General features: G+C 46.5%; 2 protein-coding genes across 6 annotated transcripts; both read left to right on the top strand.

The window, feature by feature from the left end:
* Nucleotides 1-724: 724 nt before the first annotated feature.
* CHRNG (cholinergic receptor nicotinic gamma subunit) lies at nucleotides 725-6322 on the top strand. 3 transcript variants are annotated; one of them, XM_027516507.1, is made up of 12 exons: nucleotides 725-887; nucleotides 1093-1232; nucleotides 1496-1540; nucleotides 1719-1825; nucleotides 2358-2513; nucleotides 3320-3417; nucleotides 3709-3909; nucleotides 4081-4195; nucleotides 4383-4497; nucleotides 5192-5408; nucleotides 5597-5730; nucleotides 6015-6322. In XM_027516507.1, the coding sequence occupies exons 1-12, from the start codon at nucleotides 755-757 to the stop codon at nucleotides 6186-6188; spliced, it is 1635 nt and encodes a 544-aa protein (XP_027372308.1). In that variant the 5' UTR covers nucleotides 725-754; the 3' UTR covers nucleotides 6189-6322. The 3 variants fall into 3 exon arrangements, with proteins under 3 accessions (XP_027372308.1, XP_027372299.1, XP_027372316.1); XM_027516498.1 differs by having other exon boundaries at nucleotides 726-887; nucleotides 1716-1825; XM_027516515.1 differs by lacking the exon at nucleotides 2358-2513 and having other exon boundaries at nucleotides 726-887; nucleotides 1716-1825.
* Nucleotides 6323-6415: 93 nt separating this feature from the next.
* On the top strand, nucleotides 6416-38909 carry EIF4E2 (eukaryotic translation initiation factor 4E family member 2). Of its 3 annotated transcripts, XM_027516535.1 has the most exons (8): nucleotides 6416-8066; nucleotides 16397-16511; nucleotides 17539-17673; nucleotides 21734-21838; nucleotides 24031-24183; nucleotides 24286-24422; nucleotides 31087-31165; nucleotides 36330-38909. In XM_027516535.1, exons 1-7 carry the CDS (start codon nucleotides 8047-8049, stop codon nucleotides 31130-31132), a joined length of 711 nt encoding a protein of 236 aa, XP_027372336.1. In that variant the 5' UTR covers nucleotides 6416-8046; the 3' UTR covers nucleotides 31133-31165; nucleotides 36330-38909. The 3 variants fall into 3 exon arrangements, with proteins under 3 accessions (XP_027372336.1, XP_027372343.1, XP_027372329.1); XM_027516542.1 differs by lacking the exon at nucleotides 31087-31165; XM_027516528.1 differs by lacking the exons at nucleotides 31087-31165; nucleotides 36330-38909 and adding an exon at nucleotides 26155-26420.
* Nucleotides 38910-58719: the final 19810 nt, after the last annotated feature.

Here is a 58719-nt window from a genome sequence, read left to right on the forward strand (position 1 = left end):
AGCCCTTTTGGGCCCTCTGGGTCACCTCATCAGACTCTACAGGGGCCACCGCCTTCATCCTGCCTGCCCCCACCTTGGACCATGAGTTCCCAGGAGCAGTTCAGGCTTATCCCTGGGTCCCCCTGGCCTCGCTATGTCCCCCCACAAGCTGGGGACTCCATGAATGGATGATTTCACAGATGCTGAGGCCCCACTAAGGAGCCCCTACTCAGGAACTGTCCTATTTCTTAGGGCCTGCATCCCAAATCGTCCTTGGTCCCCCTTCCTTTAAAGTTCACCAGACCTGAGTTCCCTGCCTCAGAGACTGGGGGACCCCAAAACCTGGTGCTCTCATTTATGTTCAGGTTTGGGGACCTCAACCATGTGACACAGAAACTCAAGCACCAAACATGTTTACCCATGGGCCTTCCCACCTCCCCAGATCCTGACCAAGCTGGAGGGAGCAGGAGGAGGGAGCACCGATCAGGACCCTTCCTCAGCGCTCCGCCTTTCTGTCCCATGCTCATCTATCCCCAGCTGTGTCCTCAGCCCCCAGCCGGAACAAGGACAGAGGACTGGGTCAACTGAGCCTGAGAGTGGGGACGGAGGCCGGACGGTCTGGGCAGATGGAGCCCCTCTGTCCTCCCCAGCCTGGGTAATCTGAGCCCGGCATTGTGTCCACCCGGGGACAGCTGACAGCGCTGTGGTCAGACAGCTGGCGGGGTTGGGCTGGGCTGGCCAGGGTGGCTTGGGGTGGGAGAATGTGGGCTGTTACATGAGCCCTGGAGGCTGCACCCCCAGCCCCGGGGGGGAACTGCAGTCCCACCCCGTCCCTACGGAGAACTGTGGCACCATGTGCGGGGGCCAGAGGCCACTGTTCCTTCTGCCGCTGCTAGCTGTCTGCTTGGGTGTGGACACAGCGGGTCCTCCTGGGGAGGCCGGGACCAGGATCCCAAGGACTCAGGGGATGGAGGGTCTGGGGAGGGGTGCTACCGAGGCCTGTCCCCCACCCCCCAACTCTCCACTTCTCCATGTCCCCTGCTCCCGTGGCCCGCCCCCACCCTGATCTGCCCCAGAGGCCGTGTCCCAGGCTCTCACCGCTGTTTGCTCCAGGGGCCAAGGGCCGGAACCAGGAGGAGCGTCTGCTCGGGGACCTGATGCAAGGCTACAACCCCCACCTGAGACCTGCTGAGCACGATTCGGACGTGGTCAACGTCAGCCTGAAGCTCACGCTTACCAACCTCATCTCCCTGGTGAGCACAGGCCTGTGTGTGTGTGTTGGGGGTGGGGGCAGGGATGGCAGCCCACTGCTCCCCCGGGACCCCGCTGGGGAGTGAAGGGGTGGCTCCAGCAGGCAGGAACAGGCAGGGCCCACAGGGGAGAGAGAGAGGGCTTGGGCAGCCCACCAGGGAGCTGGCCAACTCCCATGGGGGCTGCCCAAGAGGCTGGGGTCTTGTAGGGACGTCTGGGGAGTCAGTCCATGATGGGGACTTTGTCCTCTGTTCTGCACCCCTAGAATGAGCGAGAGGAGGCCCTCACCACCAACGTCTGGATAGAAATGGTAAGAAGCTGCTAGACTGCCCTCCTCCTTCCATCAGCTCCACTCTAGGCCCCCGAGGCCCCTTAGAGCTGCCTGTTTCCCTCTCACCCCATCCTGCCTCTTCTGCGTTCCCTGCCCTGGGAGGGGGCCCGGGTCCTGGGGGCAGGATGGGGTCTGGCAGCCCCTCCCCCTGCAGCAGTGGTGTGACTACCGGCTTCGCTGGGACCCTCGAGACTACGGCGGCCTGTGGGTGCTTCGGGTGCCATCCACCATGGTGTGGCGGCCAGACATCGTGCTGGAGAACAAGTGAGGAGGGGGCCCGGGCAGGGCAGGGCCCACAGGACAAGGGGGCCTCCGGGAAAGAGACAGGTGAACAGAGGGTGCAGCTGGGGCCCCTGAGGGCGCCAGGGCATGGGGACTGAGGGTGGGGCCCGGGAACCATCAGCACTGATCCAACCCCGGCTCCACCACCTCAGGGCTGGGGCGCCTGGGTGGCTGCTCTCCCCACTACCGTGGGTACAAGGACAGCTCCCTCGGGAGGCACAGGACAAGCGGGGAGCTTAACCACTGTTGGTCGTGGTCATGACCCGTATGGAGGAGAGCTGGGGTGGGTGTTGTAGGGTGGGTGTTGTGGGAGGTTGTTGGAGGAGGCAGTGGTCCCCGAGGCTGGGGTAGCGGGGGACCAGGCAGGGGCATGGTGGCTGGGAAGGGTTGGTGTCCCGGGGCCCCATCCACTCGGGGCAGAGGACTGGTCAGGGTTGGTGGGGGGGGGGTGTCTCAGTCTAGCAGGGACTGTCGGGGCGCGGGCCCCCAGCCCCACACCCTGGCCTGTCCGCAGCGTGGACGGCGTGTTCGAGGTGGCCCTCTACTGCAACGTGCTCGTGTCTCCCGATGGCTGTGTGTACTGGCTGCCGCCGGCCATCTTCCGCTCCTCCTGCCCCGTCTCTGTCACCTTCTTCCCCTTCGACTGGCAGAACTGCTCCCTCATCTTCCAGTGAGGAGACCCACGCATGGGGGTGGGGGGTTCTCCGAGCGGATCAAAGAGGGGTCCTGGCCAGGTGGGGATCTGAGGCTTCTGGCCAGGGGTGGGGAGCCGGGCTCCACCTCTCTGGGGCCCAGACATCTGGAGATGCCCACGACCCTCCCTGCTAAGCCCCAGACCCCTCACTCATTCTCCTTCACTGCCTCAGTTTCCCCGCCAAAGACAGCCATCAGGGACTGCCGTGGGTGGGCGAGAAGGCACATGCATGCCCATGACACATGTGCACAGACCCATGCACACACACTTTAGATCACTGCACCCTCAGACCCACGGAGAGGCCAGGGCTATCTCAGTGTCCTCCTCCATCAATGGGGGGACGGCGGTCTGTGGGAGGGGTTCCCTATATTTTAGAGAAGCAGCCTTTTTTTTTTTTTTTTAAATAAGGGAACCTATCGGGAGATCCTCTTCAGTAAAAACAGATCAGAGAGGTATAGGCTGTATTTCCTGTTCTCACCATCGGCCCCTTGTGCCCTGGAGGCAACGGAAGGAAGGGACCCCAGATAGCCCTCGGCTCTGGCTGCAACCTCCTGGTCCTTAAAATCTATAGTTTCCCCAGACTTCGAAAACCGGACTCCCTGCCCCGCCCCGCCCCGCCCCGCCCCATCTCATGCCAAGGCTTTGTGAAGAGCTCAGAAATTCTTGACTGTGCTTTTTGAGGCAAAACTGCCCACAGTTGCCCTCAGGAGATGGTCTGTGTGACTTCCTGGGTGAATCTACACACACTCCAATTTATCCTCTTTCCCACCTCCATCTCCCAGGTCCCAGACCTACAGCACCAATGAGATCAATTTGCAGCTGAGCCAGGAAGACGGTCAGACCATCGAATGGATTTTCATCGACCCCGAGGCCTTCACAGGTAATGGCCATCCAAGGTCCATGCAGGACCTGGCTGTGGGGGCGGAGCCAGACCGAGACCACGCCCCCCTCGGTGTCACTCAAGGTGAAAGCTCCCATAAACCATAAAATGCATGTCATTTAAAGGCCCAGCAAAGCTGATCTTCCTCACTGATAGTGACTCTGGTTTTGGTGGGAGGGGCGTCAAGCATCCTTCCCCGCACAGTGCTGCTCCTGTGGGCACTGGGTTCCGTGGGCTGCCGGGATCAGCTCGCCCCCAGTCCCTGTGCCCACCCCCGCCTGCTGCCTGCAGAAAATGGGGAGTGGGCCATCCGGCACCGGCCAGCCAAGATGCTGCTGGACGAGGCGGCCCCAGCCGAGGAGGCAGGCCACCAGAAGGTCGTCTTCTACCTGCTCATCCAGCGCAAGCCCCTCTTCTATGTCATCAACATCATTGCGCCCTGTGTCCTCATCTCCTCCGTAGCCATCCTCATCTACTTCCTTCCTGCCAAGGGTACCTAGTGTTGGTGGGAGGGGGGCGATGGCCCGGCCAGCGGCACAGGGAGCAGGGAGGACAGAATGGCACTATGACTTGGCACCAGGGTCATGGACTCCTTGTGGGGAGGGGACTGCCCCATGGTGGGGAGGTTGAGATCCGCTCTGAGGGCCTCTTGGTCATGGGCAGCGGGGGGCCAGAAGTGTACCGTCGCCATCAACGTGCTCCTGGCCCAGACCGTCTTCCTCTTCCTCGTGGCCAAGAAGGTGCCCGAGACCTCCCAGGCGGTGCCACTCATCAGCAAGTAAGGCTGGCTCTCATGCTTGAGCCCACTTCCTTTCCTCCGTTCTCATGAACACAGGGTACTGCCCTCTTGCCACTCCCTACAATCCTCAATCCCAGGGATGTGGGGGAGTCAGCCACTAGAGGGGTGGGACTGGTATCTGGAGATGAAGCAACCAGCCCCACCACCTGCCTATCCCGCCCTGCAGGTACCTGACCTTCCTCCTGGTGGTGACCATCCTCATTGTCGTGAACGCTGTGGTCGTACTCAACGTGTCTTTGCGGTCCCCCCACACACACTCCATGGCCCGAGGGGTCCGCAAGGCAAGCTCCCTACCCTTGCCTACTTCAGCCTCTTCCTGCCCTGTCTGTTCACATGCCCCTACTGGCCCTGGGCACATTCCTCACCCACCAAGTTCAGCAACAGACCAGCCCCATGTGTATCTTGAACATGCCCAGATGGATCAAGAATAATATAGTGCTTACTCTGTGGGAGGCATATTACGTATACTAACTTATTTAACCTTCCTAAGACTTCTGTGAAATGGGTATTGGTCTCATCTCCCATTTATACATGAGACAACTGAGGCACAGAGAGGTTAAGTATCCCAGACGAGGTTGCACAGCAAGAAAGTGGAGGAGGCAGGATTCTGCCCGGGCCGAGTGGCTCCAGTGCCTGTGTGAGCTGCGGCCCACCTGCAGCAGTCAGCCGGGACCCTTGTTACAAAGGCAGATTCCCAGGCCTGCCCCAGACATCCTGGGTCAGAGGTGGGGCCCAGGAACCTGTGTTCATGACAAGTGTCCTGGTGATTCTGATGTGGACAAAAGTTTGGGGGCTCCAGGTCAGTGTCTGGCTCAGGACAGGTAAGCCGTAGCAGGGCCAAGCCACTGCCCCTGCCAGGCTGCCTCGGGCCCCCATCACGTGAACTCTTTGTGCCAATTGTTACCTTCTGCTCCCAAGCCCGGTCACCCAGGAAGTTCTGCTATCCACTAGGCTAAGCCGCGCACATCTCTCCAGGTGTTCCTGCGGCTCTTGCCCCAGCTGTTACGGATGCACGTTCGCCCACTGGCCCCAGTGGCTGTGCAGGATGCCCACCCCCGTCTACAGAATGGTTCCTCCTCAGGGTGGCCAATCACAGCTGGGGAGGAGGTGGCCCTCTGCCTGCCCCGCAGTGAGCTTCTTTTCCGGCAGCGCCAGCGCAATGGGCTGGTGAGGGCAGCGCTGGAGAAGCTTGGTAAGGCAGGGGGTGTGATGGACAGGAAGGGTCATCTGTTGACCAAGGTGCCAGGCACAGTGGATGAGGGGTCGGCAAACGTCCAGGTTGGGAAGAGAGGGGCTGGGGTCCCTAAGAAAGTGGGGGCCACTTTTTCAGACTGTTCCTCCCCCATTCTACTCCCAAACCTTACCCTTCCTCATCAACAGAGAAAGGCCCAGAGTCAGGGCAGAGCCCAGAATGGTGTGGCAGCCTGAAGCAGGCCGCCCCGGCCATCCAGGCCTGCGTGGAGGCCTGCAACCTCATTGCCCGTGCCCGGCACCAGCAGACTCACTTTGACAGTGTAAGTCAGCAGGGGGTGGGGTAGGGTTTGCACACCTGGTGTGCAAACTTGAACCTGAGATGGGGGCAGGATGAGTGGGGTGGCCATGGTATGGCAATGGCATGGAAAAAGTGGAATTGGGAATGGCGCCATGGGACCATGGAGAAAGCCAGGGTCAGACCTGAAGTAGGTGAGAAGGGCTCAAGGAAATGAAGAGCAGAAGCCTGCTGGGTGGCTAAGGATGCTCCAGAGATCCAGCCTTGGTGTCACCTCTGGTCACCTCTTACCCTGCCTTCCACCCTCAGGGGAACAAGGAGTGGTTCCTGGTGGGCCGAGTGCTGGATCGAGTCTGCTTCCTGGCCATGCTCTCGCTCTTTGTCTGTGGCACTGCTGGCATCTTCCTCATGGCCCACTACAACCGAGTACCTGCCCTGCCTTTTCCTGGGGACCCCCGCTCCTATCTGCCCTCATCTGACTGAGCTGACCAATTGCTGCTAGCCACGTGGAGTCTTATCAGCTGTTTTCTGCTCCTGAGGTCATGAGTATACTATTTGGGAAACACTCTTGGGGGATATGTGAGAAAAGCTGGGGAAATAAAGAGACAGAGCTGGAACCCCAGAGTGGTTGGGGCTGGGATGTGGGCAGAGTGCAGTAGTGGAATCAGCATGCACGTGGCACTGGCTTGCTTGTCCTGGCATTGCCCTCACTTCAGCAAAGTGTTGTCAACTCCCATCACTTCTGAAACCCTAAGGACTCTGTTTATCCTATCCCCAGCTAGACAAGTTCCTAGCCCTCCAGGCCTGGGCCTCTCTTCCCTTTTGCAAGTTCCCTGCAGCTTCTTAAAGGAGGGGAGTCATGAGAGAAGTGAAGAGTGGCAGCCAATGCTCTCTTGAAAGGGAGGCAGCCCACTTCAGGTGGCATCTGCCTGCTTTATGGGGGCTGTAGGCATCAAACATTTTATGAGTTTTATTCTCTTTTTTTCATTCTCAAAAGCTCCTCATAGCATTACAGATAAGCAAGAGTCACTATTCCCCTGTGTTTAGGTTGGGCAAATTGGGGCCTAGAGTAAGAGGGGCTTGCCAGAACAATGGTGGATAAATAAGGTTTGGAGTTCAGAATTCCCAACTCTGACCCAATCTTAGACATTCTATGAAAGTTCTATGGCTTGGAAAATGGACCCCTCTTCTTTCTCTTCTCAAAGGCCAGGGAATTTGCACTGGTCTGAAGGGATGGTTAAGACAAGAAAGAGCTAGGGAGGGAAGTAGGGAGCCTGAGAGGAGACCCTGACCAGCCTCCCTTGGCCCTAGTTAGGAAACAAGGAGGCTAGCTGGTCTTTGGGGAAGGCCATGCTTTTAGAGTATGGCTGGAGCCTGAGCCCTGAGTTCTACTGGTGACAAGACACGAGCACATTTGTGCTTCCTGAAATTGTGTCTTCATCTGTAAATATGGGCACAGATATCAGTTCCTATCTACCTTCATCACAGGATCAAAGGTGCCGATGAAGATTAAAAAAATGTTACAGTATCCTGACAACGGGACATTGTTGGGGGGCGGGGAGCAAGACCCCGGAAATAGCCAGGGTTGCTGGCTTTCGAAATCACTCATCAGCAGGTTCATTGCATTTACTCCAGAGCGTGTGTGTGCGCTGCACGCACTGCTGTGTATTTGGAGCAGCAGGTAATTCGATGATGAAGGGACCACTGCTGGTTCCTGTAAGCCTCTTACAAGCTCAGCCACCTGGGGTGAGTCTCTCACCCTCTCTGCCTCGGAAGGTGGAGAGGAGCTCTGTAGCTCCTGGCACAAGTAAGCAAAGATGAACAATCGCTACCGTTTATTGAGGGCAACTTTGTGTAGAGCCTGACACTGATTATCTCGATCAATCCACAAGGCAACGTGAAGATACGGGTAGTGTATCAAAGGACGGCCAGTACCAAAGAAACAGCGTCAGGGAGGTTAGGAGAGAGTCCAGGATCGCGCAGCTCCACTGCAGGTGGAGTCGGGATTTTTAGCAAGAGCCGGCTCCCTCAGCGACTCGGAGCTGCCCTTCTCGGAGCCCGCCTCGGGAGGCGGTCAGGACGCCCTCGGCTAAGCAGAGCGGGCGGCAGGCAGGAACAAGGACCGGCACAGGAACCGAGACCCGACTTCACGCCACACAGGCGCCAAACCTGAGCGCCTCAGCCCAGGAGGAAAGCGTCCCGGGATATCCGCCCCCTACCCGGCCAAAGCGCCAACGTTCCGCTGTGCCCTGAGCAACCGGAAGTGGCCGGACCCTAGGCGGAGGGACCTGGGGGAGCGGAAGTCACTTCGTGAGGCAGTGGCGACGGTGGCGGCGAGAGGATGAACAACAAGTTCGACGCGTGAGTGGCGCGTGGCCGTCCCCCGGGGCCCCTTCCCCCCAACTGTTCCCTGCGCCCACCCCCGCCCGCACTGCAGGCGGCGCAAACTGCGGCACAGGCCACAATCTCTGACTCGGGCTGCGGTCTGGCCGGCCCTGTGCGGCCAGCGGGCATGAGGGGGTTAGGGACGAGGGATGCAGGGGTCTCGGGGACCCCAGGGTCGTACGGACCCAGGGCGAAGTGCGGTGTCCTGGGGGCAGGAGGTGGCCGTGCGGCCCGGAAGGAGATTTTGGGACGCCCCGCCCGAGTGCGGGTTACCCGCGGCGTGGAGGGGCGGAGACCTCGGCCGTTTGGCTGTTTCCGCAGCCTGGCCGCCCTGCCACTGAATTCAGCATTTCTCACACACCTCTCTGGCCTAAGCAGGTCACCTCTCCTCTGAGTCTCAGTTTTCTCATTTGCAAAGTAGGGACCGTAACAGAGCCCATGTTACAGAGTTGCGAGGATGCAGTGAGGTAATGTGGCTGCCGCGTTTAGCGCAGCGGCTGCTCTGTTACGGAATTTTCATCATCTTCCTGAGACTCCTTCCTACTTCCTTTCTTCTTCCTCCTCTTTTCGCCCTCTTCCAACATACTCTCCCAGAACTCAGTTTCTTACCCAACGGGTGAACCTTATCTATTGTTTGAGTCCTAGTTCTAGCATCAAACATTTTGGAGGTGCAGAAAGGAAATGCGTAAATTTTTGCACATTTCCCTCCAGCAATTGTATCTGGAGGTAGATTTTTGTTCTTGGCTTTCTTCTAATAGTCTAGCAGTAAATCTGTCTTCTTTTCCGAAGACCTAGATTTCCAGCCTCAGACCCACAAGTTACCAGCTATTTGACAGCAGGAAAATTACCGAGTCTCTGAGCCTCTGTTAATCCAAACTGCATTAGTGATTAGTGTCTTGCTGCTGCACTGGGTGTGATAAGGATCAAATCACATTCAGCAGTGCTTAAAGGTACTTTGTAAAGTGTTAAATAGAGAGATATACATGTAAAGTGGAATTACCATTAGTTTAGTTTGTGACCCACTGTTGCTGAGGGGAAATTGGACTTTTTCCAGGACAGTGAGTGCTGGTGTGCAAATTCATAGGTCCTGGATTCCAGCACTCTTGGCAGCTCCTCAGGAATGTTTCCTGGTTGCTGAGAGGGCTCTACTACTTGAAAAAAAGTCTTTGGGAGTTTGCTTCTGTAGCCCACTGTGTAGCTGAGCACATCCCTATACTGATTACCACTGTCCCACCCCCCATCTCCAGGGACTTCCCTGGTGGCTCACTGGTGAAGAATCTGCCTGCCAATGCAGGAGATGCAGGTTTGATCCCTGGGTCGGGAAGGTCCGCTGGAGAAGGAAATGGCAACCCATTCCAGTATTCCTGCCTGATAAATCCCATGGACAGAGGAGCCTGGCAGGCTATAGTCCATGGGGTTGCAAAAGAGTCTGACCCAACTTAGCGACTGAACAACAAAAACCCCATCCTGAGCCCTTCAAATCTTAGCTCTGGATTGGGGTCCTGTCTCAGTGGAGCTTTCTGCCAACCCTATACTCCTTTCTCCACCAAACTGAAGAAATCAAAATTTCATCTTAAGATACTTTATGGGTCATCTGGTCCATTCCTACCCAAATATTTCTTGATCTGCAGCTGCTGCTAAGTCGCTTCAGTTGTGTCCAACTCTGCGACCCCATAGACAGCAGCCCACCAGGCTCCTCTGTTTCTGGGATTCTCCAGGCAAGAATACTGGAGTGGATTGCCATTGCCTTCTCCAATGCATGCATGCTTGTTAAGGCACTTCAGTTGTGTCCGACTCTGTGCAACCCCATGGACAGCAGCCTACCAGGCTCCCCTCTCCACAGGATTCTCCAGGCAAGAACACTGGAATGGGTTGCCATTTCCTTCTCCATTTTTTGGTCTGCAGTAAACCATTATTGCCATTTTCAAATTAGCTTGCTGCTGCTGCTGCTGCTAAGTCGCTTCAGTCGTGTCCGACTCTGTGCGACCCCATAGACGGCAGCCCACCAGGCCCTGCTGTCCCTGGGATTCTCCAGGCAAGAACACTGGAGTGGGTTGCCATTTCCTTCTCCAGTGCATGAAAGTGAAAAGTGAAAGTGAAGTCGCTCAGTTGTGTCCGACTCTTAGCAACCCCATGGACTGCAGCCCACCAGGCTCCTCTGTCCATGGGATTTTCCAGGCAAGAGTACTGGAGTGGGGTGCCATTGCCTTCTATGGGGTCGCACAGAGTCAGACACGACTGAAGCGACTTAGCAGCAGCAGCAGCAAGCTAATTTGAAAATGGCAATAATGGCTTCTATAGGCACTTTGCTGCTTTTCACATATTAACTGATTCAAACAACCCTGTAAGGGGGATCTTGTTGCTTTGTTTTACAAATAGGGAAAATGAGACTCTCTGAGATGAAATATGGAGAAGGCAATGGCACCCCACTCCAGTACTCTTGCCTGGAAAATCCCATGGACGGAGGAGCCCTGGTGGGCTGCGGTCCATGGGGTTGCTAGGAGTCAGACACAACTGAGCGACTTCACTTTCACTTTTCGCTTTCATGCATTGAAGAAGGAAATGGCAACCCACTCCATTGCTCTTGCCTGGAGAATCCCAGGGACGGGGGAGCCTGGTGGGCTGCTGTCTCTGGGGTCGCACAGAGTCGGACACGACTGAAGTGACTTAGCAGAGAGATGAAATAAGTTGCCCACAACAGGAAGGGCCACATATGGTGAGATTCATACCCAGGTTGTTTAACGTTGGTTCAAGCACATCTTGACAAAAATTAACCCGGATTCTTTTCTTCCGGCTGTGCCCTGTGGCTCATGGGATCTTAGTTCCCTGACCGGAGTTTGAACTTGAGCCCCCTGCATTAAAAGTGTGAGATCTTAACCACTGGATCATCTGGGAAGTCCCTAACCTGGGTCATTTTTAATTAGTTCCAATTATTAACTATTCATTATACTGAGCCAGATTTTTTTAAACATCTGTCTTCTAGCTATTCACGAGAAAAAAGTAAACTGTCTTTCATTTGAAATTAGCAATTAAAGAAAGCACTCCAACCCTTAGGGTTTTTTTTTTTTTTTTTTTTTTTTAATTCAAAAAAGTGCAGTTTGTAGGCCACTGGTTGCCTGTTTGGTCTCTATATGGTTCACCACTTGGCTCCTAAGGACATGTGGACATGTTTCGGTTTGCCAGAGTCCTACAAGTCCAGTGTCTGGACTTGAGTATTCTAGTCTAATCTGATGGGCTCAGATTGCAGAGGAGTTCTAGTCTCCTTTTCTGTATGGCCTTCATGTGTAACCTAATCCACCCCCACACCCCCCTCCTTCCCCCCACTCCCATCAAGTCAGTAGGTGCCATTGCTATCAATCCTGTTCACATGTAAAACCGTTAAGATGCTTTCTAAGTATTGCAGTCCCTACTGGGTTGAGCTTGGTTTTCAAATCCAGGTGCCAGATTTTATTTTGTCCCTGTTCTCTTTGTTAGCTTTGGCCCATTCTTACCTACTATCTGAACCACTTATTTGGCACTTATTTGCCTTGTATTGCCTTGATTTTAGAAATCTGTGTGTTAAACTTGTTTCTTTTCTGCCCGAATTTCCTGATACTGGACATGTGAAGGTGGATTAGCCCAATTTCCTACCTGCAGTGAATTGTCCAGTCAGAGTATGAGGACATACCTGGGGAGAAGCTTGGTGAGCTGATCAGGCACCACTCAGCATGGATAGCTTCAGATGCTAATTGCCTGCCTGAGTCTAAGGAGCACTGATATTTCCACCTGGATAGTATCTTTGCTCAGATCCAGCATCCAGCTGGGAAGAGTGGCCTCTGAAGATAGGATGTGAATGACTTGCCTTAAATGTTATCCCAGAGTGCAGAGCTCCACCCTCAAGAAATAACAACATTAGATGAAGGTCCATTAAGGTTTCCAGTTACTGTTTTAGAAGGGAGTTGGGAGCTGAGGACCAGGGTCACAGTAGCATTGTTTCTTCTCTGACATCATTATTCTTGTTATTATTTTTCTGTTTCCCGGTAGTGGTTAGCAGCAAAAGCACTAAAAAGAAAGAAACTTACATGCTTTGCTTGGAGCTAGCAAAATGTGAGGTGCTAGAGCAACTGTGCCCTTTTTCAACCAAGATTGAAGGGAAAGGACCCCAGATGGTATAGTGGGAAGTTGGGGGCTGAGAAGAGAGAAATGGTTTGAGTCCCTGGTATATGCCCTAAAGAAGAGAATCAGGAGCTATCTTGGGCCTAAGCAATAAGAAAAAAGAAACAAAGACTCATGAAATATTTGTAATCAGGAGACAAAAAAACTGACAGTATAGCTAGGACAAGTAAAACATTGATATGGGGATGTTTAGAAGAAGGGGTCCCAACCCAGCCTAGAGAGAGATCAGGGAATATTTTTAAGAGAAAGTGGCCCTTAGTCTGGGTCCTAAAGGACAAGTTAAGGAGGGGAAGAGGAGCTCCTTGAAAGACCAGATGATGAACACAACAGAGGCGTGAAGCTGGGGACTGCAGTGGGTTGGTACTACTGGACGGAAAGGAGGGAAAAGACTGTGTGTCAGGTATTCATAGCATCTGATACACACAGTGTGCTGGTAATGTTGTGGGACTTGGATGCTAGGACAGGCCCCGCTTCAAAAGGAAACCCTGCGGACTCAAATTTCATAATGGGGAAGGAGTTATTGTAAGCACCATTAGGTCTCCCAGGCGTCCAGGGAAGCCAAAGAGATGGCAGCATCACGAAAAACCTCATTCTCCTCTCTGCTCATCTGCTCCATCCCCTTTGCCCCTCCTGGCCTTCTCTGCTTTTGCTTATTGTCTTTATTCCCTCATGGCTTTTCTTACATGCAGCTCATATGACTGACTGCACCAGCTCCTGAATCTGTAAGATCTTTCACCTCCTGGATGAAGACCTGAGGGAGGAGTCAGGAAGGCACTGAGGTGTAGGTTATTGGACAGGCTGGGCTACCAGTGCCCTTTATCGTCCTGCCTTGGCCAGGGAGGGGCTGGGGCTGGGCATGGCACAGTGCACGATCTCAGGAGTATATCCTACAGCCAGGGCTGTGAAATGGGCAGAGCGGGCACCCCAACACATGTGTAGTTTGTCCACTCTAAGGTTTGAATTAAGACGTACTTTTTTTTAGACATATTCCTAATGCCCTCTTAACAGACTACAGTGTAGCGTCAACTAACTTTTAAATGCACTGAGAAACCAAACAATCTGTGTGACTCCATTTCTTGTGATACTTGCTTTATTGCTGTGATGTGGAATCAAACCCACAATAGCTCTGAGGTATTCCTGTGTCTGAGTTACAGTTTGACCGCTTCTAGTAACTATCCTGAGAATTGTCAAATTCTGTGTGACTGGGTAGGGCCAGAAAAGTGATTTCAGAAAAGATCCGTAAGTTGATGGTCCAGCTCTAGACTGAACAGAATTTTTACTATCTTTGTGAATTCACCTTCCATTTATCTTTTTGTCTAGATCCAGTGAATTTTAGGTTCACTGAGAGCCCTAGTATTTTGTTTTGGAGGGTGACAGAATATGCTCAGGGGTAGATTTTCTTTGCCAGTAGTTTATTTAACACCGGTCCACTGTGGGAGTTAAAGTAATTTCATAAGCCAGTAACATGCTGATGCTAGTAAAGAAATAACATAACATATTCCAAACCAGTGGTAGATTACTCACAGTATTGTTCCAGGCACAGGGAGATGAAAGGAATACAGTTCAAATTTAGTCCCAGGTGTACCTTTATATGAATTGGCACTGGGTGAGAAGGCTTTGCCAATCAGGAACTGAAGTTCAGCTACCAGCTCAAAAATAAAAGTCAGTTGTTGCTAGAAAACTCCAGCACTGGTGGTTATGGGCAGGCTGATCTTTGCAGGGCCGCTAAACATTTTGTCACCACTGCTAAAGGAGTCAGCTTTACCACAGCAGAGCTAATGTCCCTTCTCTTCAGAGACAGCTGCAGGGTTTGACACCACTGCCCACCAAAGAGTTGGCTTGGTCACTGCAGAAGCAAGTGGCTCACAATCTTCGGAGAGCAAGATCAGCAAAGGACAGCTTTGCTCAGATGGAAACTTGGATATTCCTTACACAACACTCAGTATTTATAGTCTAAATGTCCCCTCACCATGCTCCCTTCTTTATCTGTTTTTGCTGATAAGCTCCCAGCAGGAGCTACTCGCCTACTGACCTGTTAATGTGTATGAATGACTACACATAATATCCTGATAGACTTCATTCGTTCAAGCTGGATATAGAAAAAGGCAGAGATCAAATTGCCAGCATCCATTGGATCATAGAAAAGGCAAGAGAGTTCCAGAAAAACATCTACTTCTGCTTTATTGACTATGCCAAAGGCTTCAACTGTGTGGATCACAACAAACTGTGGAAAATTCTTCAAGAGATGGAAATACTAGACCACCTTACCTGCCTCCTGAGAAATCTGTATGCAAGTCAAGAAGCAACAGTTAGGGCTGGACATGGAACAACAGACTGGTTCCAAATTGGGAAAGTAGTACATCAAGGCTGTATATTGTCACCCTGCCTATTAAACTTGTATGCAGAGTACATCATGTGAAATGCCAGGCTGGATGAAGCACAAGCTGGAATCAAGATTGCCAAGAAAAATATCAATAGCCTCAGATACGCAGATGACACCACCCTTATGGAAGAAGGCAAAGAAGAACTAAAGAGCCTCTTGATGAAAGTGAAAGAGGAAAGTGAAAAAGCGGGCTTAAAGCTCATCATTCAAAAAAGGAAGATAATGGCATCTGGTCTCATCACGTCATGGCAAATAGATGGGAAACAATGGAAACAGTGACACTTTATTTTCCTGGACTCCAAAATCACTGCAGATTGTGACTGCCGCCATGAAATTAAAAGACTTTGCTGCTTGGAAGAAAAGCTATGACCAACCTAGACAGCATATTAAAACACAGAGATGTTACTTTGTGATGAAGGTCCGTCTAATCAAAGCTTTGGTTTTTCCAATAGTCATCTATGGACATGAGAGTTGGACCATAAGGAACGCTGAGCACCGAAGAACTGATGCTTTTGAACTGTGGTGTTGGAGAAGACTCTTGAGAGTCTCTTGGACTGCAAAGAGATCCAACCAGTCACTCCTAAAGGAAATCAGTCCTGAATATTCATAGGAAGGACTGATGCTGAAGCTGAAGCTTTAATACTTTGGCCACCTGATGGGAAGAACTGACTTATTGGAAAAGACCCTGATGCTGGGAAAGATTGAAGGCAGGAGGAGAAGGGGACGACAGAGGATGAGATGGTTGGATGGCATCACTGACCTGATGGACATGAGTTTGAGCAAGCTCTGGGAGTTGGTGATGGACAGGGAAAAGAGTCGGACACGACTGAGTGACACAACTGAACTGACACTTCATTGTTATCTCAAAACAGCATCTTCATTTAAGTCATAAATAAGTGAGTTTGAAGTCATAGCAAACCAATACACAGCGCTGAGGGTAGTTTCACTGCTCCTGAAAGGTGGCACCTGATGTACTTTTGACTGAACTTACAAGACAAGAAGACATTTCTTCCTTCCTTTCATTTCTTTTTCATTTAACATCACTCCAGCATCATGTCATCGTTGCTGAAGATACAAAGGTTAATAAGACACCAATCTAGGGCCCCCTCTATCTAGTAGGAAAAACAGATGTGGGAGGAATGGTGCCTTAGGCTGAGGGGTGGTGTTTGCATATAGCACAGATGTGGAAATCTGGGTTGCTTTGGGAGGCAGAGAGGGAAAGGGGATGCCAGTTGACAGTCGAGTTGTAGAGGATCTTACATTTCCTTGTATTATATCCTGCATGGTGGGCATGGAAGGGCACAGGACAGTGGAGAGTTCTAAGCTTGGAAATTAAATGACTAGCAGTAGCAGCGGGGAATGGTAGGAAAGATAGTTAGAAGTGGCAGGATAGAAAGGGAAGTTTCTCAAGTTCATTTGAAATGCCAAAACAGTTATATAATCCAGAAATTCTCCTCGTTATTGACTATTTTTGGCATAGAAAACAACCCCTTACACTGTTTACCTCTTGCTTTTTTGTGCAGACTTTTAGAAAACTAGAATATGGTGCTTTCTGTAATTCACAAATTAGCTGATGGGCATTTTCATTTTTGCTTAATCCTCCCAGTTGCCTTTCTGCTTCCTTTTCTTTCTTTCATGGGCACCTCATTGCCTATGACTTGAGTGACTTCTGATTGGTTACATGGTGGTTCATCTGACCTGGTAGCCTTGTTAGATAAGCAAGAATCAGCTCAGTCATGGGGTACTGTTGTTTTGCCTTCCCATTCAGATTGAAAGATGATGACAGTGGGGACCATGATCAGAATGAAGAAAACAGCACACAGAAAGATGGTGAGAAGGAAAAAACGGAACGAGACAAGAGTCAGAGCAGCAGCAAGAGGAAGGTGAGTTCTGTGTTGTGCAGATGTCATTGCCTTTGGACTGGGGACTTGGTGATCTTGTGAAATCTGAAGGATGCTGGATGCACTTGATGACACCCTGTTTTGTAGTGTCTGATTTTGTTCTCTAAAAAGATTGTTGCATCACTGGAGTTCATCTTGGGACTTTGAAGGTTCCCCTTGCCACAGGATCTTGAGTTCTTGCCTTGCTTTCCAACATTCTCCTAGCCTGAGGTGGGGAGATTAATCCTGGAATTTAGCAAGGGTGTTAGTTGCTTCAGAAGCTGCTGTTCCGTATTTCAGTCCTGCCCATCACTTAGAATGTTCGACTCTTTAGTCGGTAATAATTCAGGCTGAAAGTGACTTGGAAGAGAGGAATTTTAGCGAACGAGAGATAGATCTCTCAGTTTCTTTCTTGAAATATTAAAGCAATTACTAATTCATTTATTGCACAATATTTACTACATTCCAAATACAGGCATTTTACATGCTAGAAGGACACAGGTGAGTGAGCCTGAATCAAGGCACTTACATTTAACAGTAGCAGTAATCCTAGGATCTGTCATTTTTTGAGTACTTCCTATGTGTCAGGCATGGTGCTAAGCACTTCACAGCTGTTAATTTGATCCTCTCAGCAGCCCCATGAGGGTGGTCATTATTGTTTTCCCTATTTTACAGATAAGGAACTGAGGCACAAACTGGTTAAGCAACTTGCCCAGTGTCATGAGCCAGTAAGTGATAGGGTGTCATAGAGGAGGCAGTGTTTGGCCTGGGAATATGTTGAGATGAGATATAAGCATAATACTCATGGTAGGAGGTAGAAAGTTACGAAAGCATTAAGAACACAGAAAGTGTTACAGGAACTTAGAGTTAACCACTAATTTACCATGTAAGTGGAATCTTGAGCCCATTGCAGGTAATTGAGGATGTATCCTTTTTAATGGAGGTGGTAAGGGGTAACACTGGGAAATGTTTTCTCAGTCTCAGAGCATGTGGAAAATGCCCAGATTAACACGCCTCCTTTGATTCACAGGCTGTCGTCCCTGGGCCGGCCGAGCACCCACTGCAGTATAACTACACTTTTTGGTACTCCAGGAGAACCCCCGGCCGTCCCACCAGCTCACAGAGCTATGAACAGAATATCAAACAGATTGGCACCTTTGCCTCTGTGAGTACTGGGTGGTTTAACGTAGTAAGCTTTGGTAGTACATTCTTGTCTGTATTTACATTTTTGTGTTTATCTACCCTCCTGGTAACCTACATAGGACTCTGGTTTCCTTAGTTGACTGACCTGAGTCTGTAAAGCTAAATTGGTTCATTCTTCTATTTCTCATTATATATCCGTAGGCAACATATGTCAGAATCAATAAGTGCATAAATCGTGGAATTGATCAGATGGGGACAGTACAAAAACACTGGTTTGTTTAAGTAGGTATTTATGGAGTCCTTTCTGTGTGCAAAGTGTTATGGGAGATACAAAATTTTATAGTACGTGGTATCCTCATGAAGCTTGTCAGTAAAATTGAGAATAAAATTTAAAAGTTTTTGTTTTAATAACCTCACATCGGGTTTCAGATATGTCAGTGATTACACATAAACTAGCGTCTTTGTTCTGTGTTCAGAAGGAAAAGCAAGTCTCTGTTTTTTTGTGGGCACTGTCAGTACAGTGAGCCCACGCACTGTCTCATCTTCCTCACAGAAAACTAGAGTTGTAAACCGTGAGAGGCTTGTCTGCGACTAAAGCCAGTCTTGTTTGGTGAAGATTGTTATGTATTTCGTACAGTTGATCTGTGGGCAGAATCAAATGCAGGAGTCGTTATTTTCTTGAAGTTATTAAGGTATTCGTTCTGTTTAAAATGCAGACACTGGAAAAGGAAACAATAATAGACAGTAAACTTTAAAATAAATTAGTAAAGAGGAAGGACACACAATAATAGTCACTTATATAGTTTCCTTTGATCGTTATGATGGCCCTATGAGGTCAGTGATGTTATCCATATTTTACAAATGAGAAAAATGAGACTTGGGTTAAGTATCTGATCTGAAGTCTCAAGTCAGTTATAATTGACTGGATTAAGTGGAGGAACCAGTATTGAGACTCAGGTTGGGTAGGCTGTAAAAACCACCTTCCAAAGCCTACATTCTTTCAGTCTTCTGTATACCCAAATGCATGCCAGGATGCTCCAGTTTTTCAAAGTGTTTGTTTACCAGACAGGCTATATTTATTAAACAGATGCATATATAATGATAATCATATCATCTGATTATGTTGAGTTGATATTTCAGCCACAAGCAAAGATCTTGTATTAGTTGGCCTGTGCTCTCTTATTACTGTTAAATTAAGACTTTTTTGAATTATTAGAAGTAGCTGTGCACGGGTACATATTTGGTTCAAGAAAAGTTTGTTGAATGAATTTGGGGCATAATAGTGTTCTAAAATGACTAAAAAAACCTTGCCCTTAGGGAAATAAGACATGCCCAGGAATTTCTAATACAGGGAGGCAGTTTAGGAGGTGCATAAATAGCTAGAGTGCTCTTGCAGTTCAGAGTGAAGGGATTCATTTCAGCCTGGAGAAGCCTCTTTGGGAAGGAGATGGGTTTAAGATTGAATTCAGAAAATTTGAACAAGTGATGAGAGGAAGGAATTCTTGGAAGAGAGAACAATAGAATTAAAAAAAACTATCCATGTCATCCTAACATTCCTGAATCCACAAAAATTTTGATAGCTTGCTAGACATTTCAGGTAAAATGGCAGCCATAGTGTTATGAACAACTGGTTAAGCACTTAGGATCAGAGAAGAAACTGAACTCTGGGGAATCAGCTTTCATTCAGGATTTTGTTCAATTATTTTAGCATAATTATAACTACTTCTAGCATTTTTCTTTCCCACTTAAAAAAAATATGTGTGAATTTTCCCAGCTTGTACAAGGAGAGTTTTTGTTTTCTTTGGGCATATATGCTAAGTTGAACAGTTCGATCATCAGCATCATCTTGGGTTAATGCTGCTTTATACTCACCAGTGTCATGTAAGTCGAGGCATTGGGAAGTGTCCCACAATATTCCTCACAGAAAAGTAGTTACGTTTTGAAACTAATGATGCTAAAGTAGTATTTCCCACTAGTCCTCGGTCCTAGTATTTGACACTAGTTAAAAGTTCTTGAGGTGACTAAGAAAACTATATCTTGAAATGAAAAAAGCGTTGGACTCGGGGATCACAAGTGTCATTCATTCTGCTGCTTGACTGTGAGCTGGGGCAAGTTCTGAAACCGTTTTCTCAATTATAAAGCAAAGAAAGTAGTCGAGATGATTTCTAAAGTCTTTTCTGCATTCCATGTTCTGAATCTAAACATTGATTTTTTGGTTTCAGTTGAAAGTTTTAAAAATGCAAGTTGCCTTAAGAGAATGAAAAAAAAAAGTTTTAATACTATTTCTCAACCTGCCTATTATTTCATCTCTGTTGTGATTTGGGTATAGAATTCTGGCCATAAGATTGTAGAGAATGGCTCTCAGATTGGTGGAGACCAAACTGTTAATAAAGCAGTGCTCCACTGGAGGATTGGGGGTGATTGGTATGCTCTGTCCCCACCACTTCCATCAAGTCCTTATTCACAGTGAGCTACAGTTTCTAGAAGGCGAGCTTCATTTCTTTGCACTGTGTTAGAGTGGGGAAAAGATTATTGCTCGTTGTATGCATAGGACCATTCACTGACCCAGATCCCTGGGTATCATTAAGCATGGCACTCGCTGAGGTGAAATACTGTGATGAAGTCCTGCAGATGGCTTCGTTCCTAATTTCCTTGTAACATGAGATGTTTCCCGTGTTTCTGTGCTCTAGAGGATTGAGAGGCACAGCCATTTCACACAGTCTAGGGTTTCTCCTCAGTTGCTATCCACATCCGGGAGTGTGACCTGAATCTCTGTCTGCATGGTACCTGTTTTTACCTGCACATTATGGAATCTTGCTTCATGTTTATTTAGAGTGTCTTCAGCAGTTTCTTGGCAAATACCAGCTGTTTTCTTCAGACTGTTACACATTTTTTCTTTACTTGGAAAGTGTGCACTTGACTGCCCAGTACTTTGTAGGTGCTCTCTGTGAGTTGCAGAGGAATAGGAAAGTAATCAAGGGCTTCCCAATTGGGAAGCGCCACTAGGCGCTAGTGGTGAAGAACCCGCCTGCCAATGCAGAAGATGTCAGAGATGTTAATTCGATCCCTGGGGTGGGAAGATTCCCTAGAGGAAGGCATGGCAACTCACTCTAGTATTCTTGTCCTGGACAATCCCATGGACAGAAGAACCTGGTGGGCTACAGTTTGTAACGTCCCAGAGAGTTGACCACAACTTGAGTGAGTTAGCATGAACGCATGCTTATGCACAGGGAAGTAATTTCTTATCAAATCACTAGTGAGAAAAACAGAAATAGTGTGATAAATATAAATAAGCATACATTTTATAGAGAAATATGTATATTTTCTAACAGGACTGTGAAGGAGGAGTAAAGAGAAATTTTATAGCTAAGAAGAGAGAATTAAACCCTGAGTGAGGAAGCTAAGGCCTGCTTGGTTTTTGGACCATCTGGGCCTTAGCAAGGGCACCATGGTATGGAGTAGTGCCTGCGGTTGATTCTGTCACTTAATGCTCAATAACTATTTCTATAGAAATAAAGTGTACTTTAGTGTAGCTAATGCTGTATTTTGGCAGTAAACCTCTGATCAGGAAGTGCCCAAACTTGCAGTTATAAATAAGTCTTGGGCATGTACTATAGAGCACAATGACTAGTTAATTCACAATGTTAATAATACTGTATTTTTTTTTTAAGTGATTTGGTTCAAGCTGAGGTTATGTGGCCCTGAATATACCTCAAACCTAAGTGGTTTTTATTGTGTAAAACAAAGTCCTCCTACAGCATGTGGTGATTCTCCTGCGGCTTCCACAGGAGGATGCGTATTGACATTTTACCAACTAAGGCTCCTGGCTGAGGCTGGGCAATTCTCGCCTAAAGAGTTTATTCTTGTGTCAACAGTATGACATTATTCTTTTATCAAAACAGATAGTCTGCTTCCCTTCTAGATGTTGTTCTTCCCCCACAATCCCCAGAATGAACACCTGTCCTCCAAAAAGTAGAGCCTCTAGCAGAGTGTCTTCCGTGGTTATGCTCTTCTCTTAAATCTCACATTCACCCAAAGAAAAAGAAGGCGCCTCTCTTGACTCTGCTGTCTTCTCTCTGCAGGTGGAGCAGTTCTGGAGGTTTTACAGCCACATGGTGCGTCCCGGGGACTTGACAGGCCACAGCGACTTCCATCTCTTCAAAGAAGGAATTAAACCCATGTGGGAGGTGAGAACTGAGAGCCTTAGACTGTTTTTCTGAGGAAGTTTTCTGTCTTTCGGGGGGTTTTTGTTTGTTTGGTTTGGGGGTTAGTGCCAGGTGTTGGTTAAAGTCTTCTTTGAAAGCTGCATAACAGTTTGGTACATCCTTGGAAATGGGAACTCTAGGAAAAAGCCCCGATTCCATTGTTCGTGTGGATGGTTTTCAAAGGTTGTTTTCTCACTAACATGGTGTTAGAGCAACATTGAAGGATTTTTTGGGGGGGGGATTACTCTTCCCATAGATGGGGAAACAGTGGAAACAGTGTCAGACTTTATTTTTTTGGGCTCCAAAATCACTCCAGATGGTGACTGCAGCCATGAAATTAAAAGACGCTTACTCCTTGGAAGAAAAGTTATGACCAACCTAGATAGCATATTCAAAAGCAGAGACATTACTTTGCCAACAAAGGTCTGTCTAGTCAAGGCTATGGTTTTTCCAGTGGTCATGTTTGGATGTGACAGTTGGACTGTGAAGAAAGCTGATCGCCGAAGAATTGATGCTTTTGAACTGTGGTGTTGGAGAAGACTCTTGAGAATCCCTTGAACTGCAAGGAGATGCAACCAGTCCATTCTGAAGGAGATCAGCCCTGGGATTTCTTTGGAAGAACTGATGCTGAAGCTGAAACTCCAGGACTTGGGCCACCTCATGCGAAGAGTTGGCTCATTGGAAAAGACTCTGATGCTGGGAGGGATTGGGGGCAGGAGGAGAAGGGGATGACAGAGGATGAGATGGCTGGATGGCATCACCGACTCAATGGACGTGAGTCTGAGTGAACTCCGGGAGTTGGTGATGGACAAGGAGGCCTGGCGTGCTGCGATTCATGGGGTCGCAAAGAGTCGGACACGACTGAGCAACTGAACTGAACTGAACTTCCCATAGACTAGTTTTATGTGTGTGTTATACATTACCATAGTATACATATGGTTAAAGTGAGTAAAAATAAGCTTAGGGGCAGTCACCGGAGACCCAGAGCTGAGCTCTATGATCTCTTTGCTGTAGTCCATCTTTTCTGTGCTGATGCCAGAGCATTCTTCCAGAAGACAGACATGATCACACACACATGTGCTATGCTGTGCTTAGTCATTAGTCACTCCATCCTGTCTGACTCTTTGCGACCCCGGACTGTAGCCCACCAGGATCCTCTGTCCACAGGGATTCTCCAGGCAAGAATACTGAAGTGGGTAGCCATTCCTTCCTTCAGGGGATCTTCCTGACCCAGGGATCGAACCCAGGTCTCCTGCATTGCAGGCTGGTTCCTTACCATCTGAGCCACCAGGGAACCCCCGCCCCTGCCACACACAAACACACCTTAATTAAAAATCTTATGCAGTTTTCTGTTGCACACATGATCTTACTCCTAATTACTTTTCAGCACTTGTCACCTGTCCTCTCTAGACCCTCCCTTCAGTGTAGCTAGATCTTCCTCTTTGCATCTCTGCCTCACAGTCAGTGTTTGCACATAGCCATGTCCTTCCCAGTGCCCACAGAGCCCTTCACCTGGCTAACTCCTGTGTCCCTTACAACCCAGCTGAAATGTTTTCCTTTTCCTGGGTGTTTCTGACTGTCTTGTTCTTCATAAACTTCCTGTATGTATCTCTGTTACAGCGGTACTTGTCAGACTGCACTACTGCAATTAGTTTTCTTGTTTGTCTGCTTCACTAGACTGGATCTGGGTAGAGACTGTGATGTCATGTCTGTATTTGGGGACATGGTGACACTTGATAAACTTTTAGCAAATGAAGTAAGGAATGATCTGTGTTTGAAATCTGACATTATTTCATTTTGATGTAGTTTTCAAAAAAGAGGGTTGGTTGGTTGGTTTGTTTTGGCCACACTGTATGGCTTGTGGGATCTTAGTTCCCCGACCAGAGATTGAACCTGGATCCTGGTACTGAAAGTGCTGAGCCTTAACCTCTGGACTGCCAGGGAGTTCCCAAAAGAGGATTGGTTTAAAGGGTCTGTGTGGCTGTTTTTCTTTAATGGCTGGTTGCAAGGATCCCCACCTTGTGTTTCTTTTTTCTCGTTTCTTCCTGTAGTCCTACCACATTTTCCTATAGAGTTGAATAGTTGGAAAACAGCAAGACTTCTCAGTGATCATGGATCCTTGGCCCTAATGCTATGAGACCATATTTTAACTTTTAATACTTTTTTTTTTACAGGATGATGCAAATAAAAATGGCGGAAAGTGGATAATTCGACTGCGGAAGGGCTTGGCATCCCGCTGCTGGGAGAATCTCATCTTGGCTATGCTGGGGGAACAGTTCATGGTTGGGGAGGAGATCTGCGGGGCTGTGGTCTCTGTCCGCTTTCAGGTAAGCCGCCTCGCGGGCAGGTCTGCTTTCATGTGTGTCACCTCTGCTCTTCTCACTGCCTCCAGTTTCCTTTGATGAATCCTTCTGTCGTCCCTCCTATAGGAGGACATTATTTCCATATGGAATAAGACTGCCAGCGATCAAGCCACCACGGCCCGCATACGGGATACGCTTCGGCGAGTGCTTAACCTACCTCCCAACACCATTATGGAATACAAAACCCACACCGACAGCATCAAGTATGTGTTGTGGGGGATTGGGGGGGTGTGGGGCGTGTCCCTGAGTTCAGCAAAAGTAGGTCCTTAGTCGGGTCCAGAGGAATATGGTCTTCCAGGAGACTGACTTAAGGAGAAGGGACAGACCAGTCTTCCCCCAGTGCTTCTGTCCACTCATAGCCGTTCTCTGCTGGTGCGGTTCTCTGCCTGCCTGCACCCTGGGTGCTCTGGATGAGAGATCCCTTTTGCAGAGTCCCAGCTGAACCACCTGGGCTTGCTGTATTCACACAGGCTGTCTTGTCTTTAGTTCACTAACCACTGTCTCAAAATGAAAGACAAAGTGCTCTTTTTCTTGCGGTTTCTAAAATAATTTCACTGAACAGTGAGGCCCTCCTCCCTGTCTGTCTCTCACTCCACTTTTGCATGTCTTTTTAACTTGTTAGCTTCAGTCTGCTCTCTGTCCCGGGAAATTGACTTCTTTACCAGGAATGATGACTCTATTTCCTTGTGTGCAGAGCTGAAGTCGAAGTGGAAGCAGAACAGTGTGTGTGTGAGAGTAGACTCTAAGGGGAGCAGGAATGCCAGAGGGGAAGTTAGCTCAGCAGTCTGCCTGAGACTCAGGGGAGTGGAGCTGGACGTCCACAAGTGAGAATCACTGGCCGGGGTTGCTCCTTCAGTGACCAAAGATCATAAATAAACTCAGGGTGTTATAGACACATTGTGGGGAGTGGCTGTTAAGAGTTTTCTCACATGTAAAGGGAGAGCAAGCCAGCTAGGAGTCAGGACCTATGGGTGTAGTTCTGTCCTTTGACTCAGATACCACTGCGTGCCTTTGAAAAGTCTCTGCCACTCTGCTTCACCTGTCCCATCGGAAAAGTGGGGGGTAAGAGGGCTTTACTGAGCAGGTTTGTTTGTGAGGCTGATTCAGTCTTTGTAATTGAAGGTCCTCAGATGGGGAATGCTCTCACAGGGTCAAGGATTATTGCTCTCATCATTGTTAGTAATAACATCACCACGCTGTTATTACAAGCATTATAGTAATGAGCCCAACGATGGCGCTCAGGCAGATCGTTTGGGAATCTTTTCCCATGCATTTACAGATCATGTTGTGGGTGGAACTGGCTTATACCAGCTAAGCTCCAGTTTTTAACTGGGAATGCTGCCATAGGAGGTGGTCTGTCTGAAATGGCTGGGTGTGGCTCATCACAGCCACCAGCAGTTATTAGCCATTACTACCCTGAGGGCTTGCCTTGGCAGCCCTGGGTCAGCACTGTTTTTCTCTTGGCAGGTTTTTCTTATTCTTTGTTCTGGAATACAAGTAGTTTCTGTCCTCCAGCCAGACTCAGTCTAGGCTGGAGAGGTCCACACCTACTTTTACTAGGACTCTTGTGTTCAGTGTTCCCAAATGCCCCACCCCCCCAATTCCCCCACTCCACCCCTAAGCAACCTTTTCACCCGGATAGGAAAGGGAAAGAGAGATTTTTCAACTCTCCCCTCTCCACTGTTCTCCCTTTCAAATACCCTGAAGCAGCTCTTCCTGACTTCTGTAGCAATGTATACAGGTCCATAGAGTCTAGGCTAGCCTTGGGGCTTGGTGCCTTAGTCTGCTGCTTGCTGCTTTATCAGAGGTCTGCCTAGTCCTCCAGCCCTGCAGCCACAGGGGCCAGAAACCCCTCCTTGACACCTAGATGCCACTTTCCCCTCGCGGCTCCCTCTCTTTCTCTCCCAACATGCCAACCTTTTGCACTTCCACTAGAATGCCAGGCAGGCTGGGCTCCCAAAGGCTCCTTTTTCAAAACCTCTGGAAGCCGCGGTTGAATGTGCCATGACCCTCTCCCTCTCTGGATGGCACCGTCATTGAAGCCGGCGTCATCGGAGTCTCTTGTTCTGTTGGTGTGCTACCTGGAAGATCCTTCCGTCCCGGACAAGAGGAATTGGAAGAGCATTTTATGTTTTAAGAACAGGCTGACACGCAGCAGCTACAACAACAGCTGAGATCACTTAATAAATGGTGCTAAACTAGCTTGTCTCATGCTCTTGCTCTTTATGGTGCATCAAAGAAGTGGCCTTTCAGACTGACTGTCACCATATTAAGGAATGGCACAGACTTCTCCGTGGAGGGCCATCTGGGGAATGCAGCCTCATTTCCATAAGCCCATGGTATCACATCACACGGTATTTTGTTCCATCTCCGCTGAGGTCTGACACTGAGGTGACATCTGGCTCTCAGAAAGAGACCCCAGTTTTTTTGGTATTTAAGTTTCCACCAGTCATGCTGAGGACAGGAACAGAGTGATTTCTGATTTAGAATTCAGCTCAAAAGTCCATCAGGTTGGAAAGGGGGATCCTTGACCTTCGCTTGGCTGACTTCATTTGTCTTACTTCAAAGACATCTCTTGCTTGGAGGTAAAGCCCTGCTTCCGTCTGTGTGCGGCTGTGTGTGTAGAGCTTCCTTGCTTTGTGTAAGTGGGCTTTCCTCACCGGCCAAAGCCTCCCAACCGCAAGCTCTCTGCCAGCCTTTCCCCTTCTGTTCTCCCCTTGGAGCCAGCTCATCTTCCTCTCTGAGCTCACCCTGCATACACTTCGCAAAGTTCTAGCCCTTCCCTTTGCCCAGTCCCTAGGGTTGTCGTGCACCAGGACCTGGGGTTGGGGACGTGTCTTAGTCCTGTGTGACTTTGCTCCTTAGGACATCTGACCACAGCATGGCCCAGCCCCCCATGTGTTTTTGAGGCTCAGCATGTATGTGCTGCAACTTGGCCTTCAAGCCCCTAACCTGCATGGAGAAATCTAGCAAGGCTTAATGTGACTTTAGGTTTTCTGTAGAGCTTCCACCCAAACCATAAATAAACCACTTTTGCCCACACTAGGCCACGTGGCCTGATAGCATCTGTGAAGATGGCTGTGGGCATAGCGTGGAGTTCTCCAAAGTGGCTGTGCTGCTCCATTTTGGCAGTGATGCCCTGAGCTGTGCCATCTGACCGCCCATCCGCCTCCATGAGGCCTGGGATCCCACAGACCACACATCAGGACTAGCACATGAGCTGAGCATCCTGGAGGTGGCTCTGTCATTGCTGCTTTTTGTGATCACTTACCCCAAATTACTTAAAAGTTCCTGAAAGATGGAGATGGTTGATGTGTGGAAATACATATTTTCTATGTTTTCAGCGTTTGTCAAAGAATGACGTTCTATGGCCCTTTCCCTCTTGCCTTCCGCTGTGATGTCCACATGTATTGATCTTAATTTCAGCTAATATAGCTGGTCCAGAGGTTGAGCCTGATGCCACCTACCAGTGTAAGAGTTGATCAGAAAGCACCAAACTGACCTTGACCCCTCTGAGCCTTGCCACATCTGAACGGAAGCCAGGACTGTTCTGCTTTGTCCTTCCACCATGGCTCTTCCACAGGCGTGGCTGTGTTTGAGCCAAGGAACAACAACTGCTTGGACTTGAGAATTGAAGGGACATGAGGAGGAAAGAGCAACACTTATTCTGTCCCACGTACTCTGGAGATGAGGGGTCCTGGAAATGGTGAGGGGAGTGTTCTAGGGGTGGCTCAGCTTTCTCAGTCAGGTGTCCCTCCCCCTTGCTGTGTTTCCATCCAGTCTCCAGCGTCCTATCTCAAGTGTCTCGTTCCCCAGCCTTCCTTCATCACACTGCTCATGGCCTTTTCCTGCTGCATTCCTTGCTAGCACCCCTTGCTGAGCTAAGAGGTGACTGCTGCCGCTGCGCAAGGGGCATGGTGAGCTGCTTTGCTGCAGAGGGAACACTGCTTGCTGCCTCACACCCTTGTTTACTGCTAACAGTCAGTCCCTTAAGGGTGCACGGGCCCACTGAGAAGTGGGAAAATGGTCAAATCGAGTGTTAGGTGTGTGGCTGAGGTTTCAGAGATTTGGGTCCTTGCAGGCGGACAGCCTCATAACACAGCCAGACTTGCACCCCAGAATCATGGGACCACCAGGAGAAGAGTTGGGTCGACCACAGGGCCGTATAAAACAGCAGTCTTTTGTGAGGAAATTCCTCTTTGGAATAGTCTGTTGAGTCCTTTTTTGCCTCTGGCCTGGGATGGGAAGGGGAAGACAGGGCCTGTTACACTCGGTGGGCCACAGTGTTGGGAAGACTGACCAGGCCCCTCTGCACAGAGAGCTGAGGGTAGGTGACTTGTCTTTATTCATTTGTTTTAGAGGAGAAATGGGTCAAATTGTGGGGACTCCACCACATCTAGATTTCATTGTATTTAAATATTGAACTTGGTAGGCAGGGACCAACCATCCCTTCTCTTGCCACAGCTAAATTGTAGCTGGGGGCGCTGCATCACCCAGCATCATTGCTGGCCAGGCTTTGCTTTTGGGAAATGTCCCTCTACGCTGATGTGCAAGGTAAAGCCCAAATCAGCAGGAGGCCCAGCTCATCTGTAAGCGTGAGGGCCAGCCGAGGGCAATGCTGTGAAGCGGGGCTGGGCCAGAGTGGGGGCAAATGCAGAGTTAAGGGATGAGATTTCTGCCCTTAGAATTTGCTCGCTGGTAAGCCAGCTGGTAAAAAGTGGTCTTGAAAGGATTCATTGTTACCCTGTCATTTGAATCTGTTTAGAATTCCCTGTAGGTTGTATTAGGATAATAGGGGGAAAAAGTGTTTTTAGGAAACTCAGTTTACATGCCAGATATAACATTTAACTTGTTCTTTGTTCACCTTTCAAAGAAACAAGTTTTAAAATTACATATATGCCTGGGATGCCAGGTGGAAAATAGCCAGAACATTCGCACCTAGTTTCAGGCGGTTGGTTTACTTAGTCAAGCATTGAAAACCAGTGATTGTACCAATGACTGTGAGCAGTGATTTTATCTCCACTGAATCCACCTGAGGAAATTTCTTTGCCCAGATTCTTCATGTTGAAGTTTTCCATGTAAAGAATATACTGCTGAAGAAAATAGGAGGGCAGTTTAATGCTAAACTGGATTAGAGGGGAACTCTGAAATCCCTATTTCTGTAAGTTCTTGACATAGAGAACTTCCGTTTGGACTAGTGTAGGCCTTTCTGGAAACTAAAGGATAAATGAGGTGAACCTTCAACACAGCCATGCAGTTTCTTGTTGACACCTAACTTGCTTAAATATAACTTAAACCTCACTCTTAGAATGAGAAGAGGGGTTTCCTGGGTCATTGCCTGGGTGTCAGATTTTGCTTTCTCTTTATCTTCACTTGGAGTTGAAGAGTGAAATGACCTCCTGCCATCACTGATGGACTCAAGGTTCATCGTGTTACCATCTCTCCAGAAAGAGCTGTGAAACATGTCTTTCCGTGGAAACTGAGTTTGTGAACTGACAAGACACATGCTTACTGAGCGCTCTTAACGTTTTCCTTCCATTCAGTGAACATACATGTATCTGGATTTTGGCGATACTCTGAAGAAACCATTAACTGTGGATCAGTCTCTTGTTCTGAGAGCTACATCATTAATTTATAAGTGTTGCTCTTCAAAAGGGAAATAACTAATGAAACTGATGTGATGATTGCATGCAAGAATGAATTTATTGGGCCAGGTCTTTGTTTCATCCCTTCCTATTTGAAAAAAGAAGAAAAGCTATCTGTAGGAGACCTAGTGATGAAGTGTAGTTTAGTGACCATAATATTAAACCTGTAGTGAGCAAATAATTTTAACATATTAAATGTTATTTCACCCCTTTAAGCCACAAATGGAATAATTGACGGTAAGGGATTTTAGATTCGAAGGCACCAAATTACCCATTTTATGTATAATTCCCAGGGAAGTTACCTGACAGTTTGTCCCTAAGTGGCTGAAAAATGGCTCAGGCAAAAAGGAAGGACATCAGCTCCTCTCAGAGAACTTAAGGTGGGTCAGGGCTTCGGAGGCACGAGGGAGCCTTTCTCCTGGTGTCTGGCCTGCAGCCACCAAGGCTCATTCTCTGTGGAACGTCATCCAAGAGACTCTGCCCCTCAGTCACATTCCTTATCCCTTCCTAGCTCCAGTTTCTAAATTTAGGTAATAAGCATTAAAGTTGCGTTGAGCATGGGTCCTGGGCAATTTCAAAGGAGTTTGGTCCTTGGAAATGCTGTGGCACATACAACTTTTTAAGATAATCATTACTTGTGTATTATCAGAAACGCATGGAACCTGATATGAATTTGGGGTCTGAGCTGAAAGGTTTGAAGTATGGAAGCAGATGAAGCAGTCTTATTTCCTCACCACGTCTTTGCATCAGCATCTTAATGCTGTTAGGTACTTGCCTTTACCTCATCAGGGTGAGGCCTGATGGAGAAAAATCATTTCTGCCTCCTGTCCTCACATCCCCAAGACAGAAAGCGCTGCTGCCCCTCACCTCGGTGAATGGGAAGTGTCTCCCATGGTGTGTGAATTTAATCTGACCTCCGTGGCCTCCCTAGTAGACTTGTGGAAGGAGTGGCTGGAAGGACGTGGAAGTCCTTTCGGGGACAGTGAGGGCCAGATGGGCAGTAGCACGAGCCAGAAGTGCCAGGTGCCCCTGAAAGGTGTCAGCCACCCTGCTTAACCGGAAAGTCTAGGCAGGGACCCTCGCTGCTGTGCTTCCAGGTATCAGTGGGCCCCACCTGACCTTGAGGGTATCTGAATTGGGGTGTGGGGTTATCTTGTCTGCTCTCTGTTAAAAAGCCTCTGATCTGAATGTGCTGTTGTGTTTTTTGTCTCTGGTTTGCCAGGGCCTGGGAGGAGTTTCATGGCCTGGTGAACAGCAGCGGCCGCTGATCGGACGCTCCCCCTCTGTCTCTCACACTCAGGGTAGGGCCTCGTCTATCTTACTCCGTAACCCTGTGATGTCCCTCCCAACCGTAGGACCCTCCTCCCAAGGGCTTGCCCCTCCCCATCTGCCCCTAGGCTTATCTCTGCCAACACTGAGCCTGTTCCAGGCACCCACCGTCTTGGAGGAAAACACTTGAGTCCAGAGCTGCTGACTTACCATCCTCCCTGGGTCATGTGTCTCCCAGTTAACCCCTGGGCAGGTCGATGAGCCTCACTGCACCTCTGCTTTCTGATCTGGAAAGTGAGGTTCCACAGACTAATATCTCTGGTCTCTGGATCCTGACATTTCATGACTATAAATGGACCAGAAGTCTTTTTTTTTTTTTTCAATTCCCAGACATGACCATGTTTAAGCTATCTGGCAGTGTCCTGTGACTAATAGGGCAGTTCCTCTGGCCCCTGTATGACTTAGGCGAGAGGTGTGTCTCATTTGCTGGTGGTATTTATCAATTGTGAGGAAACAGTGATGGAACCTCCAAGTTTCAAAGGCTAAAGTGAATGGTGGGGGATGGGGGAGATTTCAGGGCTATGTAGGAAGCATGGTTCCAGGTGGTATTATGGTGAGACCAACACGTGTTTGCTGGCAGAGAGGGGCCCTGGGATAGCAAAGGCTGGGTCAGCGAAGCATTCCTTTTAAGAATATTTATATTTCAGTTAAGGGAGTTCCCAGTCCATGTCTGTCTCTTTAGCAGAAGGGATTGGATGAATTTATTCTGGATGAGAGGAATGGCTACAGGGACAGGGTCTGCATGTGCCTGGCCCAAAAGCACATCCCTGGACGTTAACTATCCCCGCCCCCAACCCCCCGACCCCATCCCTAAGAAATGGAGGATTTCTCAAATTGGAAAAGAACATGCCAGCTGTAATAGTTGTTTCAGAACTCCGCTTCAGAACAGGAAGCAAGGGAGACTTTTTCAAGGAAAGGAGACCTGCCTTCTTCCCTAGATGAGCCAAAGAGTATGACCCTGTGAGGGACAGAGCGAGTGGCTGGGGTCTGAGTAACAAACAGTCCTGGAGTTCCTGTACACTCAGGCCACTCATATCTTTTTTTCAAATAGTTTAATTCCTTCATCACAAATTCAGTTTTTAGATGATAATGCTAGGTTTTCAGAATTGAAATTCAAAGGAATTCTCTGTAAAGTATACTCAATATAGAATTCTAAGATGGTGGCTAGTATATCAAAGAGGGATGAAAACATGTATTAGTTCTAATACCGACACGTTGATTTGTAGGCTGGGAGATAGCAGACATTCAAAATACGTCCGTAAGTAAAATTTCCAGAGTCCTGGTGCGATACAGGACTTCCTTTAACAGCATTACCATATATAAAATTCCTTTTTTTCCTGCTTTGAAGATCCCTAAAATTAGGATTTTTACACTGAATGTGATAAGAAAGGTTTTTGTCATAGTTTAATGGCAGTGTTTACTTCTCAAAGTACATAGAATGATGGTACCTTTAAAATTCAACAGCATCTTAGGTTCCATGGGCACCTGGGAGGGGGCTTTAAAATGAAGTTGGAAGAGACAGAATAGAAGAAAACTTAAAATTATTCATTCTCCCTTCAGCTGGCACTAGATTCCCCAGGAAAAATACCTTTGAATTTTTTTTGAAATTTGCATAATTGCTATTTTGTAGGCTCTTTGTTCTTTTTGTTGTCCCACCCCACCCCATGTCATTTTTATGGGGCAGGCTTGAAGGGTGCATTCCTTCAATGGGTTAAGTATTCTCCTTGAAGCACAGACTTGGGAGAATGAGAGGAGTGTTCGAGTCTAAACAAAAAACCCAGCTCACTTCCCTGTCACAACAGACTTGAGAAGGATTTTTTTATTTCATGTTTTTTGATTTTACCTTGAAAGTGTTTAACTGGGTGTTCCAAGAAGGAGTACATACCAGCTGCCATTTCAGAGGCCCCCTAGGACTTTAGCCTTCTCGTCCTCCCTCCCTTTTCTCCAGCCAAGTAAAAGGAGTAAACTGCTAGTTAAATAATTCTTAAACCACAAATACTTCTCCTCAATTTATCTGCTGTTTTGTGCCATTCCATGTAGCTGCTGATATTTTAGGACTGTGTCATGTGACCTCTATTAGCGTTACAAATAAGCATGGCACTGTTAACCATAGCTTCAGCAGAAGTCCCAGTTAGCTGCCGGGAGATAGGGGCGGAGATTCTGGGCCCTGTATGTCTAGACTGGCATGCGCAGAGCAGTGGTCTCTACTGATGGGGAATGAAGTTGATGTGGTCACTTGGCAGAGATGAGAGATTGAAGTTTACCCGAGTGAACCTAGGTGGTTTGCTGTTTGATTTAGTATGCAGGGAGGGAGCGAGGAGGAAGCCAGAGCTGGCCTGGGCTGGCAGCTGAATAGCCAGAGAATGTTCCTTTGAGACCATGATGTAAAAAGTGTTATCATTTCCTTCTGAACAGTCTTATATATTATTGAAAACCACTGAAAAAACAAAACTAATAAACCTTCCCAGTCTGCCCATCACAAGGTGCTTGTAGGGTCTAACTTTCCAGTGCTCAGTCTTAATTGTCTAAATTTTAATTTGCTTTTAAAAGAACAGAAACCCATCTTTAGGGGGGAAAACAAGTTGCTTGTGGCCTCTGCCACTTCCTGTCTACCTTCTCCCTTCCTGTCTTCTCGTCTGTCTGTGCACTGCAGTCTGGGGTGAGGGACAGCTGAGAGTTAGTTCCCAGCTGCTTTTGAGGTGAACACATTCCTCAGACTAAATTTGGCACCAGGCTGTTCTCAGCCCACTTTTTTTTTAAAAAAAAAAAAAGGCTGGACCTGAGGGGCCCACTGCCACCGGCCTGCTTCAGCCTGTCATCAGGAGCCTGTTGCCCACCCTCGTTCCTCTCTGTTTTTCTTTTATATCAGATTCTGGAGGAAAAACAGCTGGATTCTCTTAGCTCCGTTACTCTGTTCTTTCCCATTTCTGTTTTGCAAATAAACTTTAAAATGCTTCTGATTTCTTAGGATTTCTGTGAAGAGATCTATGACAGTAGAATTAAATATTATCTCTTTCTGAATGGGAATGCGTTGTAGAGCTCTTAGTTTACCTGCCACCCGAGAGAATTTGTTTCTGGCGCAGCTCCAGCACAGCACAGGAGTTCTCTCAGAAGATAAGATGCCCTGCTCATGGGAACAATTAATCCTAAGAATGCTCTTCTTTACATCACTAAACAGCTGTGAAAGGACTGAGTCCAGATATTTGCCTGCCATTTCTCCCACTTCAAGACAGATCCTTCTCCCATAGTCAGAAGATTCTCTGATTCTGCCTTCCTGAAGCTCTGCCTTTCTGATCTCCCTGTTGATTGACTTGTGATCCAGTTGATCTGTGGGGCTCTTCCCCACCCAGGGATCAAACCTGGGTCTTCTGCATTGCAGGAGGATTCTTTACCATCTGAGCCACCAGGTGGCCCATGGGGATCGAGATGGCATCAAAGGGGAAGAAGGAAGCCAAACAAATCCTTCCCTCCTAACCACGTCTTTGTTTTTAGAGGTGTTCCCATCATACAGCCCTCAGTATTGCAGCACAGTGTTCCTGGGGGTACTCAACTGGCACACCTCAGTGACTCCTGCTTTTCTGTCTTACTATCAGACGCCTCCTTCTTCGCTAGCTATTTGCGGCACCTCAGGGGAGTCTGTCCTGTTAGACGTCCCTTTAAAAAGATGATCACTCCTCTAAGTTCTCTTTGTGTTCAGTCAACTCCTTAGATGGGAATCATTCAAACTCTAGTAGCATTGATCATGGAGCTGCATGGTCATGCGTGTCAGTTACAAAATTGCCAGTGGGCTTTTGAGATAATATCAGTTTCTTCCCAGCCAGAGTTCACCCATGCCAGCTCCGGTTTCCCTCTCGGTGTTCTTATCTGCAGTTAACTTGTCTGTGTAGTGAGGGCTGTAAGTTACTGTCAGCCTGCCACCATCACGGGGGAGACTTGGTTAGCCATTGGCAGGAAGACGCTGCTGTTTGGCTGGGCTGAGCGTACGTTTTCGTCAGTATTAACTCTCTCCAGTCCAGTTGCCAGATACCCAGACAATTGTAGCAATTCTCCGACAGGTCAATGAAAACCAGAGCTTCTAGAATGTGCCATTAAAATTAAATGGAGGAAATGATTCCAAAATCAGATTAATGAGAAATTATGTCTCAAAAGTTCACACAAACTTAAGTCTGAAGCCTGGGGCCAGAGCAGTAGGTGCAATGACTTTTAAAGCCCCTTCTAGCCCTGAGATTTTGGGATTAAAATGGCTAAGGTGTTGGATTTCTAGGCTGAAACAGGAGAGGTTACTAGTGGGCAGCCAAACCTGTCTGCATCCCCTAGAAGGCAACTAAGAAGATATCTTGTGATCTGTTACACGCACACTTGCACACACACGCACACATGGATGTACATGCCAAGTTTTTAAAGTGAAGGGTGTCCAGATTTCACCTCCTGGAATATCCTTTTGTAAGCAGCTGTCAGTTTTGAACCAAGGGATTTCTGGTTGGTTGGTTTTTTTTTGAGTATATAATACAAATTAATGATTCAGGTTTTAAAACATTTTCTGTGTGCATATGTGTGTGTAAGAAAACCAAAAAAGAGGTTTCCCTTCCACTCGTTCTCCATCGGCCCAATTTCCAGAGTCCCCTTCCTCTGCCAGCACACGCCCCAGGTAGCCACTGTTACTGGTTCCCATGGAGCCTTACAGCGTTTTAGTATGTATGGCTTAACTCGAGGCAAATAAAAACCATATTTCCTCCACCTCTGCTTACACAGACAGTCGTGTGTCACGTGCACGTGCTATTCTGCACCTTACCCTATTGGTCTCTCTGGGAGAAAGACTTCTTTACAGAAGTCTCAGTAGAGAGCTTCTTTCTCCCTTTTTAAAAGCTGCACAGTATCCCATTAATATTTAGTCCCCTGTTCACATGCATTTGGGTTGTTTCTGACCTCTTGCTATTACAGCCAGTTGAGCCCAAGCATTTGAAGGGACTTGTGGGGCAGGTGGCCATGCTGGCATTAGATGAGCAAGGAAGGAATGTCCCAGGGTGTCAGGTGGGCCCCAGAGCTGCCGAGCTCAGGTTTCCCCCTGTGTGTGTGTGTTGCCTAGAGACGACACTGTGTATTGAATGCTCTCTTTTCTCCCATTTTTTCTTTCAGGGACAATTCAAGCTTTCGAAATACAAAAATCACCTTGTGAGAGTACACAAGCTGGCAATAATCCTTTCCTGTATGTGTGTGTTTGTCCGAAGTGGATGGGAGGTCTCCGGCTGGCCCCTCCATCTGCTCACTGAAGGGACGTCCCCGAGCTGCGTGCTCCCCTTTTGCACTCATTCCTGGAGGACGGATTCCGCTAGACACCCTCCAGCGTCGCTGACTTTATAAAGCGGAAAAAAACGGAACACGTGACTTTGTAATAGACAGACTTTTTTTTTTAACGGGGTTCTGTTGGGGGGGAGTTCAGCCTTTTGTCTTGATGTGTGCTGTCCAGGTGCCTCCCGGGCACTCTGTCGTGCTCGCCTCTGCTGTACGAAGGGTGTCGTGACCATGTGTACAAGCCAGAGCTGTCGACTGAGAGTGAGCAGTATTACGAATGTCTGTGCATCCAGGAAAAGCGTTTTGTTGGAGAGTCCCAGGATAGCTATAAATGCTCTCTTCTAGATCTGCCACTAAATTATTGGGACATTTTGTTTATTTCACACCTTTGTCCCCCAAGGCCACCCTTTCGGAACGTGTGTTACTGATTCTGTAGTCTCCTGCCTTATGCCCTCCAGTCTTCCCTCCTGTGGGACTCTTTCCTTTTAGGCACTGCTGCACTTAGAATTGTAACCAGTGGACCACACAGGTCTCACTGAGGCGGCTTAGAAGGTATGATTGTAAATTAAACTGCACCAAACTGCAGTTAGATGAGGAGCGAGGTTGTATTAGGGGTTCCAAGGGCAGGATTTGGAGCTGAGGGCAGTTTCTGACCCAGGTTCCCAGATGGGCAGGACCTGTTGTGTCCAGCCTGTTGTTGTGGGTTCTTGCATTCCCCTCATGCAAGAAGGGAAGCAGAAGTTGGCTGCTGCCAGGTGTTAACATGGTCAGTTCTGTGATCTCAAAACTAGGACATCTGGAGAAAAGGTGACCGTGATGGACGGCTTTCTTTGCACGGCTCTGCCTGTCTGCAATGGTAGAGAAATCTGCTGTCAGTCCTCATCATCTGGTAAATATGTTAGCTGGTGTGTGCTGATCCAGGAAGCCCAACACAAACCTTGTGGGGTGTTGCAGGCAGGCTCTAAAAATGACTAGGCACACGCCACAGAAGCCGGGTGATCTGACTCCAGAAGGACTGAAGTCAGAGAGGTCAGAGAACACCTAGGGTTGGACCAAGTGCCGAGGACCAGTCCTCAGCAGCCTCCGAGGAGTGCCATCTTACTTGGCTCTTGTGAGCACAGATTGCAGTACCTTAAATTAAGGCCTCCCCTAAAACCTATCCTTGCAGGCCAGGGTCCTTGGCCACCTGGTCTCAGAGAAGTCATAGGAGAGTAACAGGCATTTCCTTCTGGTATTTATATTAACTCTTCCTACTTTCCAGCTCCTGAACACTCTCATTACCACTGTCTTGGGGTGCTTATTCCTAAAAGAACAGAGGCGTATAGGGGCCAGAAGGGAGGTGCTTCCATTGCAGGTGAAATTAGATCAGAGAAGTCTAGCAGCAATTTAAACTCCAGGAGTATGAAGAATGAACTCTAGTGCCCAGACAGTTGTGAAGGGCTCAGACAAATACAGGAGCAACGTTGGCCCAAGCAGGGAACAAACGCTGCCTCCTGAGTTTAGACACCAGGGAGGTCTTCACTTATGCCTAAACTCAGATTTGCCCTGAAAATCCCAAAGAGAGCGGACGTTTGGATTTGCCCTCTGGGCATCTACCTGACTGACTGTTAGCATATGTGTGTGGGTGCATATGTTTGTTACATGTTCACAAGTGAAGGTTTTGTCAGATCGAGTGCTTAGTTGTCCATACTTGTGTTTTTGTTTTTTGGGGGGCGGGGGGGGGGTCTCGTTTTAATTTCTTAGTCTCTTGTGTTTTCTAGAGCTGCTGATGTCACTCCCCGCCCCCCACCTTCCTCTTTGTCTTTGCAGTATTTGAAAGTTATTTTTTCCCCATCAAAAATATGCTGGCTAGAACAAGAGTTATTTCTGCTAAGCAGTGTCTTTCCCTAGAACTCTCCAGATCTTCTGCCTAACAGCTTTAAATCAGAGATCGAAGAGTCAGTTCTCCAAACCACCTGTTTTCCACACTAGCTTACGAGGTCTTTTCAATTCCTAATGACTCCATGGACCTCTGTGACGCTGAGACAGGACACAGTTGCAGTTATGGTATCACCATTTCCAGAGAAAAAGGGAAAAAAAGGTGCACCAGGCATTTGCCAACCTAGCAGACGTGTTGGGTGGCTGCTGGAGGTGGGGCGTCCAGTGTGCCCAGGTGGGCTGTTCCCAGGACCCCCAGACACTGGCCCCACGCCTCGCCAGTGCTCTTTTCCTCTTACCCTCCTGTTCATGTGTGTGTGTGTTTGCCCTGTGACATTGGCAGTGACAGTTTTCCACCCAGAGAGACGCTTGTGGTCCACGATGCTCCAAGAATGAATTTCCAAGTATTTGCCAGTGGAGGAGCAGAGGCTGTGACAAGAGTGATTTAGTGTTGCACTTTCAGAGCAATTGTTTACTGCGGTAATAAATGGAAAATATCAGCAAGGACCTGGTTGTGGACTCTTTAATACAATGGAAAATGGGGATACTAGTAGTGTTTTGCTTCCTGCTTCTGCCCTTCAGCACGTGAGTCTTTGTTTTAAGTACATTCCAGAACAAAATACGTGGAAGAGTCCGGACACTGCCAGTATCATTTACATGAATGTAATATCAGAAAGCTGTTCTCTAATTGATATTAATTGCCAAAACTTAATTTACATTTTTAATACCAAAATATAGTTGTTAATTTTAATTCTGAATTTGGAATGAGGAGTGTTGGAATTCAAAGATTTAGATTTGGAAGTAAGAAACCACCCTGGGTCTTAGCCTGGAATGTTTTATTTAGCCCAAAGGTGGGCATGTAGCGCATTCCAGTGGCCATTGCTGATGTGAAATACCAAGGGACAATGAAACTTAATGCAGAGCCTTACAAAAGATTTAAAAGTGTAGTTTTGAGACTGCATTTCAATAGAAATTTCCTGTCTATTCGTCATGTCCAAGTGGAAACATAAACCAGGCGAGTTATTTTAACAATATGAACCAATTGTTGACTCAGCCACTAAAAAGACCTAAAGGAGACAAAACCAAGGAGGCGCCTCGGGGTGGATGCTGCTCACCTGGTGCTGGTGTCTGAGGGTGGAACGAAACTGGCCTGAGCCTGTTCAGCTTCAGGAACACATTGCTACCACTGAGATGAGGCTGGAGCTCATCCCTTCTCCTCCAGCACTCAAGTGCACCTTGCTGCAGAAATCCAGTGGTCCGCCAGCTGCCAAAGTAGAAGTCTGCTCAGGGAACTAAGATCCCACAAGCTGCAAGGTGGTGCCAAAAGAATAAGGAGGAGAAGAAAAGACTCCCTTCTAATGAGGGAATGCGTGGAAAATAAAAAATAGTAACTGTTAGTGGAGAAACCTGACAGAGACCCTCTTCGCCAAGTGATCCAGGGTCATGGCACCCCTGGGTCATGTTGACATCATGTGTGCTGATAAGTGTCGAGGACACTTCATCTCTGATGTCTTTCCCCCCAAATTCATAACCTGTCTACTCATGAGAAAACATCAGATAAATCCACACTGAGAGACAGTCTACAAAATACCAAAACACTTGACCAGTGCTATTCCCAAGGGTCAGCATCATGAAAGAAAAGGAAAGATCCAGAAACGATCAGATTGAGAGAAGGGAAGGAGACATGACTGATTAATGTGGAATCTTGGGCAAGTAAAAAGAGGACACCAATGGAAAACGTGGGGAAATCTGAAAACAGCCTGAAGTTTTGTAAGGAGTAATGTATCAGGGAGGGCTTTCCAGGTGGCGTTAGTGGTGAAGAACCCACCTGCCAATGCAGGCGATGTAAGAGAGATGCAGGAGGTGTTCCATCCCTGGGTCAGGAAGATCCCCTGGACCAGGGCATGGCAATACACTCCAGCATTCTTGCCTGGAGAATCCCATGGACAGGAGCCTGGCAGGCTACAGTCCATAGGGTTGCAAAGAATTAGACACGACTGAAGTGACTTAGCACACTCACAGTATATCAGGGAATTCCCTGGGGATCCAGTGGTTAGACCTCTCTGTGCTTCCACTGTAGGAGGCACAGGTTTGATCCCTGGTAGGGGAATTAAAATACCACATGCCACATGCATGCCCGCCCCCCAAAAAAGCAGTGTACTAATGCTCACTTCTTAGTTCTGAACAGTGTACCATGGTTACATAAGATGCTAATACTAGGTGAAACCAGGTGAAGTGTATATGGGAACTTTCAGTACTATTTCTGCAACTCTTGCATAAACCTAAAATTATTTCAATATAGAAAACCTAAGAAGTTTCTCGAGGGGCGATGCTCAATTTGAATGCCCAGATCTTACTCTATGGTGGCGCCTGGGTTTCTGCTTCCCAGAGCAGGTTCCAGCAGCTCCATCAGTGCCAGCACCAGGGGGAATGCCTGTTTTCCACCCACCAGCCTCCACCTTCCCCAATGCCTGTCCTAAGTCAGCACTCAGCCCGCAATTCCTGTAGGTTTCCAGCCTGACAGTAAGTCAACATGAGCCCCACCTGACACGAGCGAAATAGTTCCATGAGCTCAGATTTTTAAAAATGCTTATAAAGCTGAACAGAACCACCCCCGACCCTAACCACAGTGGGAGGGGAGGAACAGTAAGATCCAAAGGAGCAGAGGGTGAAGAAAGGGGCCCCAGAGAGCGGGTGTGACTCTTAAAGGGCCAGCAGAAAGGACAAGGTGGGAGCCCCAGGAGTGGGAGGCAGAGCCCTTCCCATCAAGGAGCCTCACAGATTCCCCCCACCAGCCCTGCGGGGGCTCTGGGTGAGCCATACAAGGCAGGGGGCTGGAGGCCAAAAGGAAGGGGGCACCCCACCGGCTGATGGGCCAATGGTAAGACTGTCTTCTCCTAAGTTAAGGCTTGGTAAGATGGTCACAGGTAAACCATACCAGGGGGAAAGGCAGGAAAAGGGCACCATAGCAAGACTGGACCTCTAGAACAACCATTGATAAGATGTAAGTCCCAAATGAGCACAGGCCCACCAAAATGATCACAGGCAACAGAAAGGATCATTTAATTGATGATCAGAGCATAAAAGGAATAAGGGCCAATTGGTGTGAGATCGTATTGTCAGAGGAAAATTGAACTGTCTACCCAGCATGGAAAGGGTGGGCCCAGCAGCATGGGAGCAGACAAGAGCCCAGAAATATGAATGCTCAGCACTAAGCCAGGCAGGAGATAGGAGGTGTGTTGATAACTGGAGAAGATCAAATCAGATCAGTCGCTCAGTCGTATCCGACTCTGCAACCCCATGAATCGCAGCACGCCAGGCCTCCCTGTCTATCAACTCCTGGAGTTGACTCAGACTCACGTCCATCAAGTCAGTGATGCTATCCAGCCATCTCATCCTCTGTCATCCCCTTTTCCTTCTGCCCCCAATCCCTCCCAGCATCAGAGTCTTTTCTAATGAGTGAACTCTTCGCATGAGGTGGCCAAAGTACTGGAGTTTCAGCTTTAGCATCAGGCCTTCCAAAGAAATCCCAGGGCTGATCTCCTTCAGAATGGACTGGTTGGATCTCCTTGCAATCCAAGGGACTCTCAAGAGTCTTCTCCAACACCAGAGTTCAAAAGCATCAATTCTTTGGCGCTCAGCCTTCTTCACAGTCCAACTCTCACATCCATACATGACCACGGGAAAAACCATAGCCTTGACTAAATGGACCTTTGTTGGCAAAGTAATGTCTCTGCTTTTTAATTAGCTATCTAGGTTGGTCATAACTTTCCTTCCAAGGAGTAAGTGTCTTTTAATTTCATGTCTTCAGTCACCATCTGTAGTGATTTTGGAGCCCAGAAAAATAAAGTTCAACACTGTTTCCACTGTTTCCCCATCTATTTCCCATGACGTGATGGGACCAGATGCCATGATCTTCGTTTTCTGAATGTTGAGCTTTAACCCAACTTTTTCACTCTCCGCTTTCACTTTCATCAAGAGGCTTTTTAGTTCCTCTTGACTTTCTGCCATAAGGGTGGTGTCATGTGCATATCTGAGGTTATTGATATTTCTCCTGGCAATCTTGATTCCAGCTTGTGTTTCTTCCAGTCCAGCGTTTCTCATGATGTACTCTGCATATAAGTTAAATAAACAGGGTGACAATATACAGCCTTGACGTACTCCTTTTCCTATTTGGAACCAGTCTGTTGTTCCATGTCCAGTTCTAACTGTTGCTTCCTGACCTGCATACAGATTTCTCAAGAGGCAGATCAGGTGGTCTGGTATTCCCATCTCTTTCAGAATTTTCCACAGTTTATTGTGATCCACACAGTCAAAGGCTTTGGCATAGTCAATAAAGCAGAAATAGATGCTTTTCTGGAATTGCTTTTTCCATGATCCAGTGGATGTTGGCAATTTGATCTCTGGTTCCTCTGCCTTTTCTAAAACCAGCTTGAACATCTGGAAGTTCACGGTTCACATATTGCTGAAGCCTGGCTCGGAGAATTTTGAGCATTACTTTACTAGCATGTGAGATGAGTGCAATTGTGCGGTAGTTTGAGCATTCTTTGGCATTGCCTTTCTTTGGGATTGGAATGAAAACTGACCTTTTCCAGTCCTGTGGCCACTGCTGACTTTTCCAAATGTGCTGACATATTGAATGCAGCACTTTCACAGCATCATCTTCCAGGATTTCAAATAGCTCAACTGGAATTCCATCACCTCCACTAGCTTTGTTGGTAGTGATGCTTTCTAAGGCCCACTTGACTTCACATTCCAGGATGTCTGGCTCTAGGTCAGTGATCACACCATCGTGATTATCTGGGTCATGAAGATCTTTTTTGTACAGTTCTTCTGTGTATTCTTGCCATCTCTTCTTAATATCTTCTACTTCTGTTAGGTCCATACCATTTCTGTCCTTTATCGAGCCCATCTTTGCATGAAATGTTCCTTTGGTATCTCTGATTTTCTTGAAGAGATCCCTAGTCTTTCCCATTCTGTTGTTTTCCTCTATTTCTTTGCATTGATCACTGAAGAAGGCTTTCTTATCTCTTCTTGCTATTCTTTGGGACTCTGCATTCAGATGCTTATATCTTTCCTTTTCTCCTTTGCCTTTTGCTTCTCTTCTTTTCACAGCTATTTGTAAGGCCTCCCCAGATAACTGGAGAAAGAGAAACCTAATTCAGTTCTCTGGAAGAAGAGAGACTCTAGCTAACTACATGCAGGGTTAATGCAGATGGTGGCTCTGATGGGGGAAGGCGGGTGGCCACAGAAGTCCTCTAGTCTGGAGAAAGGAACAGTGACAGGTGAATGGCTTCAAATGGCTCATTAACTATGGAAAAATGGCCCAGTGCCATGGAACCAGGACCTCTGGGTAGATAGAGACAGGCTTTCAATTTCAGAAAAGCTTCCTGATAATTTGAGCTGTCTATAGATGGAGTGACTGGTGCAGGCAGTGCAGGTAAATGAGCAGAGGCCGGAAGGTCACGTATTTGGGGGATTTACCGGAAGGATTCCAATGGCCCATTCCAGGGTAGACCAGATGGCCTTTAAGGACACAGTCATCCCTGGGACCTATTTGACAGTCTTAGAATTCAGGGAGCAACATCTCTGCCAACTCCTATAGCCACCCTGCTTCTAGAGATGCAATGGTGTCAGGCTTTCTGACTGTTGTTAGCTGGTGAATTACACCCCAGCACCAGTGACAACCAGCAGCCTGCCAGTTTGGCCACAAACGTGCTAAATGTCCAGGCTTTGAGCCTCTGGCCTCCTGGGAAATTCTTATAGCATATTTATAAATTGACAGCTCAGTGGTGAGCTTTTCCAGGCTGCAGCTGCTAGGAAGGGGTAGGATGAGTGGTTTGAAACCCACCATAAGCTGGGCAGGAAATTCCTCAAGACACAGGTCAACATGAAGCAACATAAGATCTAACTGCTCCGGCACCTGTCATGCCTCCGCCCTCTCTCCCAGGACCCAGAAGCCCAGGGCTCCAGCGAATCACCTCCTCCGTTGCCCTTCCTTCTGCAGTCCCCTCTCCAGCCCAGGCAAGCTGATGCCTGCCCCCTGGAATGCCTGGCTGTGCCCAGCCCACAGCACCATCATATGGTGTCTCTGCCACACAGTCTCATTTTCCCTTGAATGTGCTTTATACCCCTTTCTAAGAAAGGGTGTTTTTTTACTTATTTTAATAAGTGCTCAATAGATAAACAAACTGCTCCACTATACAGAGGGATGTTTTTAAGTAACATAAAAAGAAATGAACTATGAAGCTATGAAAAGACAGGAAGGAAACTTAAATGCATAGTACTCAATGAAAGAAGCCAGTCTGAAGAGCCTACATACCATGTGTTTCCATGACATGCTGGAAAAGATAAAATTACGGAGACAGCAAAATAATAATAATAATAGTTGCAGGGGGAAGGGAGAATAATGAGGGGGACACAGGATTTTTAGGGCAGTGAAACTGCTATTCTGTATGCTACTGTTTAAGAGTGGGTAACATTATTATACAACTGTAAAAATCCATAGGATGTGCCACACCAAGAGTGAACCCTAATGCAAAGTATGGGCTTTAGTTTAATAATAATGCACCAATACTGGCTTGTCAGTTGTGACAAATACACTACACTAACCAAGATGTGAAAAATACGGGGAGTTGGGGAGGGTGGTAGAGAGGATCTGGCAATTCTCTATAACTTTTGCTCAAATTTTCTTGTAACCCTAAAACTGCTCTGTTATAGGAAGTACAAACAGGGATGATGTGATCTAGAAAAATCCATTATCTCACTCAGAAAAACATTTTTACTACCAAGGTATGTGAAACCTTTACTCAGTTTGGTTCAGTTCAGTGGCTCAGTCATGTTCGACTCTTTTCGACCCCATGGACTGCAGCACACCAGGCCTCCCTGTCCATCACCGACTCCCAGAGTTTACTCAAACTCATGTCCATTGAGTCGGTGATGCCATCCAACCATCTCATCCTCTGTCGTCCCCTTCTCCTCCTGCCTTCAATCTTTCCCAGTATCAGGTCTTTTCTGATAAGTCAGCTCTTAGCATCAGGTGGCCAAAGTATTGGAGCTTCAGCTTCAGCATCAGTCCTTCCAATGAATATTCAGGACTGATTTCCTTTAGGATGGACTGGTTTGATCTCCTTGAAGTCTAAGGGACTCTCAAGTGTCTTCTCCAGCACCACAGTTCAAAGCACACTGTTCATGGGTCCACTTATGGATTTTCGGTTAAGTTCCTTGGATATGAATGATTGTTTCTCTTTTTTTTCTTTTACCTTTAGAAACGATTTCTTTTTTCTTAGCCATGATACTGCATTTACAATGTGCAAAAACACAAATAAAACTATCCAAGGTTTTTTGTCACTAAATGGCTATTTATATGCCTATACACATAGTTTTAATAACCATAGTTTAAAAATACATTTTAGTAACTGTAAGAAAGTCTGCTATCACATTATTTTTCTTGACTATTTTCATACATGTATTAGAATTTATTTTTAATTAAAAAGAATTAATGGAATTAAAATCTGAATATTTTAATAACATTATATATTATTTTCAAGGCCATAGTATATATTCTTCTCTAATCAAGTCTGTTATGTTTCTCTGCAAAGTGCTATTGTTTAGTTTTATTTTTGTTTACTTTTAAATCTAGGTTCTATTCATATTTGTTAAAGTCATTCGTGTAATTCATACTTTATATCTTACTGTGAATTTTTTTCATTATATTTTAAACTAATGATATAGTGGAGGGAAGAAGTATTGCTTTTGTAAATTTCTCTTTTATAATCACCTTTTGCTGAAAATCAGTTTATTAGTTCTAAAGTTTCTTGAGTTTGTAGGGTGTGTCTGTGTGTGTGTGTGTCTGTAGAGGGTGGTTGATTCTTTGGACTTTTCCAGCTAAATCTATCATTTTCATCTCCAGCTTCCTATTTCCCATAGTTCCTCAAGACAGAGGAGGTACAGAAGTTCTTTGTCCTGATCCTGCAGCTTTTCTGTAACTTTGAAGCCATTTTACCTTAAAATGTTGAAACAATTAGAGGATGGGGCTGCCAGCTCCAGTGAAGATTGGAATATTCTGCTTCCTGCCCTGAGAGCATCAGACAGTCCACACATGCACCCTGTCAGAAACAGCTGGATGACTAGATGAAATGCTCAAAAGGCCTTGGAAAGCAGGCATCACAGGAGAAGAGGGAGGAAATGAGGTGAGTTCTACGGTGGCTCAGATGGTAAAGAGTCTGCCTGCAATGCAGGAGACACCGGTTAGTTACCTGGGTCAGGAAGATCCCCTGGAGAAGGAAATAGCAACCCACTCCAGTGTTCTTGCCTGGAGAATTCCATGACAGAGGAGCCTGGCAGGCTACAGTCCATGGGGTTGCAAAGAGTCAGACTCGATCGAGCGACTAACACTTTCTTTTCTTTTCTTATTCTCTTTTTATGCCTGGAAGGTAAAATCCAAACTGGCACAAAGAAGGGAAACCCACACAGAGCCCAGGAATCTCACTGAGTTAAAGAGTCAGAGATGGAAATCTGCAGAGGTCAAGACAACCAGAACTGACAGGACAGAGCAAGCAGGCAGAGGGAAAGCAGATGAGGAGCTCTGCATGGGGTCCCCCGAGTCTTTGGCTAAACATGAATTGTACACACGTGGGGGGACATGCCATGAGGGAGATGAAAACACTTCCAGGGAAGGAACGATTCCTGCAGAGCCGAACAGTTCCCCAAACTCAGAAATATCAGGAACTGCATTTTATTCCCATCAGCCAACGTGAAGAGATTTCACTGAATGCATACGGTGTTGGGTAGAGAGTCCAGACATACCACGCCTTAAAAGTGGGTTGAATTGGCCAAAGAGGAAAGGCTAGACCAACCTTGGAAGAGCTTAAAAACAAGTCTTAAAAGATCAAAGTGATCTGCAAATAAACTACTAATAACTGCTTCCCATAAAAATTCCAACACTCTTTATTAGGTGTTCTTTAAAGCCTCTTTCAGTTTTGAAAGTCCATGATTTTTCACATTAACCAGCTAATCTTTTTGAATTTTAGCCTTATTGAAGTATAGTTGACATATATAAGTGGTAGGTTACAGTCCATGGGGTCGCAAGAGTCGGACACGACTGAGCGACTTCACTGACATATATAAGATTTGATATATGTATACATTGTGAAAACATTCCCCATCTAGTTAATTAACACATCCATCACCTCACATAATTATCTTTTTTTCTTTCTTTTTTGGTTAAAGCTCTACTCTCCTAGCAAATTTCTTGTAGCTGTGTAGGGACATGGTAATTCTTCATTGCCGCCACTGGGTGGCACTTGCAGTTTTAAAATTGCCTACCAGGCGGGGATTGACTTGACTGTATGGATCACAAAAAATTGTGGATAATTCTCAAAGAGAAGGGAATACCAGACCACCTGACCTGCCTTTTGAGAAATCTGTATGCAGGTCAGGAAGCAATAGTTAGAACTGGACATGGAACAACAGACTGGTTCCAAATAGGAAAAGGAGTACGTCAAGGCTGTATATTGTCACCCTGCTTACTTAACTTACATGGAGTAACGCTGGGCTTGGTGAAGCACAAGCTGGAATCCAGATTGCCGGAAGAAATATCAATAACCTTAGATATGCAGATGACACCACCCTTAGAGCAGAAAGCAAAGAAGAACTAAAGAACCTCTTGATGAAAGTGGAAGAGGAGAGTAAAAAAGTTGGCTTAAAACTCAACATTCAGAAAACTAAGATCATGGCATCTGGTCCCATCACTTCATGGGAAATAGATGGGGAAACAGTGGAAACAGTGACAGACTTTATTTTTTGGGGCTCCAAAATCACTGCAGATGGTGATTGCAGCCATGAAATTAAAAGACGCTTGCTCCTTGGAAGAAAAGTTATGACCAACCTAGACAGCATATTCAAAAGCAGAGACATTGCTTTGCCAACAAAGGTCCATCTAGTCAAAGCTATGGTTTTTCCAGTAGTCATGTATGGATGTGAGAGTTGAACGATAAAGAAAGCTGAGCACAGAAGAATTGATGCTTTTGAACGGTGGTGTTGGAGAAGACTCTTGAGAGTCCCTTGGACTGCAAGGAGATCCAACCAATCCATGATAAAGAAAATCAGTCCTGAATATTCATTGGAAGGACTGATGTTGAATCTGAAACTCCAATATTTTGGCTACCTTATCCAAAGAACTGACTCACTGGAAAAGACCCTGATGCTGGGAAAGATTGAAGAAGGGAGGAGAAGGGGACAACAGAGGATGAGATGGTTGGATGGCATCATGGACTCAATGGACATGAGTTTGCATAAACTCTGGGAGTTGGTGATGGATAGGGAATCCTGGCTTGCTATAGTCCATGGGGTCGCAAAGAGTTGGACACTACTGAGCAACTGAATGGAACTGAACTGAACTTACTATGGCTCAGCTGGTAAAGAATATTCCTGCAATTTGGGAGACCTGGATTTGATCCCTGGGTGGGGAAGATCCCCTGGAGAAGGGAAAGGCTACCCACTCCAGTATTCTGGCTAGGAGAATTCCATGGACCGAATAGTCCATGGGGTTGCAAAGAGTCGGATACGATTGAATGACTTTTTCACTTTTAAACCCATATTCAAGTTTGTCTTGTATAGAAGAGAGTATTGGTAACGCAAAGTTTGTAAGATCTCGTTGTCTCCTGAAACCCTGGGGTGAAGTCCACAGCAGACTCACCTGGAACATTAGTGAAGAGGGTCCCCACACTGTCCCTCCTCCTGGGCTCATGACTCACCTGCCTTCTTCCCTCTGAGGGGCAGTTCCAGTGAGGAGACCCACAAGGCTAGAGATGGCCTGAGCAAATTCTGCCCTGCACAGACCCTCATCTTTAAAGTTAGGGTCACAAGATCCATCTTCTTGGTATACTACAAACAAGGGATACCCCAAAACATCTAATTTCTAAAATAGAGATCTCCAGACTCCATCTCCAAGGATCCTGATTCTGGTTAGAGTGAGGGTATTTCCCAGGTTACTGGGAAGACTAAATAAGACTCCTCAGGATTTGGGGGAAATCAAGTGAGGCCGTATATGGAAAGTTCCTAGTGCCATGTGCAACAGAGAGTAAGTGTTGGCTGATTGGGAGCTTTAATTGTTTTTACCACCAGGAGTTAGCAGCCCAGGTGCCTATGACTGTGTCTGTATATAGTAGATACCAGTGTGTGCATGTGTGCATATTTTCTCAGTTGTGTCTGACTCTTTGCGACCCCATGGACCGTAGCCTGACAGGCTGCTCTGTCCATGGGATTTCCCAGGCAAGAATATTGCAGTGAGTTGCCCTTCCCTTCTCCAGGGGATCTTCCCAACCCAGGGACTGAAGCTGGGTCTCCTGTCTTGCAAGAAGGTTCTTTATCATCTGAGCCAGCAAGGAATCCAAGATACCCAGTAAATATTATCAAACAAGTGGAAAAAAACCCCAAAACCTTCAGGCAGACCCCTGGGGTGGAGGTTCCAGACCCCATCTGTAGGGACAAGGGAAATAGTATGACCACCTGCCCCACCAGCACCCCTACCTTCAGCTCCATGGTCATGGTCTTCACTGGTTCCTTCCTGGGAACCTACAGTGGCCTCATAAGTGGTTTCCCTGTCCTCATTTTGCCCTGAGTTAGAATCATCTTTCTAAACCGTAAAGTGTTTCTAGCATCTTCCTTCAGCTTTTGGCTCCCTGTGTTCAGTTTTCCTTCAGTTTTTGACTCCCCAGTATATTGCGTCCCTGTTTTCTCTAGGATGGCAAGTGAGCAGGGAAATGCTATGCAAAAACCTGTGGGAAAGTTCTGGTGTGGAAAATCAGCTTGTAAACGATGCAGAGCTTTCTGAACTGTGAATGGGCTCTGGATTGGGCACACACGAGGGTGAGTCACAAGATGATTGGCCCAGATCCAACTATGCGCACCAAGTCTACTCAACTCTGAACGCTGAAGAATTGATGCTTTTGAACTGTGATGTTGGAAAAGACTCTTGAGAGTCCCTTGGACTGCAAGGAGATCTAACCAGTCCATTCTAAAGGCAATAAGTCCTGAATATTCATTGGAAGGACTGATGCTGAAGCTGAAGTTCCAATTTTTGGCCACCTGTTTTGAAGAACTGACTCATTGGAAAAGACCCTGATGCTGGGAAAGATTGAAGGTGGGAGGAGAAGGGGATGACAGAGGACGAGATGGTTGGATGGCATCACTGACTCAACAGACATGACTTTGAGTATGCTCCAGGAGTTGGCAATGGACAGGGAGGCCTCGCGTGCTGCAGTTCATGGTGTGGCAAAGAGTCAGATACAACTGAGCGACTGAACTGAACTGAACTGTCTAAAAGGATTTTTCAAAAGAAATTGCTTTCTAAGAAGAGGGTCTTTGAAATACTTCAGACTATTTGAAAATGTAAAGAAATTAATTTCCTTTGAAATTTAGACACAGATCATTAAGAAATATAACCTGGAAGAAGTGCTTTTGTTTTTGTTTAGATTTAAGGTTTTTATTGGAGTATATTTGATTTACAATGTTGTGTTAGTTTCAGATGTCCAGCAAAGTGAGTCAGTTAAACATAATACATATATCGACTTTTTAAAAGATGTTCTTCTCATATAGGTCATTACAGGATATTGACTAGAGTTAATACAGTAGGTCCTTACTAGTTACCTATTCTCTATGTAGTAATGTGTATATGTCAGTCTCAGTTTCCCTATTTATCCCTCCCTGCCTTCCCTCCCTGTTGACTCTAAGACTGATTTCTACATTTGTGACTCTATTTCTATTTTGTAAATAAGTTCATTTGTTTTTTTAAAAAAAGATTCCACATAGAAGTGATATTTGTCCTTCTCTGACTTACTTCTGGAGAAGGAGTTGGCAACCCACTCCAGTATTCTTGCCTGGAGAATCCCAGGGACAGAGGAACCTGGTGGGCTGCTGTCTATGGGGTCACACAGGGTCAGACACCACTGAAGCGAGTTAGCAGCAGCAGCAGACTTACTTCACTCAATATGACAATCTCCACACTCATCTATCTTGCTGCAAATGGCACTGTCTTGTTCTTTTTTTTACAACTGAGTAATATTTCATGGTATATATGTATCACATCTTCTTTATCCATTCCTCTGTTGACGGACTCAATGCATTTTAAAAATTACTTATTTAGTTTTGGCTGTGCTGGGGCTTCACTGCGGCTCAAGCTTTTCTCTAGCTGCAGCAAGCCTGGGCTATTCTTCCTTGCGGTGGGCAGGATTCTCATTGCTGTGGCTTCTCTTGTTGCAGAGTATTGGCTCTAGAGCATGTGGGCTTTGGTAGTTGCAGCACACAGCCTCAGCAGTTGTGGTGCATGGGCTTAGTTGCCCCACGGTACACGGAATCTTCCTGGACCAGGGAGTAAACCTGAGTCCCCTGTATTGGCAGGCCGACTCTTATCCACTGCACCACCAGGGAAGTACAACTCATTGAATTTTAAATAAATAAAGATATATTCTTGAGTAAAGAAAGGATCCAGTCCAGCCAGTGACTTTCCTGTCTTCAAAACTGCCCTACTTATCCACCCTCGGAGGAATGAATGAGAATTCTTTGGGTTTATTCCTCGGTCACCCAGTGTGCAGATTTATTTTCCCTAGCCATTTCAGGCTGTATGCTCACTGAGGCCAAGTTACCTGGCTTTAAGATGCATATGGAGCTGAAGCTCCCTGGGCCCCAAAGCCATCTGCTCTCACCAAAGCCTTGGAAAATGAAAGTGACCATGATGAGAAGGCTGGCCATCTTTTCTTACCTTAGGGAGAGCAGACTCCAAACTGATTCTTATCATGAGATTTTAAGGACAGAGGGAATTTAGACTTGTGGTTTTATAATGAGCTGCGAGCCCAACTCTCTGAAGGCAGATTTCACGCGTCATTTTTTTGTGTAACGTATCTCCTCCTTTCAATGGAAGAGATGTTTTAACTCACATTTTTAATGGTAAAGAATTCCTCTTAATGATTTCTGTGTTGAATTTAAATTCTTTTTAGGATGAGGAGAGAAGCCAACAGAGCATCTACAGTATTTTTGAAGATATGTCATAAAAGTATAATTAATGTAGAAATACATAGCATTTTGTGAAATTTCATACAATAATGTGTGATACAGAGAGATGTAGACAACTTTGACTTATGATGATTTCCTGGGGAGTTGGGCAAGGAGTTCTTTTTTAGTTCTTTAGGATAAATATTTAGCAATGGAGCCTAATTTTGCTTCATGAATTTTTGTCATTAATAGATGTGTTAACAGATCATATTTTAAGAATTATTTTTAAAAGTTTGCATGTTTAAAAATGAGGATACCTGGTATTGTCATACAGGTAGGTGCAGAAGGAAAATGTATTTTCTGCTCTCATAGATGGAGAATGTCGTTTCATTTTTGTACCTTGAAGTTATTTTTTTAAAAGGAGTTGATGTTGAGAAGAAACAAACTTTCTTTGACATATACGAATAACCTCAGATATGCAGATGACAGCACCCTTATGGTGGAAAGCGAAGATGAACTTTAAGAGCCTCGAAGAAGGTAAAAGAGGAGAGTGAAAAATCTGGCTTAAAACTCAGCATTGAAAAAATGAAGATCATGGTATCCGATCCCATCACTTTATGGCAAATAGATGGGGAAACAGTGGAAACAGTGACAGACTTTAAGTACTTGGGCTCCAAAATCACTGCAGATGGTGACTGCAGCCATGAAATTAAAAGTCACTTGCTCCTTGTAAGAAAAGTTATGACAGCCTAGACAGCATCTTAAAAAGCAAAGACATTATTCTGCCGACAAAGTCCATCTAGTCATAGCTATGGTTTTTCCATTAGTCGTGTACGGTGTGAGAGTTGGACTGTAAAGATGTCTGAGAAGACATTGCTGTCTTTGAACTGTGGTGTTGGAGAAGACTCTTGAGTGTCCCTTGGACAGCAAGGAGATCAAACCAGTCAATCAAGCCTGAATGAATATTCATTGGAAGGACTGATGCTGAAACTGAAGCTCCAATACTTTGGCCACCTGATGCGAAGAGCCAACTCCTTGAAAAAGACCCTGACGCTGGGAAAGATTGAGGGCAGAAGGAGAAGACGACGACAGGATGAGATGGTTGGAGGGCATCACTGACTTAATGGTCCTGAGTTTCAGCAGGCTCTGGAAGAGGGGAAGGACAGGAAAACTTGGCGTGCTGTAGTCCACGGAGTCGCAGAGAGTCGTACATAATGACTCATAGGGACTGAACAGCATATTTGCTTTACCTCTGATTTTTTTTTCTTTCTCCTTTACCTCTAATTTTTTCTCTTTCTCCATATGTGCAGTTATATATGTATATGATTTTAATTTAATTTTAAATTTTTGTAGTTTTTTTCTGTTCCATTTGAGAGTCCTCAAATGGACTTACATGACCTCATGCACCTTTCCCTCCAAACATTTCAGCATTATTTTCTAAGAATGAGAACATTCCTCTACATAGTCACAATAAAAATTTCAGAATCATAGAAAAGTAACATTGGTATGATACCGTTGTCTAATCCATATTTCCTATTCAAATTGTTCTAATTATCTCTTTAATGTATCTTATAGCATTTTTTTTTTCTTGTTCAGGATAGAATTAAGAATCATACGTACACTTAGTTTTTATGTCTCTTTAGTCTCCCTTAATCTGGGATCATTCTTCAGCTTTTGACACTGATGTTTTTGGTGACTATGGTAGATTGATTTTGTGTCTGTCAATTTGGACTTCCCTGATTTTTTTTCAAGATTAATTTCAGTTTATGCATTTTTGTTGGGAATATGACATGAGTGATACTGCGTCCTTGTCAGTGTATCTCATCAGGAGGCACACAGTGCCAGTTTGTCTCGTTATTAGTGATGTTCCCTAAGTCAGTAACAGCTGGGCGGCAGGGATGCATAGGGCAAGGCATGTGGGAAGGGGCACATCAGAGTGCTTTATGCCATCCTTCCCACACCTTCACCAACCCTGAAGCTCCCGTGTATTTGCTTACTCATTCACCTGTTGATGGACATCTGTGTTGGTAAACATGATAGCTACGTGTCAGGTATGAATAAAGCTACTATGCATATCTTATACTCATCTCTGGGTAGAAATTTTCTTTGGTGAATGTATGTCTAGCAGTGGATTGTGGGGTCGCTGAATAGGTGTATATTTCAATGTAATAGATAACTGCTAAACAGTTTTTTGAAGTGGTTGAACTAATTTGCAGAAATGATGTTATTAATCTTGTGCTAATCCGGGTCTGGCTAAGATATGAATAGCTGGTTGCTGAAGTTCATGCTGTCTGACAGGACAGCTATCTCTTCCCCTTATTATCGTCAGATCTGGACCCTGTGGCATCATCCTTCATTTTCTTCTTTCTTCTCTCTGCCATTATCCTGAGGTTACTTCAGAGTCCATGGGATGACCCATCCTGTCTTCCCAGGCTCCTGATTCCGCGACTTACCTCCCACCTCTTATTCTTACCCTAACCTGCTTTTTGACATTACCAGCACATTTGTAAACTGTTTTGTTTTTACTTTCTTCCTCATTGTGCCTCAGTCACACTTTTGCCAGTACCCTCCCTTTGCCTTCGTATTCGTCATTTATTGTGATAACAAAATCCTAACCCAGATTCAGTCATGTTGTCAGCTCACTCTTAGGCTAAGTTGGAGAAAGAAGCCCACAACCATGCAGGCAGGTGCCATCTCCATCTTGATTGGGCCTTCAGAACTACTGCCTGTTACTGCAGTGTGGTGTCCTGGATTAGATCCTGGAACAGAACAAGGACGTTGTTGGAAAAATGGGTTAAGTCTGTGAATAGTTACTAGTGGTGTGCCAGTGTTGGTGTCTTAGTCTTGACAGGTGTACTGTGGTAATGTAAGTTGTTTGTATTAGGGGAAAGTGAGTGAGTATCTGTAATATCTTTGTAACATTTCTATAAACCCAGAATTATTCCTAAATAAAGTTTATTAAAAAAAAATACTATTGTAGATACAGCAGCTACCATTTCTGCATTCTTCTCGAAACTTACCCTGTAACCTACTGTCATCTGCCTACTTATCTGACAAAACTGAGGCCACTGAGTGTGAATTCCCCACCACTTGCTATTCCACCACCAAAAGCCTGCAGGTATCTTCAGTCATTTGAACATACTTTGCTCTTGTCACAAGTGGATAGGCATTGGCGTGTCTTTTTTCCCATTTGTTTTTTGAAGCCCCATCCAGCCTGCCTTCTGAGAGCTGCATTTCCATCATATTTTTGCTAAATTGTTTCTTCACTTTTTGATTGTACTAGTTGCTGCAGTCCATGGGGTCGCACAGAGTCAGACACGACTGAGCGACTTCACTTTGACTTTTCACTTTCATGCATTGAAGAAGGAAATGGCAACCCACTCCAGTATTCTTGCCAGGAGAATCCCAGGGACGGGGGAGCCTGGTGGGCTGCCGTCTATGGGGTCGCACAGAGTCAGACAAGACTGACACGACTTAGCAGCAGCAGCAGCAGTAGTACTTTTCCTTTAGGATATTTTCCTCTAAAATGAAAGTGGAAATTTTCTTTCTACTCTGCTTCATTTCGCTTCACCTTTCGCAGCTAAGATTCTAGAAAAAGTTGACTGCATTTGTAGTCTTCCCTTTCTTACCTCCCAACCTCTGAAATCTGGCTCTGTCCCTACCAAACTTCTTTAATTGTACTCTTCAAGGCACCAATGACTTCATCGTCGAAGCCAGTGAAGACTTTTCAGCCTTTCTCTTTTTTTACTTCAATATTTGAAACTTGTGAATTCTTCCATTCTTCTTCTTTTTTTTTTTTGGCCAATGTTATCTCTGTTTCAAACAAAAATTAGTAACTTACTAGGAGAAGAGTTACTCATAATTCCACTATTCAGTAGTAAATATTACATCTGGGGACATATAGGTAAATACCCACTAAGAATGTATTTTAAGACATCTTGATTGTAATTAAATCCTCTGTATCTGTCAGTCGGTTCAGTCACTCAGTTGTGTCCGCCTCTTTGCGACCCCGTAGACTGCAGCATGCCAGGCTTTTCTGTCCATAACGAACTCCCAGAGCTTGCTCAAATTCATGTCCATTGAGTTGGTAATACCATCCAACCATCTCACCCACTGTTGTCCTGTTCTCCTGCCTTCAATCTTTCCCGGCATCAGAGTCTTTTCCAATATGTTTCAATTTAGAATCATAGCATAATCTTTCTGAAGGCGTTATAAGCAGTCCTTAAAATCAGCTACTAGGAACAACACGATTGAGAAGATGATGATAATGAGCAGCTCTGACCAAGTTTATCCTTGTGCACATAGTGACAACTGTGACACAACTTCCATTGTGGGCCAGCAGCAGTTGTAGCATGGTGCTCATTAAGGTGCATTTATGACTGCAGTTGAGGTAATAAGTGTGAACAATGGTAGGCTACTTGGTCAGAGGATGGTTTGAGAGATTTAGGATTTAAAACTGTTGTTTAGTCGCTAAGTCATGTCTGACTCTTTTGTGGCCCCATAGACGTAGCTAGCCAGACTGCTCTTTCCATGGTGTTTTCCCAGGCAAGAATACTGGAGTGGGTTGCCGTTTCCTTCTCCAGGGGATCTTCCTGACCCAGGAATTGAACCCATGTCTCCTACATTAGCAGATGGGTTCTTTACACTGAGCACCAGGGAAGCCCTCAAAACAGGTAGAATGTGGTAACTGGGTATGGGAGATGATTAGATTAGGAGTAAAGGATGATTCCGAGACTCTTAATCCATTCGCTCAGTAGATGGTGGTACCCTTACCTGTCTTTGGGGATACAGGTGATGAAGGAGGTTTTGATGAGTAGGGTTTGGGGTCTGTTAGACCTAAAGGGCTGTGAGTGGTTGAATAAGAAAGCCTTACTCTGTAGGGGAGAGTTCACACCTGGAACTGAGAATCGTGACCTTACAGAGAGCTGCTTTTAGATTTGTACATCTTCACACATCTACAGAGACATTCTAAGCTGAAGTTTGGATTTTGAACAATAGTTAACAAGCAAGGATTGTGGTTATTGGGGAGGGCTTGTTTGAGAAGGCTCTGCTGCTGCTACCTGTCAGGTACTGCTAGTACTCCTGGGAGTAGCACTGGGCCTCCTGTGTTAAACAGATCTCCACTGGCCAGGAAGGTGAAGAAGATAAGGAGAGGGAAATTTCATTTGGGCCTAGTGTTGGGGTTGTTGAACTTTTCTGGAGGAGTGGAGTGGTTGGGGGGAAACCAGGTTGCACTGGGTTTTGAAGTGGTTGGGAAGTGAGGCGGTGAAGACGTCTCTGAAATGAAGAGGAAAGATGACCAGTGTTGCATCGCCAGAGAGGGATGCTGCATTGGAGGACTTTTAAGCAAATCAATATTAGATATACTTAGAGATGGTAGGGAAGGATGATGGGGAAGGAACGCTGATAGGGAAGGACTGAGTTTCTAGAAGAGAGGGCTATATGGAACACAATTCTAGAGGACGTAAAGACCATTGGTGGGTTTTTAAGGAAGGACATTATCCAAATATGCTTCAGCTTTTCCAGATATTTGTGGGTGAAGAAGGACTTTGGACAGGATTTGTTGGTTATTGAGTGGAGCACAACCATTGTCCTGGTTCAGGCTACTGTCTTCTCTAGGTTGCATTATGCTTAGCTTGCCTTCACAGTAGCTGGAGAACTCTCTCAAGTATGCATTCTTGGTCATGTTACTCTTTAGGTCTGGTACCTATGAGAAGTGTTCAGTTCCTAGGCATGGAAAGCCCTTGGGGGTTGTTGCTCAGTTGCTCAGTCGCGTCCGACTCTTTGTGACCCCATGGACTTCAGCATGCCAGGCTTCCCTGTCCTTACTATTTCCTGGAGGTATCAAACTCATGTCCATTGAGTTGATGATGCCATCCAACCATCTCATTCTCTGGGGGTTGGTGGGGGTTTGAAACCTTGTGAGGAGCAGATGAAGAAATTAGGGGTGTTGGGCAGTGAGTTGGAAAGCCTCTAGTGAGACTTAGTAATTGCAGATACTAGGATGGTTTTCCCTTAGAAAAGGGAAGAGAGCTTAGATGTGCCCTCTAGTGGCAGACACTCTTAGGGAGCATACTGATTCAGTATAAGATAGTTTAAACTGATTTCTAATTGATGTATATTTTAAAATTAATTTTTGGCAGACTGAACCGTGACTATTTTAAATAGAAATTTCAGACCTCGTTGTTGGAAAGATTTTGGTCTTTTTAGTCATAAAAACCTAGTTTTTGATTCTTGGTTCTGCTGACTGTGATTGTGGGTAAATGGCTTAACACCTTTGCTTTGTTTTTCTCATCTGTTTTATTGGGAGTGGTTGTGAAACTTA

The sequence above is a fragment of the Bos indicus x Bos taurus genome, chromosome 2 (genome assembly GCF_003369695.1).
Source record: "Bos indicus x Bos taurus breed Angus x Brahman F1 hybrid chromosome 2, Bos_hybrid_MaternalHap_v2.0, whole genome shotgun sequence".
NCBI classification, from domain to species: domain Eukaryota; kingdom Metazoa; phylum Chordata; class Mammalia; order Artiodactyla; family Bovidae; genus Bos; species Bos indicus x Bos taurus.

Bases quoted from the DNA above. Each gene is read 5' to 3' on its own strand.
- CHRNG (XM_027516498.1), top strand. From the start codon at position 755: ATGAGCCCTGGAGGCTGCACCCCCAGCCCCGGGGGGGAACTGCAGTCC. The intron at 888-1,092 runs GTGTGGACACAG...TGTTTGCTCCAG, and splicing joins GCTGCTAGCTGTCTGCTTGG to GGGCCAAGGGCCGGAACCAG. The intron at 1,541-1,715 runs GTAAGAAGCTGC...CTCCCCCTGCAG, and splicing joins CCAACGTCTGGATAGAAATG to CAGTGGTGTGACTACCGGCT.
- EIF4E2 (XM_027516528.1), top strand. From the start codon at position 8,047: ATGAACAACAAGTTCGACGC. The intron at 21,839-24,030 runs GTGAGAACTGAG...TTTTTTTTACAG, and splicing joins GAATTAAACCCATGTGGGAG to GATGATGCAAATAAAAATGG. The intron at 24,184-24,285 runs GTAAGCCGCCTC...TCCCTCCTATAG, and splicing joins TGGTCTCTGTCCGCTTTCAG to GAGGACATTATTTCCATATG.